This window comes from Pipra filicauda, unplaced genomic scaffold, assembly GCF_003945595.2.
Source record: "Pipra filicauda isolate LSUMZ 115617 unplaced genomic scaffold, ASM394559v2 scaffold237_size1200389_pilon, whole genome shotgun sequence".
In the NCBI taxonomy this organism is placed as follows: Eukaryota; Metazoa; Chordata; class Aves; order Passeriformes; family Pipridae; genus Pipra; species Pipra filicauda.
In genome coordinates, this window is record NW_024104351.1 from 1013331 (window position 1) to 1085419 (window position 72089).

Consider the following 72089-nt stretch of genomic DNA (forward strand, 5'->3'; position numbering starts at 1 on the left):
CACTCCCCTTCCCAGCTGGACAAGGGAGAGAGAATAAGATGGAAATCAACTCATGGGTTGAGATAAGGCAGTTTTCTAACGCAAAAGCAAAAGTTTGTGCATGCACAAGCAAAGAGGAAAAGAAAAGTTTATTCTCTACTTCCCATCATCAAGCAATGTTCAGCTACTTCCAGGGAAGCAGGGCTGCAGCTGTTGCTCCAGAAGGTAAACATCATAAATATTGAATGCCCCTTTCCTCCTCCTTTCCTTGGCTTTTATATCTCAGCTGACATCATAGGGTATGGAATATCCCTTTGGTTAATTTGGGTCTACTTGGTTGTGTCCCCTCTGAGAATCTTGCCCACCCCCAACCCCTTGCCAGGGGGAAGAGACAGTGCTGATGCTGTGCCAGCACTGCTCAGCATTCGCCAAATGACACCTTTCTAGCTACCACTGCAAAGCACAGCACTGCAAGGGCTGCTATGGGGAAGTGAACTCCATCTCAGCCAGGCTCAGTATAGGTGCTCTGGTTTTCATGATGATAGGCTGCACAAATCTCTCTGTGACTTTGCATGTTGAAGTACAGTACCGATACAAGTTCTTGCTGATGATCAAAAGCTCCTCTTCAGTGTCAGCAATTTTTTCACATAAGCTGCCAGTCTAAGACACATTAAATACACTAAAATCTTCCTTCTCTCTATAACATAAATTTGAAAAATCTCTGTTAGGTAGACTTTGAACATGGTATTTTTCATTGTATGATTCTGTCTTGGTTCTCTCAATTCCAGGCAGCCCAGCAGTGTTTATCCTCTTTTAACTTGCAAATATGGCAAAATATTCATGGCTGCTAAAAAAAATTAGAACTCTTATTTTTTCCCAGTTTTGGATAGTCCCTGTATATAACTTTCTTTCTGTATTTGCTGAGAAGAATTGAACAGAAGTGCTTGAATTTATGCATAAAACTTCTCAAAATGCATTTTGTGCTAAAATGCTTTATGTTAATAGGAATTGCAAAGTTATTACTGCACATCAGTTTCATTATGTAGCTTGTTTTAAATGGGGCAGAATATTTTAATAGCCCAAGCAAAGACATGTTTTATAACTTACAATTGGAGATATATCTGTAATTTTTTTCCCTAAAATATGCATGAATGATTTTCAGCTCCATTTAACTAATGTGTTTTGGAAAGACTTTGCAACAGTAAATGCAACAAATCTCAGACAAGATTAAAAGTAATGTGTAAGTGTGGTTAAGAGTAACTTTTCATTTTGCCGTTCAAATTTTGGACCAAGTGTTTCGTTATGGAGCTAGCCTCAGTGTTATCCTGGAATGTGACAGTGATCACCAGTTATAAAATTGCAAGCTGTGTCAGAAAATAAAAATGTCCAAACATTATAAACTACTCACAACGTATTTGCTAAACAAAGAAGTGTGGGCAACCTTATACTGACTGTGAGAACCCCCAGGAACTATCAACTGCTCCACAGACTGATGCAAAAGACAGTCTTGTCCTGAGAAAAAAGCTACTAAACACCAAGGGAAAGATAACAGAAGTCACATAGAAGAGTCAAGGGTTAGTTGGTGCTGCCCAGTGAAGGTGAGAGTAGCCTAAAATCTGTTAAAATCTCAGAATCCACAAGACATCTGGGCCTGCAAGAGCACATGCCCTCTGCCCATCTCTCATGCGTCTGCTACATAAAGTACATCACACCTTTTTCTATTGATGTTACCTAGACATGGATCAGCAGTGCTGGGGCCTGGAAGGCTTGTCCCCAAGCTTTCTGAAGTCAGTGGCAATAGGCCTGGTTCCTAAAACTGAGCAAGGACCAACAAAGGTAACTTTGCAAATAACTGATGAGACACATCGAAAGGACTTTAAATTATCTGCTCAAAACAGGGAGAGTTGTCACATCAGAAGAGGATTGATGAAGTTTTGAAACTGCAAACAAAATTCCTGTACCCTGAGTCATTCCACTTATCTCAGGCATATAACTTAATGGAACCAGCTCAGGAAATGAGCGTCCCAAATGCTCCTTATGATCAATATCTAAAGCTAATAACCTCCATGGAGCAATTCAGCACCTCAAATCTTAATGTGCCTATGCCAGGCATCCTGGATGAGAAGCAATTTTTACAATAGATCACAGAAAAAAATTAAGCCCAGTTCCAGACTGGGAACAGAGGGAACAGATCTCCAGTTCTGCTTCAGCCCTAGTGAATTTGTAAATGACCTACTGAGAAATATGCCCATTTTCATCTATTTCAAGGCCTGTGATTTTTTTCACTTGTTTCTACTCAGAAGTTTAGGTTCAAGAGGATATTTTTGCTTTGGACACAGTAAGTTTTGTTATTAGAGCATAATTCTAGGACTTGATGAAGCAGTTAATCCTGGAAGCCATGTCTGGGTACATCAAGGTCCTCGTAGAGAAACTATAGGTGTACATTCTGCCCAAGCAGACATTGAGGTGGACTGAAAACTGGCTGAGTGGCTGGGTCCAGAAGGTGGTTATCAGCAGCATAAAGTCTAGTTAGAGGCTGGTCATTAGTTGTATAATTAATACTTGGTCCAATTCTGTTTAACATGATGGGGCAGAGTGTACTACCAGCAAATTTGCAGACGACATCAGACTGAGAGGAGGGGCTGATATGCCAGATCATCCTGACATTCAGAGGGACCTCAGCAGGTTGGAGAAGTGGACTGACTTGAAGCTGAACGTGGTGAAGTGCAGTCTCCTGCACTTGAGGAAGAACAACTCGACGCACCAGTATATGATGGTGTGTATAAAAAGCTGCCTTGCAAAATTTGTATATCTGTAAATATTGTCAATGCCTTGATATATTCTGTTTTCACATGTTGTGACAAAAAATGAGAAAACGGTATGAGAAGTATAATACTATACTTTACATGATTGGTATTGAAATGAAAACACAGGTATACGGTCATCTTCATTTTAAAAACCTGAACATTGTTCTTCTTATAAAAGTAGGATTGAAAATACAGCAAACAAGAATCCAGATAGTAGAAGAAATATAACACATGCAGTGGCAAAGCACTATTTATTACATGCTAAATTGCCCCATTACCATGACTTTTTTCAATCTTGAAATATCATACTGAAGACAAAAGAGTAGTTCTGCCTCAATGCTTTTTGAGTTTTGCATTTTATGTGGAAAATGACAAGATGTCTAGGATATCTGGCCATTATAAGTATATCAGTTGCTACTCCTTGTCAAGAACATACAGTCAGTATAATATTCAGATAAGTAATGTGTGAAATAAAGGTCAACTAAACAATATTTGAGCAAATATAGACTAGAGATTGATCTAACATTCAATTTCCTAGGAAGAGAAAAATATTTGAGGATTAAAGGATTATAAATTAGATGTGCAAGTAATATTTCACTTCTGCATGCAACAGAGGTTTTAAGATACAAAAGCAAAAGTCACCATTACCTGGAATGTAGACTTTGCATTTGCTTTCTTGTGTCAGTGGCAGATCCGGCTAATATGTATCACAAAATCTGTTTGTTCCCCAGGGGGAAAAAAACCCCAAAAACAAACAACAAAAATACTACAACAAAACACTACAACTATTTAGTTATTTATTCCAGTGTGAATAAATTAGGTGACTAAGAATTACGTCAACAATGTTAAGTGCTCTGGTAATAAAGGGATGAATGGAATAAATTTATGTAAATATTTTGCAACTAATAACTCACTTTATTACAATGGATGATAGGTGTTGATGGTTGATGATTTCTTTTTTTCTCTCCACACAGTAGGATGACAAATGCAAAAAGAGTAGCAGAGTTTTGAGGAGCGCTTGGCTGATTTCCCTGTATTACTCCCCTCTAGAAGCAAAATTAAAATCAAGAACTTAGATATAGTGTATGACGACAACTGGGACAAAGCCAAGGCAAATGTTCTAGGCGTACTGCCTGGATATATTCAAATTTCAAGGAGGTGGTTTCAATTTCACTGTGTGTTTAGTCAGATGCTTACAATATATTAACACTTTGCTCAGCCAAGAGTCATATGTAGCAGACAAAGAAACAGTATCCTTTTTCCCCCATTGAAACTATCATCAAAAACTTGTTTCACTACAAAATTTAAAAATTCAAAAGCACTTGCTCAAAATTTTGCAGCATTAATATTAGAAGTTAAAGCTTCAGTCCAACTCCCAATTCAATATTTTAAAGATCTTATGTGGATGTGTATACATATCTGTGTGTGGGAGGATAATAGAAGGTGTATATGTATGCACATATGCCCACATATAAAATAACATAGTGAAGGACAATTTAAAAACTGGTGACATACTATTTATTTGAAATTCTGAAATAAAGTCTGGCATATAAATATCTCTTTGATACCAGAGGAGTGCTAATATTTTATTCTGGATAAAAAATATACACAAGGCAATACCATTAGCAAGATGTTTAATTTAAGTATGAATTATATTCTCTCTCTCCCCGAAGAGAATTATCTATTTTTTGATTTCTTTTTTTTTACAGAGGAAAATATTTAAATGTAGTAGTAGGAACACAATTTGAAAATCACGTTTTAGAAGAGTTTTTCACAGTGAAAGATATTAAAGACATTAATTATCCTTAGATTAGTATATGGATTTATAGATGATATAAAAATCAGTAAGTATGGCTGTTGGATATGTATCCTAAATTAGTTTTTTTGCTATCTTATGTATTAGTGTAACATATGACAACTATGATAATTTTCTAATATGAAATTGTTAAACTGTTATTCTTATTTAATTATTGGACTTTGCTTAAGTCCTTGAGAATTTTTATTTCTAACTTGAATAAAGTAATTTCTTCGCCTTTGACTTTTCTAATCAAGATACATCTGATCTACAGAGCTATTACAAGCAGTACTCTTTCCTCATAGCCAGTTTATATAAACTGGAATTTACAGATTCTTTAAGTGAACATTAAGAATATTATGCCATATTACACCAATTAGATAAACATCAATCATAAAAAATTTGTCTTACTTGTTTAAGAAATAAAAATTGGTGTGAGTATACAACTACTGGGAACAAGAAATTTAGCCATCCGATTATTAAATAAACAAAGCATGATCAGAAGATACTACTGACAAGGACTGAAGTCCTTGTCAGTTTATTAAGCTTTTATTTAATTTAGACACTATATGCAGAAACAACAAAGCTTAAAGTTCTGTAAAGAAAGAAAATAATTAATGCAAAGCACACAGTCATGAAGACTTGTTTCCAAAGAATTTGTCTTGTCATTTACTATAAACAACAATAACAGATCTCTCCACATTTTCTGTGAAGCTTTTACCCTCTTCTCCATCACAACACTCAGCTGCTTCATCTTTTACCATCAGCATCACTACAGCACCCTCAGACCCTCAGTGCAATACCTGTCACACATCCAAACTTATTCTCAGCCACTTCTGGTGTTCTCAGTTCTCTCCCCCTGCACTTTTGGGGAGCATGGGAAATGGATAGGATGGATCCATGGACAGTCACATTAGAATCATGGACCCATAAGCCACATTTCCTTAGTGAACTAGGTTGAATGGGGCTGTCCACTCAACATTTTAGAGGCATCCACTGCCACAGAACAGAGTTTGACAGCTGTACCACAGTCCACTCACATATCCAGTTCCTCCACCAGCATCCCTAACATGCCCAGGCCCTCAGTTCAGGTAATCCTGAAAACTCAGTGTTCAAAGTTTGGCATGTGCATCCCACAGACCTGACAGCGCAACCCTTCTATTGTCCATATAGACTCATAAATATCTTTCAAAGAAGCATATCACAATAAATATGATGTTAACTGAAATACCCTGTCATTCAACACATTAGCCAGGGAAAAAAATGAAGTAGAAAAAGGGGTAAAATTGCACCATATCGTTACGGCATGAATTTATCCACTTCCTCGCCAGTTTGTTACACAAGTTAGGGCTTGAATATACTGGGACATCCTGAGATCTATGTGGGTGCTCTGTGCAGCTAATCAGCATACGTCTAACAAGTCTAGTTAAGGACAGTTTTAGCAGATCCACAGTGTATGAACAGACAGTCTCTGCAACACCGACACAGTGGTCAAGACGTTCACGAAGCAAGTGCTTACCCAAGGGCTGTCGATGGGACTAATCAAGCATGCAAAACATAGATGACCTGGATATAGACAGCTATCATTTGTCCTGTTTCTGTTTTGAGGGGACTCCTGGGCACTCAGAAAACCCAAGGAAAATGGCTAAAGCTGATAGGAGAGTAGGAGATAAGACATAAAAGCAATCAGCTACTGCCAAAAGCAGTAACATTAGCAGGTGTGTATTCCCTCATCTGCTTCTGAGGCAACCTGGATAAGATCATTTTAAAGTTACAGGCAGGACATTATGAAATTACAATGCAGTAATTACTGTACAATACAAAATCTTGTATTCAGTCATTGTCTCAAGCTAACATGGCTCTCACTGTAGAGAAAAAGTTAGTCAAAAGTTAAAGTAGATATTAGAAACATTGCCTTCAATTCTGTTCCATGGCAAAATTACCACATAGCATCTAGCTAAAGGTCTTCATGCCTGTCTAAGAGAAGAATCTGGCCTATTATGTTTCTCACAGGTATTTGTCTTATGATCTCCATGCTTATTGTCTCTGCTTTTCAGATTGATTTTATCATTTTATTTAGTGTTCCCTCTTAGGCAGGTCTTAGTAGCAACCACCTGGCACAGTACAGCCATAACATATTTTTCAACATTTGCTTTGTTAGGTTAACCATTAAGACCATTATGATGTTTCCTATTTTTTATCAGAAGCAGAACTGAGATAGCAAACCACAAAACACACTTGTATGTATACATGGCTGAGGTATTTATGTGCACATTAATATGTTCTCCAAACAAATGACACATATTGAAATGTATTAGAGCACACACAAAGTAAAATACTAAAATTATAAAATTTATTTTTTAAAGCATACAAATTGTATGTTTGTCTCAAGAGGTTACAAACAGATGGAGTGTTGTGTTCAGCACATTTCTTCAGCACATTTCTAAATCTGCCTGATGAGAATTCCATTACCTGCACCAGCTGTACAGGTGACTTCTTTGACTTCCGCTTGCCAGGCTCTGGATGTATAAGACAGTGCTGGCATGCTTTTAACATAAAGTATATGCAAATTTGGATATATTTGACATGTTGCCGTAGCATCTATTTAAAATGCATGCCATCTGGTTTAACCCTTGCACCCATAATCATAGAGTGTTTCAAACTGTCCATGCAAATAAGTGTCTTTATGTCTTTCTCTTGATTAATCTACTTTACTTTTTTCCTTAATCAGAAACAATTAAGATTTCTTTTCACACATAATTATGAGTCTCTTTTGTTTCCTTTCACTGTGAAATGTTATTGTACTCCTAAGGGTAAATTTTTCAGGCATTGAATATCTAAATCCCTCTCTAGAGGGAAATGCTCAGGAAGATTTTGAAAGCCTTCCATATTAAGAACCTTATTATACAAGAAATAGGGTACATTTCTTGTTTTCATATAAATATAGCACATAAAATATTCCTTCTTCTGTTTCTCTCATTTATTTTAAAATACTAAAGTGAATGCATCCATTATACAGAGTTTCAAAGATATACTAAGGTCCATATTGAAGAATTACCTGCAGTTGTGTTGGTCTGTAGTCATTTTCTGGCTGAGACCAACCACACACTCACACCCTATTACACAAAAGACAAAATGCTCCTATACTAGGAGTATGAATAACCTGAGTTAAGACAATCTGCCTTATTTTAAGAAAACATATACCTAGATTCAGGCAATTTCTTTGGGTTTCAGGTGCTTATATGTATGGTTTTGAATGAAGGTTTATGGCCCCAGTGAGGTTATAGTTGATTGACACAGTACAGGTCAAAGAAAATGTAATGTGCCACAGTGAATCATAGAAGCATAGAATGGTTTGGGTTGGAAGAGACCTTAAAGACCACCTAGTCCCAACCCCCTGCCATGGGCAGGGGCACCTTCCACTAGACCAGCTTGCTTAAAGCCCTGTCCAACCCGGCCTTCAACATTTCCAGGGATGGGACATGACATCTTCTCTGAGCAATCTGTTCCAGTGACCAGTCCACGGAAAAAAATTTTGTCCCTCTACTTGAAGCTGGTCTGTGTAAGGGCTTCCAAAAGTTTAGCAAGCTACAGGAATAAGGGGACAAAACCTCTTCAGTTCCTTAAATTCTGCCCATGATCTTTTTCCATTTCAGGCAATTAGTGTAGCTACGTTCCAAATTTTGTCAACAAATCTTATATGTTATATGTAGAGTCAAGAATTTGCTCAAAATTATAACAGTGTAATCCAAGAAACATTTCTGGGTTTAGACCTAATTTTTGCAGAAAGACTATTTTTCTATTGGGAAAAGCCTCTGTTTTAATAATAATAACAATAATTAATAATAATCACCATCATCTTTTCATATACATAGTTTCTACCCCTTTTCCTAGTGTTACCAACACCCTCTCCCTGCTCCTGCAGATCCTGAGGTCAGTGGTTTCAGCCTAGCGACAGTGATGAGTATTACGATGAGTGTCAGTATCTGGAGTACTTCACTGGTAGGAATATGAGGTTCATGTTGGTGGTGTCCTCTTCCTCACTCTGTGATATACCTGAGGACATTTTTATATGTTTCCTAATATGTTTTTATCCTTTCTTCTTTTTCCAGTGATCTGGAGCTCCATGTTGCAACCAAATTTACTATATACAGTACTTTTTACCTATGTAAGATACTATTTATTTGTTCTCTTTGTTATCCCTAAAAGTGCATTTATCCAGTTCCAGATGTTCCTTCCTTTAGTTGGCCACCAGTGAGTTATTTATAGCCCTGGGGCCATAAACAGCCCCCGTGTCAGCCTGTGCCTATTTCTTACCATTGCATGCCTACCCTTTTCTGTTTCACAGTCTGCATTTCCCTTTCTTGATGCCACTGCTATCCTACCAGGCTGGTAGTTCTCTGTACTATGTATTTATAGTAGCCCAAAATGCCTCATTCTACATAGAACAACTGCTTACTATTGTTATCTCAAAAAAACTATGGGAATACTCTAAAAAGGTAAAGTAGAATGAATTAGTGCCAACCTAGCTGATAGAAAAATTAAAAAGTTTAAGGTAACCCAAGTAAAACAAAAACAGTTAAGAGAGGGCAAGCCTGACACATCTCTCTTCTGGGCCTTACAAATTCAGTTCAAAGCCTGTGGCCAGATACAAACAATGCTAATACTGTATTGCAGGTCTACAAGGTCACAGAATTAAACATACATTTTGTTACAAAATGTATGGTTTTTTTTATGTCATGGTTTGAGATAGCTCCAACATCCAATTCCCTAGCTCCATTCCCCCTCCCACATCTCAACCTAATGTGAGAGAGGTTTTTCCAGACAAAACACACCAGACTCCAAAGTGGGGGAAAGGGAAATATATTACAATGACTGTACAAATAAATACCATATCACGTTATACACACGATCACAAACTATCTCTACCATGACACATGTATTTACAATGGATCAGATCTCTTCTCCCCTCCAAATAAAAGTCCAGGAGGGAAAGAAGGACAGATCCCTTCCAGTCCTTAAACAGCAGCATCTTCTGAGGCAGCAGGTTTCTTCTTCTCATGCATGCAGCAGCTGATAGCTGGCTTTCTGCCAGCGTCCACGAGGGAGGTATTCAAGCTCCCCTGGCCCCATCGCCTCACAACCGAGGGGTCTTCCGTGGTCTTCGTAACCCCAGACAAGGTCGTTTCACCACGTCATATCACGAAGACACAGGGACTTCGTGACGGTCTGGTATCTCTTGCAGGGCCTCTGTGCCCTGTCTCTCAGGCTGCCACCGTGGCAGCAGTGCGAGGGGGGGGAAGCCAAGGTCAACTCCCCCTGCATTCCTCTCGGAGCTCTCTAGCTCCTTTCTACAGTGCATGTCGCACTTCAAGGCTCTTTCAAGTAAGAGTCCATCATCTTCCTCCTTCCAGGAGGTCTCAAAGGAGTTTTTGGGGATCTGGTATCAGTCTTACCCCCAAGAACTCCGTGGCTCTCAGCTGCTGGCTCTCCTTTCCTCGACTCTCCTTCCAGGAGTCTCCTCTGCAGTGCTGCATGTTGCTTCTGCTGCTTCTTCAGTTCAGGTTCTTATCTCTGGCTCTCTGCCACTGTTTCTCTGGTCAGCGTCGGCTGCTGCTCTGTGCCCATGGAGAAAACATCTCCCGGCATAACTACAGGCACCTAGCCCAGCTTTATGCTGTTCCAGGTCCCTGCAGCCCCCAGCCAGGGGCTGGGAGGGGGCCAGAGGCCCCAAGGGGCTCAGAGCCCCTTCCTCGTGGCTCTACAACATGGCCACCTCTCCTACAACAACCAAACTACAACTCTTCTTTTCCGGTCTGGTTGTGATATGTTTACATTTCTGCAGGAGCGCCCATTGGGCAGAACTTCAAAACTTCCAGGGGTTTCCACCCCTTGGGGTCTACCACTTCTCTTAGCCTCTGGGGAAAACAAGGTTCAAACCACTACAGTAACTATACCCATATCTCATGAAAATCCACCAGAATTTATTTTTATTTTGTTTCATGGATCACTCTTCATTGTATCAAATTCCCTTGTTGAATTATTATCTGGTAAGCTTTCACAGTCTGGATCTTAACAGAGCTCTTCTGTTCAGTGTGCAGAACGCATCCTGACCTACCACACCCCGTTGCTGCATAGAGTCCTCTTCTGTCTCCAATGTGCAGTCTGTCAGAGACCTGCCTCCCTGCTGCTGCATCAACTGGGACTAAAAATTTGCACAGTAAAGTGAAGAGAGATACTCCAGGGAACCTTAGGAAAGAATTAAAAAGGAACTGATGTGAGACAGAAACAAGACAGAAAAAGGGGTTAAGCAGGTTTTAGGAATGGGATAGTAGGAAGAACAGGAGGTCTGAGCTCTCAGGAGAGGAAGAGATATGATCAGCAAGAAAGTGGCTCGGCGTCTGTTACATGTGAGGCAGAGAACTCGCAAATGTAGAATTAGCTGCGTGTTCAGCTTCACAAACCACATCACTGTGAGAAGTACAGAGTTAATTCAAACACCAAATGCCTAATAATCTTCATGAATTTGCTAGATGAAATGTAAGATTTATCATCTAAACTGCGACAAGCTCTACAGATCCACCCAATACCTGAAATATAATATTTTCTTCTGTCTAGCACCAAAGCTCTCATTATATTTCTCAGCACTGGTGAATTTAAAACCTGTATTTACTTTCAATCTTAAACCAGTCTGGGAGTACTAATTCTAATCTAAATTTACAAGTATCAAGTAACTACTCAGGGAAAATGTTCTACAGGTGTTGCAAAAGCCATTCATCGTTTACAACGGTCCAACAAATGCAACAAGAGGCTATGTTTGCAGACAATAAAAAAGAAATCAAAAACTGAAGGTTGTTACTTTGAATTTGAAATATTGATATAAAATCAATCTTTAGCCTCGCATCATCTAGAAAAGAGATTGTAACATTTTTGTCATAAAGTCTAGATATAGTAAGAGTTTTGCAGTTTCTCAAATCTGATATCTAAAAGTAAAACAATAATTCTTTAATTTACTTCAAAAATATTTTTATTTTCCATCAAAAACCAGCTGAAATGTGCAAGGATTTATATGCCTTTAAAAGTCACTTTGAGCAATAGCAGTAATTCCTTCTTAGATGGAGAACACTGAAGCAACTCAGTATAATGGAACCCAGGTGTTAGACTAACTTCTAATTTAACCATAAATTAAGAAAAGAGAAATATAATCCTCAAAGCAAGTTGTGGTGGTATTACAGAATCCATCATAATGAAGAAATGCTGCCACTTTGCACAAAGGTTAGCTGTACAAATGCTATTGCATCAACAGAAATGTTAATGAGTTTGTGTGGCAGCAGGTAAGCAAGAGCTTGCAGAAAGAAGCGATTGTGATAGGCAGATAATTACAATGGAAGTCATGTCTTTGGTAATGACTGGGATTCACATTACATATCTTTTCGGTCACAGTACAATTTCACTAGCTCTGTTTATGGTAATCTATGGGATTATTTGACAGCAAGGTGACATTTTGGAACAAATTTCTGTCATAGACAGCACAATTACTGATATTGTGACATTCAATTAGATACATCACTGATGTGTAATTTTGATTTTAGAAAATACACAAACATAAGATATATTTTTAATTAGTGCATGATTTTTTTTTCTTAATTTGTGTTTCATCATGCTAAATGTTTTGATCTTACTAATCTGTAGGAGCTGGGAGAAATCTAAAAGTTATGAGTTTTTAACCATTCTGATGGAGGATTAATAAAGAAAAAGGAAAAAATATTCTTTTCAAACATGTAATTGTCTTAAAGAGAAGGAAAATAGATTTCTAGGCAATGTTTACCTGTGACTCAAATGAACAAAACTGAAGGCTTTAATAAGATAAGGATGCTGGCAAGATTTGCTAGACCAGTCATGTTTTTCTCTGTCTAAGGAGACAAGTCGCAGTCACAGTGATCTTACATTTATAGAGTGGTTTTCACGCCAAGGAATGCCCAAATGCTTTAAAACTTGACAAATTACATACATGAATCTTGCCATTCACCACTGAATTTCAGTAGCCTCTGTTGTGAAAGGTTTTTAACAACACACATTAAAGTCTAGTTCACTCTAGGACAAGATATGACTACTATAAAGCAGGAAGAGCCTCAGCAGGCAGACAATAACACTTCAAATGGAAATGCAAAGAGATCACTGAAGTTAACATACTACATAGGAAGTGTGTCACATCGATTTAATGACCTTCCTTTTGTGTTTTGAGAGGACCATACGTCCAATAACTCACTGAGTAAGTTCAAGTGCACTTCATACACTTCAAGCACTGTTCTCCATGGTGCTGACTACTGTGGTTCACAAGGCAACAAACGGTAAGTCTGTAAAAATGACACAATTAAATGTAAGTAAGTTCTTAAGTGCTTTACTGATCAGAACTTCCAGAGCTGTATAAAAGAGTCTGTGTATCTGAGAGCCTGACATTCACATCTTGAAAGCAGGATTCATGAAGGAGAGAAACAGAAGCAGTGAAAAGGTTTGGTATTTTTCACTGGCACCACTTACAAGGCCAGAAATAATTTCTCTCAAAATCCTGTCTCTCACCCGTTCTTTTAGAATTTGCTTTATGAGGCTACAGTGGAAGAGGACAAGGGTTCTGATAAAAATCAAACAAACAAACAAACAAAAACCCCCAAAACAACAAACAAACAACAAAAAAACCCTAAAACATATCAGAAAAAATTTAGACAAAATCTAGATCTCTAAAAAACTTCTGCACAGTTGTTAACCTAACTGTAGAAATGCTGATTTCTATAGAAATTTCCAGTGTTGCAGCGAGGATTTTACAAGAAGGAGGTTTACTCTAAGCACTAGTTTAAGAATTTCTCAGATCGAGGCAAATGTGCCTGAAGACTGGTACCTGACACAGCCACTGCTGCTGAAGGTGCATGGCACTGGATAGAGCAGACAGCAGTCTGCTGAGACTTTCAGGAGACAAGGAGCATGTCCAAGAGTCTTGAAAAAGCAAGAAGTAGGATCACCACAGGAAGGATGATCTCGAATATGAAAATCCTGGTGTTTTCTTAAGTTCATCCACAGGTACTTCAGTCATCCTGGGACAACATTCTGTTCTCAGACACCCAACCTCTGGGACCAGATCTCTTTTCTTTTATGCCATCATTTGGAATGGAGTTAAATTGCTTACATTAAACATGTCATGACTGGTGACAGTTAAGTGTCTCAAAAAGCATCTACAAAGGCCAAAATGGCAAGAGAAAAGCAACCTAAACTCATAATACTCTCTGAAGTGAAATCTAAAAGAAATGTTAAAGAAAGTGTTAACATTTACTTTTTTTTTTTTTTTTTGTAGGTTAAGACACACTCTTTAAGACTCTACCACTGTACATGGAGTAGATGCTTTACTTCATGATGAATATGTAGTGTACAAGTTATGTACCTGGCCTTGCTGGATGGGATTAGTGGGTTTCTAGAAAATATCTTCAGAAAAGTGCATTTTCTACATGAGATAAGCTCTCAAAAAGGAATGTGAACAGTATGATTTCTAAAAACTTAACTGCATCAAGGACTCAGCTCTCCAGGATTCATTGACTGAACCCAGGAAGTCTTCCTGAGCCTGTATGTCTGAAATACAGAGCATCTCTTCCTTTCTGAGCAAAAGTCTGAGGAGGTTTGAACCTAGGCTTCCCACCTTTTGGGGAAGGTTAGGTCAGAGTATTGGTATTGTAAAGAGAAGGAAGGGGACCCCCTTGGTGTCTTTTCTTTGCAGGGAGTAAGTAGAAGTGTACAGGAACCACAAAGAGTTGACACTATATCCAGTCCTCTTCAGTCAGTGGCTGGCAGACAAATTCACTGTACCAGAAGCAGCCAAAGAGTAGGAAAGGATTGTTATATTAAAGCTGTCCTTTTAAGTCTGGTCTTACCCAGCAGTCAGAAAAATGCATCAAGATGGAAATGTGTACTTGTGACCTTCTTTTCTTGTATTCCCAGTCCTACAGGTCTCCCACTCTTCATACCAGGTCTAAGGCAGAAGGCGTGAAACCTGAGTGTAATATATATTCTGTGATACCCAGTTCCCATTAATGAATATTCAGCCCTGCCAGAAATTCAACTCAGTATCAACATGGGGTCACAGGTAGTGCCCATCCCCTGCCATGGTTCCTATGATAAGGAAACATATTCCCCTATGGTTTCCCAAGTGTATTCCAGTAAAGTGTCAAATCAAGACACTAAAGCCTGGTGAGCCACCTGCTGGAACCAACAACAATTCGGCATGGATGCAGGGACTGTGAGGGCAGCTGAGGAACAGAGGAAGACAGTAGCAGGAGCTGGGGCACAGGAGGAGTGGTGGAGACACAGTCAAGATGCATACACATATCTAGGTTTATTCACGGGCATATGACCAGAGGTGAGAAGGAAGGTCCGTAGAAATAGCACCGGGGGAAGGCGATTCAAATCTTTATTCACAGTCTGCTCTTGGGAACTCCCAGCTTGGTCCCACTAGACCAGACTGAAGCTATCAGAGCAAAATCCACTGCTGTGTGATTAGGATACGGAAACTGAAAGAGGGTACTAGGAAGAAATACCCTCAATCTCACATATGTAACATTGATTCCCCAGACAGAATTTCATTTACCATCTCCCTGATGTGTGGACAAGTGTCTCCCTGAAAGGGGACAAGTGTAATGTATTCATTGAGAAGTAACTCCCTCAAACAAGGAGAAAACAGCAGGAAAAAAAAATGGAGATGAAGGAAAATCACTCAACTGCGAAACACTTTGGACAGTGGGAAAGATGTCCCCGAGGGCTTCACTTTGCACTTGAAAGGAGAAAAGGGAACTAACCAAACTGACTGGATACTAGAGGCTTCCTGCTCCCCTTACAGCCATCATGCTGTCCAGCTGTTACACAGTCCTGCCTTGTTTACAACCTTTTCCCCAGCTGATGTCTGTACGTAGGGAACATGGGTGTAAAACCAGCAAGCACTTCAAAACTTTTTGCTTAGTGTTTAGTAGAACAGGGGCTGAGACTAAGAACTCTCTTATATATTTGTTCCTTACCCACCAACAAAGTGTCTTTTGTGTGTGCCCTTCTTCTCCTTTTCCTTCTCTTTATCTTCTTTCCGAAGAAACTGAGAGTAACGTTTTCACTTTCTCCCAAATTCTGAATTAATTTCTCATGACCCCTTAAAGAGCTACAACAACAACAAAAACAACAAAACCCAAGTCCTATTGAATAAAAATATGTAAATATTTGTTTTTGAGTTTTCTTTTTAATGAGGTTTACAGGCAGGCTGAAGGATGAATCCTAGTTAGTTAATTTGGGTGAATCTCCAGTGGATAAAAACCTCTTGGTGCTGAATTCTTCAAACCTAGCAAGACATAAGACTCCCTGACCAATTCCTTGAAAACTTATGAACTTTTCATTATTTCAGAGTTGCATTTTTGTTGTTTTCACTTATAATTGCTACTGTCTCTAAAACAGTTTTAAAAAACTACACATGAAGACTCCTGTGGTAAGTGACATACATCCATGCACCTGAGAGCTAGCTACTGCAAACTTTAAAAACAATTCTGACAAGGAGCTATTCAGCTATTCAGGTATGTCACAGCTAACACTTCCTCTCTAGCAGAAACAAAACTCTATTAAATTGCTCTCCTATGCAAAATTATATATCTTTACTATTTGGACAATGATGTTCTCTTTTTTCCCTGCTCTTTGGTTTTGTCAAAACTTGAAAATCTTTTGGATATGAGACAAAATTATAATCTTGTGAAAATTCAGGCATGAGGAATTGAGCTAATGTAATTTGCATGATTCTATTTACTGATGACAGGTCTTTACTGCTTGACATTTTTCTCTGTCACACGTACCCCAGCATTTATCTAACTCTCCCTGCCAATGCAATCACACTCCAAAACAGCACAAATGCCAAAAGTATTTCCATACATGTCTTGAGGTGGTCTTCTAAAGGAAGCAAATATTCTGCAGAAGCAGAAAAAAATGTGATGGAAATACATCTTAATTTTTAACTTCTTTTAATATGAAAGTTATGCAAATTTGATTAAAATAGAGATTTAAACCAAGACTGAACTGCACACTGAAGAATAGCTGTGTATAATCTGCAAGTGGCTTTCCATAGCAGTATGCTGTTGCACAGTCTTTCAGCACCCTCTGCTGCTTAATCGATTCCCATATTTTTTGTATTTGCATGGAGCTTTCAGTAATTTTTTTAACCTCTGTTTTGATGAGAAAAAATTATGTATATTAAAATTGCACCTAAAGCAATTAAATGATTGCTTGAATAGATAAACAGTGTGTGCAAATATCCATGTAATTATTGTCCTTCGTTTCCTCGAGGAATGACAGGAAGACATCAGACTGTCCTGCTGGCTTACTGGTGACTTGTAGTGCATATTTTCTGCCATTACAGTTGGACTTGGTGTAACAGAAATGTATCTGTTGCTTAGGCTGACGTCTTCTGGTTATGCAATTTTATTTCATAGCAATTATTTCATAGAATCAAAGAATCATTTAGGTTGGAAAGATCACTGAGTCCAACCATTAAACTAACAATGCAAGTCTACCACTAAATCATGTCCCTAAGTGCCACGCCTACATGCCTTCTAAATACTTTCAGAGATGGTGATTCAACCATTGTCCTGAGCAGCCTGTTCCAATGCTTGACCACTCTTTCCATGAAGAAATTTTTCCTAGTGTCCAATCTAAAACTCCCCTGGCACAACTTCAGGTTGTTTCCTCTTGTCCTGTCTCTTATTATCTGGGAAAAGAGGCCAACCCTCACTTAGCTGCAACCTCCTTTCAGATAGTTGTAGAAAGCGATAGGGTTTCCCCTGAGCCTCCTTTTCTTCAGGTTAACCAATGCCAATTTCCTCAGCTGCTCCTGATAATGACTTGTGCTCCAGACCCTTCACCAGCTCCTTCTCTGAACACGCTCCAGAACCTCAATGCCCTTCTTGAGGTAAGGAGCCCAAAACTGAACACAGGATTCAACGTGTGGCCTCACCAGTGCCAACTACAGGTGGATGATCACTTCCCTAGTCCTGCTGGCCACACAATTTCTGATACAGGCCAGGATGCCATTGACCTTCTTGGCCACCTGGGCACACTGCTGGCTCATGTTCAGACAACTGTCAACTAATACTCCCAAGTGGGCAGCTTTCCAGACACTCAGCCTGTAGCACTGCATGGGGTTTTTGTGACTTAAGGGCAGGACCCGGCACTTCACCTAATTGAACCTCATACTGTTGACTTCAACCCATCAATCCAGCCTGTCCAGTTTCCTCCACAGAGCCTTCCTACTTTCCAGAAGACGAACACTCCCATCCACCTTGGTGTCACCTGTAAATTTGCTGAGGGTGAACTTGATCCCCTTGTCTAGATCGTTGACCATTGACTCAATCTCCTTGCCCAGATCCAGGACTGGCCCCAGTCAGGGGGAACACCACTAAAGACCCGCCACCAGCTGGATGTAGCACCATTTACTACCACGCTCTGGGTCCAGCCACCCAGACAGTTCTTAGCCCAGCGAACAGTGCACCTCTCCAAGCCATGAGCAGACAGTTTCTCCAGGAGAATGCTGTGGGAGACAGTGTCAAAGGCTTTACTGAAGTCCAGGCAAACAACATCCACAGCCTTTCCCTCATTCACTAAGGAGGTCACCTTGTCACAGAAGGAGATTAGATTGGTCAGGAAGGACCTGCCTTTCATAAACCCTTCATAAACCATGCTGATCCCCTGGTTGTCTTGTATGTGCCAGATGATGGCACTCAAGATTATCTGCTCCATGACCTTCCCCAATACCATGGTCAGACTGACAGGCCTGTAGTTCCTTGGATCCTCTTTCTGACCCTACTTGTAATTGGGCATCACATTTGCTAACCTCCAGTTAGCAAACTGTGACCTTCCTCTTTGACCAGGACTGCTGGTAAATGATGGGAAGTGGTTCAGTGAGCACTTCTGCCAGCTCCCTCGGTAACCCTCAGTGAATCTCACCCAGCTGCATAGCCTTGTGTGTGCCTAAACGGTGTACCAAGTCACTGACCATTTTCCTTTGGATTATGGGGGCGTCATTCCGCTCCGCACCTGTCTCCCCACTCAGAGGGCTGGGTACTTGGGGAACAACTGGCCTTACTGCTTAAGACTGGGGCAAAGAAAGCATTAAGCACCTCTGCCTTTTCTTCATCCTTTGCTACCATTTCCCTCCATATCCAATAAATGATGGAGATTTTCCTTAGCCCTCCTTTTGTCACAAATGCATTTATTGAAACATTTTTATTGTCTTTTACAGCAGTAGCCAGATTAAGTTCTAGTTGGGCTTTGGCCCTTCTAATTTTCTCACTGCATAACCTCACAGCACCCTTGTACTCCTCCTGAGCTGCCTGTCCCTTCTTCAAAAGGTCATCAACTCTCCTTTTTTTCCTGAGTTCTAGAAGTCCAAGGTAGCAGTTCTGTTGAGTCCCCTCCTTCCTTCTCTGAGAATTGCAAACTCAAACATTTTGTGATCACTGTGCCCAAGATCACATCACATTTCATACTGATTTTATATTTTTTATATATATATATATATATATATATATAATTATGTTTTCATATAGCTCAATGTTACCAACATTTCTTACAGATACCTCTGGAATACTTTCTTTCCAAGATTTTGATCATGTTCATCTATCAAAAATGCTGAAGGAAAAAAGTAGCTTGCATGCTTACATTTTCTAGTTTTTATTGCTGTATTTTCCATTTCTAAGTAAACTTTATAAAGCTTATCCTAGATAGCGGACAAATGTATATATTTAAACTATGTATTGGTCAAAATATAAATGCAAACACATACACATTAATTAAGGCAGAATTTCTGTTAGTAAGGTATAATGAAGGGAAGGAATTATCTGTCAGAGTATGTGTCAGAAGCATAAAAAACTCAGCGTCATACATTGTACTGACTAAAACAGTGATTTGAAGAGAAGTAAAGGTTAAGGGAATATTAACATATAAGATTATGCTGTTTTCAAGGCATCTCTGATCCCCAGGGGATTTTGGAAACCCTAGGTCTATATAGACTGCATCAAACATGGGAAGCTTAGGACTCAATCTGTAATTTTCTCTATAGGTATCCAGGGTATTATATACCCATTTTTTTCTGTTCAGATATTCAGCCATGCGATTATGTCAGTCACGGATGGAATTACCCCAAGAAAATAAGATTATGAAATCTCCATTTGAAATTCTTTAACACTCTTGAAAGCACAGGTTTGGGGAATCTTTGTCAAGACAACTTCCTCCAATACAAGTGGGATGACTTTCTGAGGGATCTGCATTAACGCCTAGTGCCAGAAATAATGGTTCCTGTAGGTATGAATTATGCTACATCTACACACATAGTCCAACACAAACAGAACAATTCAAACAAGTCAGGCTGATTAGACCTCTCAGGCACTTTTAGTGTGTGTTGTTTTATCCTTTGTGAGGGCAGTGCTTAGGTGTGAATCTTCTCAAATTGCTTGCTACTGGTCAGGAAAACACACTGCTGGCTCTATTGTCTTCTTCATGAATCTTGTTCCCAAGCAACACCTTAGAAGCAGGACATGGGGCTAGAGGCTAATGACATGAGTGAATACTTCTCAGGAGGAAATTACAGAATGACTGTCAGATCCAAAACATTGCAGGTATGTGAAATAAATAGGTGGACTGCACAAGCCCAAAGCTACAGTCAAAGAGCCCTGTCAGAGGTTGCCAAATTCTGGAGGTACATGGGAGGATCTTCCCCTCTCAGCTGTAGCATCTGTCAGGCACTTGAAATCTGTGCATGTACTGACTTTTCCTTACTTGAGCAGTTCAGTACCTCACTCCTGCTCTAGTCTCACCAGGGAGCCTGTTGCCCCACTGCAGCCAAATCTCACAGTTATGTGTTGCCTGACAAAGCTTCATACACTGACAGTCCTGTTATCACAAAATATATTGGGACACAGAACAGGAGAAGGCAACACTCATCATCATACCCAGTCCTCCACCACCAGAGAAAATCAGCACAGGAGCAGCAATTCAGGACATAAAGGACTCAAGTCACAAAAGCTTTCCCACCACTAACAAATGTCAGACCTCCCAAGAATGTCAAGAGGTGCTCAAAAACAAACGCAGCAGTTTATTATATTTTAAGTTTAGCCATAGTTATTAAATCTAGACCCTCAAGCTGTAGTTCGGGTGCTCATCTTTTAAAATAGAGTGATTAAGATCACTGACTTCATGACTGTGCATCAAAGATGGTGGAAATAAAAAGATTTATTTGGTAACAACAAAACTTTTAGAAACCAACTCCTAGTCAGTCAGATTGAAAAGAATTAAATGTGCATTGAAATGCGCAGATCATTATTTTTGACAAGTCATTTGGCATATACTAAATTATCTTCCTGGAATAACAGGTAGAGGAAACACGATTTTTAGTCTTGTTCATTTACCCTGTTTACTTCCACGGAAGCTGGCTCCTGAAAAGTTTACAAAATTAATTGATACATTTGATAGAATTGCCCTTTCCACCAGCACTGTGTGCACAGACTGTAACTCCAGATGTTACAGAACAGAGAATTAACAATTTCTCACGTGTTTTCTTTTCCCCCCTTACAAATTAGCATTATAGCGATCTCTGTTCTGAAAGTCTCTATAAGCACGCCTTGCATCTGCTTTGCTGTGTGGGATTCTTCCAAAAGGTTCTAGATCATTGAAGCAGGCATCAAAAACTTCATCCACAGCTTTTTCAGCTGTTTCTTTGCTAACTTTTCTAACAGCCAGAATGGAACGAATTGCTCTGTCTCGTACACAAGTCTAAAGGGGAAAAAAGATAAAGAAAAATCTGACGTTATTAGTATAAATTTTTTCCAGATTTTGTCAAGTAGTAACTCCTACTACATAGGCAATAATTTTGTATTACAGAAGAATCAAACAGTGCCTGTAATAAGCATTATAGTATATTTTAGTTTTATCCTCTGTTTATTATGTGGTTTAGTTTTCCATGTACACATAAACCATGTGATAATTAAAAGATATTCCTTAGAACAGAAATTAAAACACAATTTGGCATTTTTGTAGGTAACAAGTATTTGTAAAACTTATCCTGCACACAAGAAAAATATGTCAGAGAGAGACAGACATAAATACCAGTTAGTTAGTTTCAAATTGAAATACTATAAAACATAAAGGAATGACTTCTCTATTGGCATTTGATACCTCTCTTTATGGCAACTTATTCTTACAGTTTATCTACAAAAACATAAAAAAGATGTAAATATCAGCTACAAGCTACTGCCACTCTAACATGAGCAACTAATTGTGACTCAATCTGTAGGCTTCATTACTATTTACAAAAATTAATTCTTGTAAGACTTAATACACATGGTTATTCAGAAATCTGGTCATTCTGCTTCCTCCAGTTTTCAAAGACTTTTAAAAAGAATGTTCCCACTACATTTCCTGTAAACCCTGTTTTTTGTCTGGTTCTTATTAGCCATCCATTGTCAATGGTATTGCTTTATGATATTACTAAGTATTCAGGAATTTCACTCCAATAAAAATAACACGCTGGGAAAAAAAATTAACATCAGTCATTAAAGGTTAGTTAAGAGAAAACAGCAAGCCCATGGCATCTACTTCTTTTCTGATGTTTTTGGGTATGAAAGTGCAGAAGGCTGAGACCAAGTAGGTAACGATGGCTCATAAAAAATGATTAGACTTTAACATTTGCAGTCTTTACCTGATGATGCCCTTTCAATCCAAATTTAAACCTGGCTATTTCATTCATCAATGTACAGTCTCCACTGAGATTAGCAGCTCGAATCTATTGAGAAAAATACAAAGCCACAAGATCAGAGAAACACATGAAAACACAATGTCAAAAAAGTTGTAACAAATTTTTTTCTTCAGTATTTTTCTGGTGACTGCTGGTAGAGATTATTCCCAAGGCCACTTTAGTTTCTTAAGTACCTATTACCCTTTCTATCCACCCTCTCACCCTCAGTGAACTGCAAAATATTACTACAGTAACCTTTAAGTTTTTCCAGGAACTACATCTCACATATTCCTACAGTAGAGATCATATGTATGTGTGTATATATGTATATAAACTGCTAGAAGAACATGGAAAGTAATATTCTCCCCAATCTATATCAGAAGCTGTTACAAGAGTCAGAAAGAAAGGCAGATACCTTTCAAAGATTACAGCTGCAATACCCAGAAGAGCAGTAACCCATCTGTTTTGCAAAAAGCCACATTTAAATGAGTATGTATGGTTTAACTTGTTAACTGTTTTGTTCTGTACACTGTAATTTCTTTTGTCTGCCAACTGTTCCAACTGTACCCTACCCGGTCTGTCAGGAAATGTAAATAAACTGTGATTTCCTACAATTAAGTACCAGAGTGAGAATAAATGAATGGAAAATATGAAAGGTAAGAATTAAAAAGCTATCAACAAAAAATGTAAACACCATGTAATAAAGTAAGTATCAGAAGACTTTAGGTAAACACATAATCTCAACGAGAGCAAGAACATGCACAATCTTGTTTTATATACATATTCTCTAAACTTGCGTTTGAGGTTTACATGCTTTATCCTGCACTGTGTAAATGCTTAGACAAAAAAATAGACAATAGTTAATAATTCTGAATTACTGTATTGGGTTTACATGGCAGGATGTTGGCAGTGAGATGCCTGCCAGGGTGGCTTCTGTGAGACAGGACAAGTGGTTGCCCCCATGTCAGAAAGAACCAGCTTTAACTGGTTCTAAAACAGACCCACCACTAGTCAAAGTTGAGACCATCAGTGGCTGGTTGTATCTCTGTGATGACACATTTAAGAAAGGATAACAAGCGTTACAGGGCAGCTGTAGACAGAGACAGAGGAGTAAGAAAAATGTGAGGGAAACAACCCCACAGACACCAAGACCAGTGAAGAAGGAGGGGGAAGAGGTGCTCCAGGCATCAGAGGAGCACCTGCAGTCTGTGAAAGAACACAGTAGAGTAGAAATCCACACTGCAGTCCAAGGAAGACACCATGACAGAGCAGACAGACATGCCCTGAAAAAAGCTGCAGCCCATGTGGGAGTAGATTTTCTGTCAGGCACTGTGGGCCATGGGGGAGCAACGCTAGAGCAGTCCATCCCCAAAAGACTGTATGCTGTGGAAAGGACTCAAGTTAGAGCAGGTCTTGAAGAATAGCAGCCCAGGGGCAAGACTCAGAGCAGTTCACGAAGGACTGTAATCTGTGGGAGGGACCTCACATTGAATCAGGGGAACAGAGTGAGGGTGAAGAAGCAGCAGAGACAAAGTGTTATGAACTGACCACAGCTTGCATTCCCTGTCTCCCCATGCTGCTTGGCAGGTTAGGAGATAGAAGAGCCAGGAATGAAGGAGTGAAGTTGAGCCTGGGAAGAAGTTGAGAGGAGGGGGAAGGTATTTTTAGTTCTATTTTTCACTATCCTATTCTGTCATTAATTGGCAATAAATTAAATTAACCTTCTCCAAGTCAAGTGTATTTTTGCCATGACAGCAACTGGTGAATGACCTCCATGTCCTTATTTTGATCCATGAGCTTTTGAATCTTACTTTTGTCCCCTGTACCATTGAGGAGGGGAAGTCAGAGAATGGCTCAGTGGGTTCCTGGCAGAATGGCTTTATTGATACCACATAAGGTTACTTCATTAAGTCTTACCTATAAAAAGATAATAAGTGACAGTAGCTCTTTTCTACAGCAAATATGAATTCAATTAATGAATTAAAATGAATTTTTATGAAATCTGACTTGTTCAGTACCAAACTCATAATTTTGTTTACCTCACATACTGTTTATAGGTGAAACTTGTACACATCTAAAGTCTAGATCAAATAAGTTCTCATTAAAAACAAACAAATCAACCAACCCACAACCTAAAAAAACCCAAACAAACCAGAAACAAAGCCACCATAATATTTTTATGTATTTTTAAAAAAAAAAAGTTAAAAAATACCTAATTCACAAAGTCATGAGTATATACTTTCATAAGATTAATCATAAGAGTTTTTCTGTGGCCAAACAATATGGATTATATCAGAAATGAAATAAAAGCATGCAAATACACATGGATCATATACACAAGAGGAATCCTTCCCAACCTGTGATCCATTTAATTTCACCTCCTAAAGCATCAATTATTAAAGCCTTTTAAGCAGAAAATGTGCTCTGAAATCACAGAATCATAGAATTATTTGGCTTGGAAGGGACCTTAAAGATCATCTAGTTCCAATTCCCCTGCCATGGGCAGGGACACACTAGACCAGGTTGCTCAGAGCCCCATCCAGTTGACATGGAGTCATAACTACAGTGTGCTATTAGCAATATCACAATTATTCAAAAAATGAATGTGACAGGAAAAGACAAGTTTGTTGTTAATCAAAAAAATCTAAACAAAAATAAAGTTACTGTACTACTGTGAAAACTACCCAACACACCAAGATTTGCACAGGAGAAAAAGAATGCTATAAACATTTGAATAATGTGTGAATGTCTTTTCCCTTCTAACTACTCTCATCTGTCAATAACCACTTCGTGCTATGTCTGTACTCACAGTGATCATTCTACTTATACGACATTAACTTACTAATATTTGTGAAAACTAAGTATTTGTTTTCTGAATGAAGCTATTTAGGTTGACCTGACAGAAAGGACAAAAAGGATCAAAATAAGCGAAGTGTGTGTAACAGACCATATAACATGAAGCATCTCTAATAACCAGCAATAATTAATAAAATGACATTAGAAGCATTTTAACTTACCTCTGAACATGCCAAGTGCTTGACGTTTTTAAACCAATCTACGTGTGCACGGCAGTGATCAAATGCATGAATCAATTCATGTGTGACCACCCGGTTCATATGGGATTGTTGGCGAATGTTGTTCTGACACAGAACAATCTGAGGAAGAAGAGATAAAAGAACCCTTTTCAACAAGTTTCAATACCTCCCTTACTTCTCAGAGCACACATCATCTACAGCATTTAGTGTCTTTAGATCATTGTTTTTCAACATTAACAGCCTTATTGTTCTGCAGTATATTAGTTCCAATATAGAATCACACAGAATATGCTGAGTTGGAAGGGACCTACAAGGATAATCGAGTCCAACTCCTGGCCCTCCATCTCCAAGAGTCACACCATGTGCCTGAGAGCATTGTCCAAACGCTTCTTGAACTCTGACAGGCTTAGTGCTGTGACCCTGTCTCTGGGGAGCCTATTCCAGCACCCAACCACCTCTGGGTGAAGAACCTTTTTCTAGTATCCAGTCTAAACCTCCCCGACACAACTTCAGGACATTCCCTCAGGTTCTGTCACTGGTCACCACAGAAAAGATATCAGTGCCTGCCCCTCCTCTTCCCCTCACGAGGAAGTTATAGACTGTAATGAGGTCTCCCTTCAGTGCCATGGAACATCTTTCATTTATCTTGTTTTCATTACTAATGCAAATATCAGTGTTGATAAATTTAACTTGTTTTCATTACTAACGCAAATATCAGTGTTGGTAAATTTAATCCTAGTAACAAAACACTAAAAAAATTGTAGTACTTTGTAAGGGGGCTATGTCCAACACCTACCTGAGATGTGGCAGCATCAAAACCTCCACTGACACAGCCATCGCAGTTTTCACAAGAAAAGTGCCGGTCATTGAAGACAGTGCTGAAAGGCCCAAACAAACAAAGTTACAGAAAAGAATTTGAAAAACATCAGTCACTACTTACAATAGTGATGTTACTACACAGAACAAGATGCATTAGTTTACGTACCAACCAGATTGCTTCATAGCCTCAAGGAGCAGTTGAGCATATGGATCTAGAAAAACATTGCTGCAATCAATTTCTCTAAATCCCTACATTCAAAACAAAAGTTCTGAAAGTCATCTATAAAATCAAAATACAAACACAGTCAAGAAAAAAAAAGTCAAGAAAAGCACTATACATGCAAATTCATACTTTGCAGTATTTAACCTCAATACAATGCAACAGGCATCTGTTACAGTTCTGACTATGTGAAGTGATACAGAATCATAGAGCGGTTTGGGTTGGAAGGGACCTTCAAGATAATCTAGTCCCAATCCCCTGCCACGGGCAAAGATACCTTCCACTACACCAGGTTCCTCAGAGCCCCATCCAACCTGGCCTTGAACATTCCCAGGCATGAGGCACCTGCAACTTCTCTGGGCAACTGTTCCAGTGCCTCACCACCCCCAGAGTAAGGAATTTCTTCCGTATATATAACCTAAATTTCCCCTCTTTCAGTTTGAACCCATTACTTCTTGTCCTATCACTACAGTTTGTTATGAAGAGTCCCTATCCAGCTTCCTTGTAGGCCCCCTTCAGATACTAGAAGGTTGCTATGAGGTCTCCACACAACATTCTCTTCTCCAGGCTGAACAGCCCCAAGTCTCTCAGCCTTTCTTTGTAGGAGAGGTGCTCCAGTCATGCTATCAACTTGGTGGCCCTTCTCTGGACTCCCTCCACCAGTTCCATGTACTTATAGGACTCTGGGGGTCCCAGAGCTGGACACTGTAATCCAGGTAGGGTCTCATGAGAGCAGAAGAGGGGGAGAATCACACCTCCCTCGACCTGCTGGCCCCGCTGCTTTTGATGCAGCCCAGCATGCAGAGTCAAAGCTGTTCAGGAATCAAGTCACTCCTGACTGATAGTTATTCTACTACTAGTATAAACAGAGCGACTTACAGTGACCATCGTTTGCTGCTAACTCTCACAGTCAACATCACACAGTGAAAAGGGCACAAATGCACAGAAATTGACAAATCATCTCAATTTCTCAGGGGAAAAAAAAGATAGAGAAGGACCTTCTGCTAGGGAAGTGACCTCTTGGTCACTTTCGAAATAACTTGTGTTAGGCAAAACCAGCGTGTTCATAAAGCAGCAGGCCCATTCCGCCACCTGCTGGGGTCCGTCCGGCCGCCCCGGGGCAGCGGCAGCGGAGGGGGCGCAGCTCCGGCACCGAGACCCCGCGGCACAAGGTCACAGCGGCGGGACACGGGGGGGCGAGTCCCACGCCAGGGCCCCCGCTGCGCCAAGGCCGGGCCCGCCGGGGCACGGGGAAGCGCTTACTCGTTTCCAGGGTCATCCTCAGCATCAATTGACACTTGTTATGGAAGGTGAAAAGGCTGCGGACCAGGAAGCTCTGCGGCTTCTTGTTCCGATCTGGGAAGAGCCGATAGCCGAAATCATCCTCCTCCACCGCCCCTTTCTTCTCGGCCGCCGGCGGCGAGTCACCCTCCCCATGCTCCATGGCCGATCGTGCCCTCCCGCTCCCACCGGTCCCCGTCCCTGCGGGACAGGGTTCAGGGCTCAGGGCTCAGGGCTCAGGGCAGCGGGCACCGCGCCGGGGCCGGGCAGCGCCAATCACCGCCCGCGCTCCCGACACGTGGGCGGGGGCGGGCCTGGGGCGCAGGCGCTGTCGGCTCCGGCCGCTCCCTCCCCCGTCCCGCTCCGGGGTCGCGCTGCATCCGGGGCGGGGCCTCGGCCGCGCGGGGAGGGCGAGGGGCGGCGGCGGGGCGAGCAGGCGGCACCCGGAGCAGGTGAAGCCGGGAGGGATGGGACGAGCGGGACGTGCTGCGGTGCTTCAGCCCCGCGGTGCCGCCGCTCCGTGGTCGAGTGGCGGCCCGGCCGCGCGGCGTGACGCGGAAGACGAGGGGGGGGGAGCCCACCCTGATGGAGTCAGGGCCTCGCTTGTAACTTGGGGCGGTGCAGCGGCGGGTGTTGAGGCTACAGGGGTGCTCCGCCTCGGGGCCTCCTGCGGCGCGGCCTGGCGGGCCCGCCCTGCCCCGGGTGCTGCCGGCCGGGCCGTGCGGCTGCTCCCCCGCAGAGCCGCGGGAACCGGGCGGCTCTCGGGTGTTGGGGAGGGCCCAGCTCTGAGAATCCAGTAAAAGCCCCTTGGAAGGGTGTAAGAGCTGTGCTCTTAAGAGCCCCTTGGAAGGGTGTAAGAGCTGTGTGTGAAGCGGCCGCTGTCACCGCGTGGATTAAGATTGTTGCTAAGATGTGTACGGCTGGTGGGTGAGGGAGCAAACTTACATTATACACTGGAACGAAACAGCCAGAGAAGAAACAGACAGATTTCATGTTAGATTTCCACATGTTTAGTGGAAACTGTTTCAGTCAGTCCTGGCAAAAAGAAAAGTTCAGCAGGTCACAGCTCATTTTCTCTCATCTTTTGAAGTGTCTTGTTCTAACTACCATTGGCCAGGATACACAAGTCTATGTGGGATATTTGGTGTGTCCATGCACAGGTTTCACGAAATTATTAGGCTGAATATTAAAGAGAGAGTTCTGTATGGGACAGCAGTTGTAGGTGGGAAAAAAAACATAGTAAGCACTTTTATTGGAAATGTGATGAAAGATACGCATTTTTTGCTCCATCCAAAGTTTTTTTCTGCTTTGTTTCAAATAGACCAACTATTTAGAAGACTTCAAGAAAAATAAGTTGTTCAGTGTAAGTATGTTACCACCTATGTATGAACTAGGAAGAAGCACAACTGCTGCAGCAGGGCATCTACTCAGCTGCTTACTTCTGTGGATGTAAAAACATTTCTACTTTGGTGGCATTAGTTTGCTAGTAATAATACAATGTGTTTTTCCATCTCTTTGAGACCCTTGTCTATGCATATGGATAGTCCCTTGAACTGCAGAAATCATTAACTTTGTTTGGCTCAAAAATTTTTATATTTCTATGATATTAGGTTGTTATCTTACTAGATGTTAAAAATAATGTTAAATAAATAATGTTAAATAATTTAGTCTTTTTTCTCCCTTAAATATTTTATGTGTACTGTCTCTGTAAATAGTTTATTTATACTTACATGAGGCTTGTAACAGATCCTGAAGCTTTCAGTCAAGAGGTTATAGTTAGCAATCATTTATAACTCTCCCTCTCTAAGTTTGTATTTAGCTCATCATGAATTACTTAATCATGGTTGTTTTCAAAACATGGTTGCTTCATCCTTTCAGATTTTTGTGCTATGAACTGTACAAACATGGGGTTTTTTTCTGAATTGTAACCAAGATTTTTATTTGTAAGATTACTTTTTAACTGGTACTTGATATTTTTGATAATACAACTTCCTCACTTAAGATAGTAAAATTAAGAGCAAAATTTATGATGACTATTAATAATTATTAAGTTTTGGGGACTTTCTGGCACTTTCAGGATTACCATTGACTTGTTGGGCACTTTTAGTCAGGAAAGCATGACTTGTTTGTTATGATATACTTTGTTATATCCGAATAACGTCTTCCCTTCATATTTTCAATGACGTTTAAATTGTGTTTCTTTTTAGTCTCTTAGTATTTAAGGTTCCTACTATGCTACCGGGAAGCCTGACTTGCGTATAAGTCAGACTTCTTAGTTTTGAAATAAGTGGCTTCTTTCTCTCTATGCTTTCAAGTTCTTTTTAGAAAGCTTTTTTCCTTGAATTTTGGCAGATTACAATGAATGCACCGAACAAAACGGTAGAACTACAGCTGCAAATGAAACAAAATGCTGAAGAGCTGCAGGATTTTGTGAGAGAATTGGAGAGCTGGGAAAAAGATATTAAAGAAGTGGATTCTGAACTAAGGAAACAGAGTGGGGTCCCAGAAGAGGTAAAAATCACAAGACCAGTGTCAATTTAGCTATTCATAATGTGATAGTGTTTATAATAATTACATGTTACTTTAGCAAAATTACATTTGTTGACTTAAAGTATCTGAATAGAAGGTGTGAACTAACGCAGCTGACTTGTTCTTCATCTGAAGAAGACCAAAGATTCCTCTGTAAACTGTTCCACCAACAGAACTGTGGGGTAGTAGCCTCTGGAGGTGATGAGGCCAGTAAATTTTTAGTCAGTTTGGGGTAGATTTAGGAGAATATTTCTGTTGGCAGCATCAGTCTCACTTATTTACTGCTGAATTTTAATATATTGAAATTATTCTTCAGTTATACTCTGCATGTATGCTATGTATTGAAAGATTTCTACTTGTTCTTAGTGGTTTTGTGGAGTTCATGAGAACAGCTTGCTGGATGGATTTCTAAAATAAAACTAGTCAGTGGGTACGTACTGGATGTATCTAGATATAGGTACTATAGATTCTTCAATGCGAGTGACTTTCACACGTCTGTTTTATATTAAATTACTTAATTTAGAATTTACCACCAATTCGAAACAAGGCTTTTAAGAAAAAGAAGAAAAGCAAAAGTAACGTCCCTTCAAAGATAACATCTGAAGAAAACAAGAAAAACAAGATCAAGTCCTATGATTATGAAGCATGGGGAAAACTTGATGTGGTGAGTCAGAATATTTGCTTTGTTACCTGAATCTTGTCCTCAGCTGATTCTGTGTTAAATAAAATTTTGTTAGAGTACTGAGAGTTCAGTCTACAAGATGGTCTCTTACTGTGCTGGGTACTGTATAAACGTAAAATAGCTTTCTCCCAAAAAGGTTATGTGTTTAGTATTTGGAATATTGATAAATACTTGGTTTTCTACTGACTGTGCTTTTATCCAGCAGATTGAATTTGAGTTTAAGGAAAAAAAATCTGTGTTAACAATAGGTCTATGAAAAAGTCATAATTCTACTGTAATTTAAGACTAAACACAGCTGCTAGTATTAAAGGATAGTTCTCTCACTTTTGAAATGTGAAATACTGCTTAGTAGAGAGGAGTAAAGATTTTTGAAAACACATATATAATTTTCTGAAAACCTTACTTTTATTATTTTACACTGTTGAATTATAATGAAGGTAATAGGTGTTTGGGTTTTTTTCTGATTTCAGGATAAAATACTTGAAGAACTCGATAAAGAAGATAGTACTCATGATTCTGTATCTCCAGAATCAGACTCTGAAGAAGATGGAATTCGTATAGATGCAGAAAAGGCTCTTGCAGAGAAGGAAAAGGTTATAGCATTATAGATATGTGTTATTGGCAAAGTAGCAATTTAGATGTAGGAGCATTTGTAGTTTGTTTTAAAGATCGTCCACTGAGACCACACATCTGGTAGAAGAATTTCCTATCTGGAAGTTTTTATGTCTCTTTTCCTGCCTATTCCAAAATAGAAAATTCTCACTGCAATTCTCTTTCTTCTCATCACAAATAGCAGCAAGTCTGTCAGATTCTGCTTAATAGATGCTTATGATGATAAATGTGTTGGTGATTTTTTGCTTTTAGAAGTTGAATTGCTGTATAAAATTGCCATATAGATCAAACAGTTTTTTACCTGAACAAAACATCTGAATGCCCCAAACTAAATCCCCAAGGATTTAGAGACAGTCCATTTGTGAGGCCAGTACATCTGGGAATGATGGATGAACTTGTATGTCTCCTCTACCTTAGTAATGTCAAGTTTGTACCAGTTCCATTTTGCCTAATAAGGTGGGATACAGAGAGAGATCTATCTCATGATTCATTGGCATGAGAAATAGGCTAAGTTGTGCAGCAACTTGTGTGGTTTTGAGAAAGTTCTTTGTTTGTAAGCAATTACCTAACCCATCTGTCAGTGCATGCTTTACTTCACAAGAGTTTTAGTTTTGGTTTGGTTTTTTGTAAGTTTTTTGGGGGGTTTTGGGGGGTTTTTTTGGGGTTCTGCTGTGGAAATTCCTAAACGTGTAACCTGCAGTCTATGCTGAGCAATTGAGGTGTCATTGCCATTATCATTCTGACTGCAGTGAAGTACTTGAGGGTACAGGAGATAAAAGTTGTGTCCCAAAGGAGGGAGAAATTACAGTAATTACCTTGGAAAGCAGAGGTGCCTAATCTAGTTACTAAAAACTTTTAAAAAATTAATTCAGTCTTTAGCAGCTGTGTATGTGCTTGTCACAGGTTTCTGGAAATGACCTACAGATACTGAAAATCAATATTTTATAAAACCATGTCATAGGATATATCATGAGAACTATTTAATATGTGGGATACTTAGAATATATTAGTTTAAAAACAGATTTCACAGTAAAATAGTACTTCTTGAGAAATGTTGAACAAAAACGTTTAAGCATTCTAAAATACAAAATTTGATTTTTCTATTTTTTTTTCACCAAAAATTAGCAACGTTTCTGCTAATGTAAAGTAACTTACTGAAAAGGCTTTTTTCTCTTTGCAGGGTAATAGCTACTTTAAACAAGGAAACTTCGATGAAGCTATAAAATGCTATACTAGAGGGATGCATTCTGATCCATACAATCCAGTATTGCCCACAAACAGAGCATCGGCTTTTTATAGAATGAAAAAGTAAGACTTGCATTGTTAAATCTGTAATGTTTTCTTACTTGAAATGCTACCTTCAGATTTTTGGTCTGGTTTTAAGTCTTGATTATATATCATGCTGTGATACAGTCTCTGTAAAACTACTGTTGCAGACTACTTTCCAATTTCGAAGTAAGATAGGAATCACTAGGATAAGGAATCTGTTAGTCTCCTTCATCTATTTTTCCTCTGCTTTCATGCTAGAAGTTCACTGTCTTCTATGTTAGAATGTAATGCTTGAAGAAAAAAGAGGAAGTTCACCATCTAAATTGCCTTTCAGATTCAGTGAGCTCTGTTTCTAAGGCTTTGACCTCTTTTGGGGTAGAAAGGTTACAGAGGAGTTGGTTATTTTTTCTGTGGCAGTAGAGGTTGTTGACCTCTGTTTTCCTTGTTTTGATGTATTCTAAATCAAGAGATGTTTAAATACTTGTTCTGTGTCCCTTCTGAAGTATGTAAGGTTTCCATGTTATCAAGAACCTGGGAAGGTTCAAATAAGATAAACTGCTGAAGTTTTGGGGTTTGTTACCTAGATGTGTCCAAACTGCTCATTCATTTTTTTTTTCTAGGTTTTCTGTTGCAGAATCTGACTGCAATTTAGCACTTGCTTTAGATAAAAATTACATTAAGGCTTATGTGAGAAGAGGGGCTGCTCGTTTTGCTTTGAAAAATCTTCAAGGTGCTAAAGAAGGTAGGTCTTTTTAAAATTCTTTCCTCAGAATACATATAAACTGTTCATCTGTCTGCTTGATTAGGACTTGTGTGATCTGCTTATTTGAGGTAGGAATTTAATTTTCGTTTCCTATAAACAAAGAAATGAAATACTATGTTGCATAAGCTCAAGTGGCAAGTCCAAATGATTGCTGCAGATGTTAGTAGTTCTAGAATAATTCAGCTTTAAATGTCTTAGAATGATATATTCCTCGCAATATCTCAAGCTTCTTGAGTAACTACAAAAAAGGATTATCTCAAAAGAATGCTCTTACTGGTCTGTCCTTCCTACCTGAAACATATTTTTCTGGTCTTCTGATAGATTATGAAAAAGTTTTAGAGCTGGATGCAAACAACTTTGAAGCTAAAAATGAACTGAAGAAAATTGATCAGGTAATAAGATTTATAGACTTTAGCATAAATTAATACACCCTGTTCAGTTTATATCTTTACCAGTCTGTATTTATAACAAGAACTGATTCAACAAATTCTTGTGCTTTTTATGGCATTTGAAGTTCACTGAGATCAACATCTGTAATTGAGTTACTTCTGGATAAACTCATCACCATCATGGCTAGGCTTCACGAACGAAGATTAAGGAAGACTCTGTCCACATTTGTTACAGGCACGCTGGTGGCTAATGAGGCCAATACGAGATAGACATAACCGATTGCAAAAGGCACAGCAGAAAGACTTCTTAGATGGTATATTCTGCAGGACATGGTTCTTTCTGCGTTGTCTTTTCCCCTTGAGAGTGATCCTGCGGGCGTTCTCAAAGGAGACTTCTGGACAAATTATCCAGGAGACTTCTGGACAAATTATCCAGGAGACTTCTGGATAAACTAGCACATGTACAAACATCAGTGTAATAGTGAATCAGACTACGACTATGTGTACACCACCTGGGTTTTTTTGTTTGGTTTTGGTTTTTTTGGTCGGTTGGGGTTTTTTTAATTTTCCCTCATTTTCTACTTCCTGTGTTAATGCTTCTTTCAGTCAAGCTCGGTACAAGGTAGCACAACACATGAGAGAACCCCTGTGTTCTCTTGGCAATTAAAACTGAACAGCTAGCCTGCTTGTAGTCCCACTGGTTGCTGTGGTCAGCCAAACCAGGAAGTTGTTTTAAGCCTAGCAGAGCATAATACTCTACTGCAATTCTGATCCCTTTCATGACAGGGAGAGAATGTTGATTATGATGACTTACGATACATAAGCTCACCTCTCAATGCTGTATGAATATCCTTATACCTCTTTAACTGTTTTTTGGAAAGTGCTTGAAAAATTTGTTTTCGGAATGAAGACACAAAGTCTCCAGGAATTGAAGAAATAAATGATTTGTGGATTGCAGTATATACAAACAGGTTTCTTGAGTCATTTTGCATTGTGCTTCAGAAATTACATACTTTTTATTTACCAAGTATTATTCTGACTCGCAGTCGCTCATAGAAATACATTTTCAAGAAACAATTTTAAATGGTCTCTTCGATTTGTATTCAATTTACAACACAGGGATTTCTTATAAAGTTTGGCAGATTTTTGCATCTTAAAAATTTAGAATTTATAATTTATGTTCTGAAAATGTGTAAGCGGGGAAATACTGAGGGAAAAAATACATCTTTGCAGGCTCTGTCATCAAAAGAAAGTTCAGAACAGAAAGAGTTTGAAGATGTCAGAACAGGATTAACAGATGGAGAGAAGCAGCGCATTGAAGAGCAGCAGCTCAAGCAGAAGGCTATTGCAGAAAAAGATCTGGTAAATCACAGGTTCAGGTGGAACAGGAGAGACCTAGCAAAGAAAAGTGTTGTGTTGTGATAATAGCTATGCAAATGTATAAATTAAACCTGATGCTATCTTGAACTTCATAAATGCAATGTCCTTGATGTAACCTTAATTGTTTCTCATTTTGGGCTCTGTAGGAAGGTGAGTGGATTCTGTTTGGATTCTTCTCATGGAATAATTATGCAAGGTAGCTTTTACGGCCCAAATTGCATATGCTAAATTTCAAATATGTGGTAAGACAAGTAGAACCTGAACTGCACTTTACAAAGATCCCATTTCTCATTATTATATGCATCTTTGACTCTGACCCCTGTTTGTCCAAGCAGAGTTGTGGACTATTTCTTGTGGTTTTAAACCTTTGATTACATGGTGAAAAGTACTTATAAGACAGACTTTGGGGGTGCAGGCAGCAATGACAATAAAAACATATTTCTGGATACATATTCTAACTCAAAGTTGGCTTATTGATTTCTCCCTCTCACCACTCTTTCAATTAAGAAATAACATTACCAACTAAACCAAAATTTTATATCTGTTCACTTACCTAGCTATGTAACTTCTGACTTGTTATCAATGTTCAGATTTGTTTTACTGGTTGTGAGAAGTAATTAGTAGGAAAAGAATGAAACCCTACATTAAGTAGGTAAAAGGAACAAGAGTTTGAATAGATCACAGAACAGAAATTTCAGTCTCATGCGATACTTCATTGGTAGCAAAGTTGACTCACTGCAGGCCTGTTCCTGGCAACATGGATCTTGTCAAATCTGAACTGTGGCCTTTCATTTTTTGCCAGTGAGTAGAGCAGTGGCAGAGAAGATATGTGGCCTCATATTAGTTCTGAGAAGCAAAAGATTTAGTCCCCCAAAAACGAACAAAAAAGTAATATAATTTTCTTGTATGGAGCATTAATTACAAAACAACAGCATTTGGACCCAAGTAATATTTGGGGATAAGATTCATGGGTGTAGCAGGACAAAGATGGATTTCTGCAGTGCAAAAGTCATCTTGAAAGGGGAATTGTAAAGATTCAGGTCGTGTTTCAATTTGGGAGGTACAGGATGGCTTATCCTGCACATCAAGCATCAAGATAAATAAGAAGTTGTAGGCTTACAAGTCTGCACTTAAAAATTTGCAACATGCAGAGTTTTAATCCTTGAAGAATTAAAAAGAAGTAAGATACCTTTTGTGTTCTGCCTAGATATGAGGAAATATGCCATAAATGTCTGCCTTGATATGGGTGTTCTTTGTGATTTGTGATGTTGTGACCCTGTCTGTTGAGAGGACTCATTGCACTGGATCTTTCTTAATGCTCTTTTTTTTCTGACCTAAACGTTCCAGGGTAATGGTTATTTCAAAGAAGGAAAGTACGAGGCTGCAATAGAATGTTACACCCGTGGTATCGCAGCAGATGGCGCCAATGCGCTGCTGCCAGCTAACAGAGCCATGGCCTACCTAAAGATTGAGAAGTAAGTGGCGCTGCAAATGCTGTGTTGTTTGTTTCATGTGAACTAGACGGAATAATGATCCAGTAGATTTTCATTCAGGTTGAGTTATTGTCACTCCTTCTAAGTCTTGTTAGAATTCAGTATAGAATAAATCATGTTGAAAGCAGTAAAGGAGAGGGAATGAATCTGTGATCTTGCAATGCATTATGTAGGAAAAAGTTCTGAGAGAATAAAATAACACCAGTATGAAATTATAGTTTCTAAAGTTGGATTTTTGTTCTTTTATGTGCATAAAATTCAGATAGTCACCTTTCTGAAAGGAACTGCCCGAACCTTTGTCTTTTTTGACTATAAAGCATGCTCAGCTACTAATGTTGCACTGTAAAAAGAAGTGGATTATAGCTTTTGACTTCAAAGGGAATTAATAGAAGATTTTTCTGGAAAATGTGATCTTTTAAACTATTTTGTTAAGTTCACCTAATGGAGACATGTATGTGTAGTTTGTTTATTTATAATTAAGCTTTAGCCAGATAACCTAGAAACAGTAGGAAATGCATGCTTTTTAGCGAACTAGATAAGTTCCATATGACCATTTTTGAAGTCTGAACTTTTTTTTGACTTCCTGATAGTGTGGTAGTTTAAAACTTTCAAGATGGTAGCATGAGAAGCAGAGAGCTCAGTGTTATGTTCTGTGACGAGGCTGGGTATCTGTAGAGACAGTACATTGATCTAAAATTAGGATATTGTAAAATAGGTTGCATGGGTAGTATTTCTGACACAACACTTATCATTTAAAGTACATCATAATGCAAATAGTATTCTCTGAGATTCAGAGGAAGTGATACTTTAATTGAATTGCCAAGCAAGCAAATCGATTCTGTATGATAAATCTGTGTATCGTGAGTCTTTACATTTGAAAGAGAATCAAACATAAAACGTAACAGAAGCTCATTGGTATTCATACAAACTGCTAGTATCGATAAGAACTGCAAATAAAAATTAATTTCAGTAAATTTAGTGATAGTTTGAAGAAGGAGAAGAGGAATGAATGAAAATACTTTAATGAGTACATAGTGGAATCATGATCTAATATAACTAAATACAAATGGGCTGGAAAAATTTGATCTTAAAATGAAACAAATGACATTAATGCAAGGATATACTGAACTTTCCATTTTGAAATAGTTAAGGACAAGTCACAGAAATTCAGATGTAGAAAAATTTATTCTCATGTTTGCTTGCTTCTTCTTTCTTGTGCTTTTTCTTTGTTTGTAATGGTATTTCTGGTTTTCAGAAGTACAAAGACATGGTACTGACTTTGATTTTAAGGCTATTGAGTGTTTAAGGTGGCTTCTGCTCTGACAAGCTTTAAATATTTATTTTCATGAAGGAAGTGAATTTTTCTGAGATACAAAAAGATTTGACTCAAATTTCAAGGTGTTGAAAAATCGTATTTTACGAGTTTTGGGGGTTTTTTTACATTTTAGCTTAGTGGCATGTATATCTATGTAGACAATTAGGATCTACCTTTATATTTTAATTGGTTTGGGTAGCTCTGTCTTTTCAGCTGAAACTTCCTGTTGAAACTGATTATTAATTTTGTGCTACTCTTTTGCTGAGATATGAAGAGGCAGAAGATGACTGTACACAAGCTCTGCTCTTAGATGCCTCCTATTCTAAAGCTTTTGCCAGAAGAGGAGCTGCCAGAGTTGCACTTGGAAAGCTAAAAGAAGCTATGCAAGGTATGACTTTGAATTAGCCTAAATGTGACAGGTAAGAGATCAGTATAAGGACATGCTGATTTTTTTACTCTGACTAATCAGGATTATCAGTACAAAAAGAAAAAATTGAGGGATTTAGTTGGGTTTCACTGAACATATGTAAAAACTCTTGTGTTGGTATCCATGTGTTGGGAAGACAGTTTTGTGTGAAATTACAACTGTTGTTGTTTATGATAAGTAGTAAGAAATAGTTTGAAAAATTTGTTTAAAAAGTGGGTCATGGTATAAGCATTAGGATGACCTGTGAGTGGACACTGAGGTAAGTTGAGAACTGAATGAACTGAATCCCAGAGGGTTGTAATCAGTGTCATATGCTCTAATTGGAAGCCTGTCACTAGTGGTATCCCCCACAGTTCAATACTGGGCCCAGGATTGTTTAACTTATTCATCAGTGACTTGGATGAAGGGGCAGATGCCTCCTCAGCAAGTTCCCTGGTGACATAAAGCTGGAAGGAGTGGCTGATATCCCAGAGTGCTGTGCAGCCCTTCAGAAGGACCTCAGCAGGTTGGAGAGATGGGCAGAGAAATTCAACGAAGTCAAATGCAGGGCCCTGCACCTGGGGAAGAATAACTCCATGCACCAGGACAGGCTGGGGGCTACCTGCTGGAAAGCAGCTCTGCAGAGAAAGACCTGGGGGTTCTGGTGGACAACAAGCTGTCCATGAGCCAGCAGTGTGCCCTTGTGGCCAAAAAGGCCAGTGGTATCCCAGGGTGCATTAGGAAAAGCATTGCCAGCAGGTCGAGGGAGGTGATCCTGCCCTTCTTCTCAGCCCTAGTGATGCCACATCTGGAGTGCTGTGTCCAGTTCTGGGCTCCTCAGTGCAAGAGAGACATGGAGCTCCTGAGCAGGCCCAGTGGAGGGTGAGAAAGATGATTAAGGGACTGGAGCATCCCTCTTAAAAGGAGAGGTTGAGGGAGCTGGGCCTGTTCAGCTTTGAGAAGAGAGATCTGAGAGGGGACCTCATCAATGAGTGTATCTGAAGGGTGGGTGCCAAGAGGATGTATCCAGGCTCTTCTCAGTGGTGCTGAGCATTAGGACAAGAGGTGATGGGAACTGAGGCACAGGAAGTTCTACCTTAATATGAGGAAGAACTTCTTTACTGTGTGGGTGACTGGAACAGATTCCCCAGAGAGGTTGTGGAGTCTCCCTCACTGGAGATACTAAAGAACCATCTGGACACAATCCTGTGCCATGTTCTCTAGGATGACCTTGCTTGAGCAGGGAGGTTGAACCAGAGGACCCACTGTGGTACCTTCCAACCTTCCCCATTCTGTGATTCCATGACTTACCTGCCTTTAATTTAAGAGCTATGAAAGGAAAATAGAAGGTTTAAAAATATTCCATGAGTACACTGTAATTTGTAAAATCCACAATTTATATGTTGTTTTTCACTCAGATTTTGAAGCTGTTCTGAAGCTGGAACCTGGAAATAAACAAGCAATAAATGAACTCACTAAAATAAGGAATGTATGTATACTTACACAAGTTTGGTGGTTTTTTGTTTCTTTGGGAGTTTTATGTAAGGCTATAGTATAGTATTAGAATTTTTTTATTCTTTATTACCTTATTTTTAACATCTTATAATTATTCATGAAACTTCTGATCTTTTGGATAACTTGCCAATTTTTTTCAGGAATTAACTGAGAAAGAACAGCAAACTCGCCAAGAATATCCTGCGGTATTGATAAAAGAAACGGAAATAAAAAATATAGTGAAACTGATTGACGACCCGTTACAGATTAAATCAACAGTAAGTTGTTTTGTGAGTTGCTTTCTATAATGATGGGTAAAGTAGAGCTTAAAGTTAAAAATCTACTTCTTGTAGATTAACTCTTGGCCTGTGGAAAGCCAAAAATTACTCTTGATATTTTTCAAGAACATACACGTACATGGAAATGCTGAAGTTCACAGCAGCAGTGGTGTAAGCATTCAGCCTACAGTACCACCCTCAGACAATATGGTGTACATGTGCTTTTATAACGTGAAATAGGGAGGCAACCCCACAGCCCTGTCCCGTGTCTATAGCTAACATTGCAATTGAGAGGAAGGGGGAGACAGTTGAGTCTCTGTGTTTGATCGCATACTTGACAAAGCTCTGGGTAAACTTTCCTTCTTTTTTTCTGCTGTTTACAGTTTCTACAGCAGCACCATAGTGGTAACAAGACATTTTGCCTATGCTACTGTCACATAGAGCTACTGCTAGAGCTTTGAGCCTGCATTTTCATTTCATAAACTGTAGAACAGCTGGGTATTGGTTTTCAATAAACAATATTTCTTGACTATGAATTATCAGTGGTTATACTCAGATTAGTGAGATATATATGAAAAAATATGATAATACAGAGAGTTATACCAGCATTCTTTATGTATTAGGCTTCCTCTTTTAGTACATTTAATCTTTATACATTGAGAAATGAGTTACATAAGTGCAAAGCTTGCTCAGACTTTTATTTGTATGTACTTACACTATGTAGTGTTCTGCTTTTGATAATTTGAAAACATTTGTTTACCTTCATGGAATATATGACTCAGATGGATACTTTTAGTAGAAAGTGGTTATTTTGATCCTTTGGGAGGAGGGATTATTATGTGCTCTCTGTAATTAGATACAATATTTCTATAAATCAAAATTAATTAATTTCAGGTCTGAAGTACCTGAAGTGCTACAGACAATTATATATATAAAGTGTTCAGGAGATACAAGGTTGCTTGTATTTCTCTTGTTATTCTGTTAAGGTAGAAGGAGTATAGATGAAAATCTGTGCTTTTAATACTGCCCAACGATTGCAGAGAGAACTGTAATTTTATTTCATATCCATTAGTCAGCCACAGTGATGGCTGTCAATACACCAAGATGACAAGGGGCTTTTTTGATGTGATTTAAAGCAGTCTGCAAACTGCAGTGAAGACTTACCAATGGGATCGTGTTAGAGTTGGACAGAGAAATCTACCATTTCTTGGAAGTCTCAGTTGTTGAGTATGTTTAATCATGTGCATTTGCATCAATATTTCTAGAGCAATATATGCTGTATTCATGTTCAGAAAATGAAATTCCAAAGCAAAAAGTGATGTTGTTTTTTTTTTTTGGTAAGACCTGCAAAGGTGATGCTAGGTGATGGCCAAAAATAATCGTAATCATGTAGAGATTAAAGAAGCTGAAACTTTTTAGTTACTGTGTTCTCTAGTGGTGCAGTTAATTACCTTTTGATATATGAAACTTGATCAGTCAGCAGGGTTGAGTTACAGAGATCTATTATATCAGAATTTTAAGTTGTGGGCCAAGGCTTATATTGCTGGATATTTACTTGTCTTCCTAGATTACATACAAAGCTTGGCTACATCATTGGCCGAAGTATATGATAGATCTTGTTTATTCACCCTTAGCCGAAAAAAGTATAGATTTTTAATTATTATTATTTTAATTATTACGGTGAAAACACAGTGCAGATTCTGAGATCCTCTAGAGTAAGGATATACTGGTTTATGAGGGTAAAGCAATAAAATTGTTATATCAGACTTATGTAGAATTTAATGAAGTTTCCTTTTTTGCCATTTAACTTTATTGAAAGTGTCTTCTGTGTGCACCACTACAGATGTAACTTGGTTATGATAAGATTATTTTAAATTATACACAGCTGTGTTGGGGGCCTGTATAAACACTTGTGTTTGAGTCTGCATATGACATGAGGTATGTGTTCTGTTCAGAAGCCATTGCGAAGAATAGAAATTGAAGAAGTTGATGATGATACACCAGATGGTGATTTGCCCGGCACTACTTCTTTAGTCAATAACTGGAGGAATTCACTGAGTGTTGAAACAACAGAGACTCTAGATCAGGATGATCTGTTAGCTACAATAGATATTCCAAAAGCAAAGCAGTTGAAAATAGAAGAAATCAGTGATGCGTCACCATTAAAGTAAGTATAGTAATTCTGATTCTCTTTTTAAAAAGGTAAGTGTAGTTGAAATGTAATCTTCATTTCCAGATGTCTACATGTGATGAGGTATCAAAGATATTTTGGAGAATCTGAATTAAAAAGAAAATGTTGAAAGAAACTGCAGTTATGGCACATCTGCCTCTTTGATTGCGCAGTGGTGGAGCCAAGTATGATCTATTTAGTGTCAGATGGAAAACTCATTCTTACATTGAAAATAAAAATAAATTCATAGTGTTTTCCTGCATGCCATACTCTCTCTTGCTTGTGCACTCCATTTTCCCTAGCTGTGGTTTTTATTTGTAGTGGTTTAGAATAGATTTTGGGCAAAGTTCAAGTATTCTTTGCACACCAGTTGTGTGAGAGAAGAGGAGCAGATGAGTGTCACCACCCTTTCCTCTGCTAAGCATGCAGCTAATAACTTAAGGTTTACTCAGAGTTTCTAAGTTACACTGTATTAGTTAGGCAAACTGAAGTCTGGCTTGCTGAAACTACACTAAAGTATAGAACACTCCTTGCTGAGTGTGGAACTCTACTTGTTGTCCACTGCATTGACACGGTCTCATTCTCTTAATAGTAAGTACTTTTTATGGAACCCTGATTGAAGAATTCATGTGAGAAACACTTCCCCTGCACCCACCTTTTCCAGCTCAGTTAGATGGATTTTAGAAGAAAAAAGTATATTCTTAGCCATTTTATAATGTCTAAAAAATAAATGGACTTAAATGACAACTTATAAGACAAAAAAGAGATCCACTGCTATCAGTGTTGAAACCAGTTTGTTCATTTGACATGTTTATTATTTTTTGCATTATGAAATTGCAATTGGTTTTTTTTTTTTTTAGATGTGTATGGGAGAAACCTACCATAAAATGCAGTTATTTCCGGAAACAAAATAGAGAAAGGCTGAGTAAATTTAAGTACTTGCAGATGTGATGGTGTTTTTTTTAGAAAAGGTGAATCGAATATAAAGCTTCTATTAACTGAAGGGATTTTTAAATATCTGCTTAAGCTAAAACACATTATTTTTAAAAAATGGTTAGATCTCTGTAGGATTTCCTTAAATGTTTTCTTGATTATGTGTTTCAAAATACCTTTGCAGGCTTCCTGTTAGTGTGAAAGGAATTTCATCAACATTGCATCCATCTTCCCCTGCAAGCAAACAGAGAGAAAAAGATATCAGAAGATCATTTATGTCTGCTTCTCCAGTTCCTGCTGTTCCTGCAAACTCTTTCCAGCTTGAGTCTGACTTCAGGAAGTTAAAAGACTGCCCAGAAAACATGTATTTGTACCTGAAGGTATGAAATGTAGAGTATCAACAGTGCTTGGACAGTTCTCCAACTGATGTTGAAGAAACAGTACGCTTAGGTGTAAGAGATAGCTGTGTTTAGAATGTCTTAACAGTGTACCATAGCCCCTTTTTTTTAATGGCCTTCACAAAGTTTGGTCCACATTTGAGTATTTCTTCTCTTGTGCCTGACTTTTCACTCACTTTGAGTACAGTCTCTGCATAAGCTTTTTTTTTTTTTTTTCAAACATAGGCCCTTGTTCTTTAAAGACTTAAATACAGTGGTAACCATGTGAAATTCTAGTTTTTCAAGTGAATGCTTCTAGGGTAATTAGACATAGCAACAATTTTAAACTGAACAAATGCTTGAAACACAGTCAAAACCAACCCAAAAATTGATACTTAATGTCAAATAGTGTGATTTGGGTTTTATTTGCTTCAGCATTGTCCAAGACATTCTTAAAATGGAAATCTAATTGTCATGACTCAGGTGTATTCGTTTTGTCCAAAAATAACACTTTTTTAATTTTTCCAAAGCAAATAGAGCCCTCGCTTTATGCAAAGCTGTTTCAGAAATCCTTAGATCCAGATTTGTTTAACCAGATACTGAAAATTCTACATGATTTCTACATTGAGTAAGTTTAACTCCTTTGTTTTACATTGCCTATTGCTGTTCTGAGGGGTTTGGGGTTTTTTTTTTGACAGCAAGGAGGTTGGTTTTTTATTGTGTGTTTGTTTGGGGTTTTTTTCTCTCTAGTCCCAACCTTGGGCATACAAAATTACTTCCAGCACACAACATTACATGAGCATGATACAGTAATTGGAATGACTCAATTGTTCCTTCATAAGAAACGAAACTTATCTTGAAAATTCAGATAGAAAAGAAGTGAAGAAATAAATACTTTTTACTGTGGGTTGTTGAATCTAGTTCTTCTAAAGAGCACCAGAAACTGGCATTAGACTATATGAAATAACTTTTATTCATATTGCTGTGTATATTCTGTTATCACATATAATTGCACATTGTCTTCTATTTTAACTTTCTAAAGTTGAGAAATTCTGAGAGGTTTGGTTTTATGCTATGCTTATTGTGATGCACTGAGACTTCTAATTATGTGCTAGCATTTTACAGTAGCCTGTGGTAAATGTGTGTTGGAGACTGAAGTTCTGATAGGACAGGACCTGACAAAATATTTTTGAAATTTCTATCCACACTGCCATTTGAGTGCTAAAGTTCATTTTACCTGTCAGAGGCAGTGTACCACTTCTCTGAATTACTCTGCCTGCAAGCACACACTAGAAATGTTTTTAGGGCATTGTTTTATGTAGAAGAGCAAACGTAAATCAATGTTTGCCTTTCCCTTGGTTTCCCTAGAAGTAAAATATCTGTCATATGGATGAAAAATGCCGTCTTCAGACATACTATCCTGCATTTGGTGGTATGACATATAAAGGCTAGGAAGTTGAAATTGTTTGCTGTGAGGTGAAAGTTCTGTCTCCCTCCTGAAGAAGTGTGAAGTTATGGAAGAAAAATAGTTCGTTAGTATTTGTGACAATGTCTGTTTACTGTTGACCAGAAGAATGTAAAATGAACACAATCTAGGGATTTCCTGAATGGATAAAAATTTAGGCAACTGTAATTGGCTCAGCTTTTCACTGAGTTTCTTGTGGCCACAGGTGCTGCTTCCTTTCACACTACCCAATATGTATAAAAATGATGATGTTATGGCCAGGTGTAAGCATTAAATCATGTGATAGGTAATCTGTACAGGACCAGCAGTCAGTTTACATCAGTCTAGGTTTTTATATTTCTTCACTCTTGCTCTGTGGAAGAATGATACTTACATAAAGGTTTCTGGATATTGACTTTTTGCATTGTGAATGGAAGAATGAACAGGAAAGACAAGAAAGATAGGGAATAGGAGAGGCAGAGAAGGGTATTCTGTTTTCTGGTCCTCTAATTTCTTCCTGAATTCTTTAATATTGCTTGCAGTTACTGGATCTTTCTAATCAACAGTAGTTATTTTTATATTTCTAATAATCTTCTTCAGGAAAGAGGAGCCATCACTCATCCTTGAAATCCTCCAGAGGCTCTCTGAATTAAAAAGATTTGATATGGCAGTAATGTTTATGTCAGGCTCAGAGAAAAAAAGTAAGTAATTTGGCAGTGCTTTTTTAAACTTATTTTCTGATACTCTAGAGTCTAACAAAAAATATGTAAAGTTTAGTGCTATTCTTGTTTATTCCATATAATAATCAGTTTAGTTGTCTAGCTTTTTGATTGGTTTAGAAGTTAATATGAGTGTTGTGTAGTTTTTCTTAATCCTTTGATTCCTTATTTATTGTTTAGATTTGAAAACTACAGCTAAATCCTCTTATTTTAATCAGTAATACTGCTGCATTTTATTCTGATAAAATAAGCTTCACTAGCATGTCAGTTTCTAGCTGGTACTGTAAAATATTTATGAATTTGTATGAAATCTTGTATCTGAGATAACAGGTATCCAGATTACACAGTTTCCACAATTTACAACTACTTCTTGACAAATCCTGACTTTTCTGTTGGCAAAAGAATGCAAATGTCTCTAAACCACTTAGTGTGGTTTTCGGTCCTGTTCTTGAGGCATCCGTTATTTTAGTTTGCAATTCAAGTTGACATTGGCTTGAGTTTATGGTTTATAAAAGTGGGGTTTATGTCAAACTTTTTATTTATTTAGCACAGCAGACAGACTATGTAATAATGAGATACTTATAAGCAAAACATTTCTCTGGGATCAAATAATGTTAAATTTACGATCTACAGCTGAGTTTCACTAATAACCCTTATACTTTCAAAATTTTGATATGTGAATTTTGTTAAAATAAAATAACTTATTTAAGTGCAAGTAAATTCCTCTTAAAAATTGCATTCACGCCTTTAACCTAATCTAAGCTTTATCTGCCATCTGGCATTAACTTTGATCTTCTGCATTTAATGGCATAGTGTCAAGATAGTAAACAAAATAAAAACTCTCTGTTGTCAGGATTATACGCTGTTTAAGGATATGTTGTTAGGCAGCTCCTGGGCATCAAAACAAAGTGAGAGTTTCCCTTTGCTGCTTTTGTTCGTCCTCAGCAGTTCTGAAAATGTATTCATACTTCAGCTATATAATCCATAAACCCCTTTCTCTCACCGGGGAAAGAATTGGACTAATTTACCTTAAGAGCATGAATCACAAAAATAACCGTTCATGTTGGGATTTTCTTTTACAGTTACACGGGTGTTATTCAATCATGTGAACCAAATGGGATTAAAAGATGCTTCTGTTGAAGAATTGGAGAAGAAATATGGCATTTTCTCTTAGTAAGATGGCTGATGTGTAAATTTCCATTTCTGCATGTTTTTCATGTGGAAATCAGCTAAGAAATGTATAAAGACTGGAATTTTGTTGCTTTTTATAGATAATGAAACTCTTAAACTTGGTTTAGCCAAATGGCAGGTGCCTGAAGAGATAATTATTTAGTTCTGCAGGTACAGTTGCTTTCCAGGACCTGAAACAATACAAATCTACGTTTTCTTCAGCAGAATATGTTTGCCTGAGAAACGGTTGAGCAGGTTGGCATTCAGGATTTGGACTGTAGATAGAGATCTTTGTTAAAAAGAAAAAAAAATTATAAACATGTCTTTGGTAAGAATAAAATGTTGTATATTAGAAATGTGCATGGTTTTTTATTTTAGAAAATAAACTAAATAAATGTTGAATTGAAGATACTGCATTTTGAAGGAATTTTTTAATTAAGGTGCCAAATCACTCTTCTCTAAAGATCACATCAGAACCTGTACTGTGCAAAGCGAACCTGAGTTATGATGGCAAAAAAATTCCAAAATTTTTACTTGAGTTTACCTAAAAGTGAAGTTTTGGCATTGGCAGCTGAGAACCTTGGAATCTATTCCTGTGAACCTGAACTGTAATTGCAGAATAGAAGGAAGACAAATACTGTAGAATGAAACTAAAAGTTTAATGAAAAACACTTCTCTTCTTTCAAGAATGTTTTTAACATAATCTGGTAAAACTTACCTTTTGGGTCAGTTATTCCTAACCAGGTAAACCCCTTAAGACGACTCAGGAGGCTAAGCAAAATACCTTTCTAGTATGAAGAAGGCAAAAGCATGAAATTAACTGAAATTCTTAGATAAGATCGAGCATTAGACTTAATAAACTGTTTGTACTGTTCACATGACCAGAAGGAGGAAATAATAGCACTTGCCAAATATTCTGTAAGATTTAATTGTAGTATCCAAGTGGTGGTGTCTAAAAATTTGCCTGTGTCTCTAGGTTTGACTGCAGGCTCTTCTATCCTGCAGATACTAATATTCTGCCTGTTTACTTTCATCCTCATTCAGCCCTTGTGCTGTACTGATGCTTCTCTGACTATGGAAGCTTTTAGATATTAATGCTTTTTCAGTAGTTGTGCTGTTTTTAAGAGGAATGATTTAGCAGCTACAGCGTTCAAAAAGACTTCAAACTCCCAACATCGATTAATAGGAAAAGGTATAAATGTTGTCTTCTGTGTAGTCAGTGTTAGAAAAATAATTTTAAAACATAAGAGCTGTGTTATGTCCTAGTTCAGATATAATCCACTTAAAAAAAAAAACTAACTGAGCTAAATCCTTGGGCTTGGTAGCAACTGACAGGAACAGTACTGATACTCAATCCCTAAAATAGTTTCCAGTTAGTCCTGGAACTGAGCACGAGAATAGCCAGTGTTATTGGGGAAATGGAAGAGCCCTTATATAACACTGCTTGCAGATTACCTGCAATATGAATTGTTATTTCTAGGTGTGTCCCAAGTTACTGATAACGGGCTATTTGTTCCCCTTATTGTAAAGCACTTTGGAGAAGGTATCGGGGATACTACTGTAACTAATAGACACCATGCCAGGGGACAGAGGGGTGGTGGAGTACTTAGCAGAGTAATTTCATAGTATAGATTTTGTAGATAATACAGTGTGCCTTCCTATGCACTGTTACAGGTCGTTCAGTGTAGACTAGAGGAGTATGCCTGACTGGGTTATACTAATAGAGCATGTGGTACACTCTCAAAAGCTGCCTTTTGAATGCTGATGGATGAAAACAAATGATTGGAATAGGGACTTTGAAAAATAAAGCAAGCTGATAGAAAGATTTGAAAACTGTAGGCCACGAGTCACCTACAATTCCACCTCATGCAGTGCGCTATGCTTTTAATGAGAATAAGCTGTCATGGTTGGTTTCTGGTCCCACTGCTGCTTTTACAGAGATTTCTGTTCACGATTTGTGCATGTTGAGGAGGGCTGATGAAAAGGAAGTTGTTCAAGCATGTAGAATTTGGTGGAGTGGATGAGTAGACCTGATTCATGTTGCTACTGAACCTAGGCCAGAAGATTTATCTTGCAAATCATATGCTACTGTAGCCTTTTCCTTTTTATTTATAAATGCAACATCTGATGGTGACTTGTTAAGTCCCCGAAGTTACTTTTCAATACATAAAAAACAATGCAAGACAGAAAGCAGAATGCAGGCATTTGAAGAACTGCCAGCTTCACCTGCTCCAGGAGATGGCAGTGTTTTTCCCTTCTAAATTGTTAGAGATTGCCAGATCTCTGAATTAGAGTTTAATGAAACATGGAGAAGATTTCTAGATTTGAAATAAGTCAAGAATCCTTTTTGGCGAGAGAAGTGGATTTTTTTTTCCCCTCTTTTTTTTTTTTTTTAATCCAATATGCTTTACACTGGTTATATTGCTATTGTGTCACAAAAAAAATAATGTAAATACTGTGAGGCAGATAAACAGAGTAGAATACTTATAGCCCTTTGCTATCTTGCACCATTCAAGGTGTCAGAAATCTGAGGTCATGTTTGCTGCAGTGATGGATTCAAACTTGAGTTTTGAATGATTCCTTATCACTATTAAATGTTATGTTTTTCTAGACAACCTTTTAACTTGTCAAGATCATTTTTTAAATTTGAATATTGTCTTTCAGTAGATCTAGGAGACACTCAAATATATTGTCTATTGATTTCATAATCCAGGTTGTTAGAATATTGATGGAATTTATCCTAAGGCATGCTTCTACAGAACATCCTTACAGCTTTCCCTTTTGACAGTAGACTGTGACTTTATTTTTTGCCTTTCCAATAACTAGCTAGCTCTGCATTTGTAAAGTAATAGTTTAATCAGAGCTGTGTTTGTCTTGCTTATAAGAATGTCCTGTGACAGTCACATGACAAGATAAAAATGCTTGATTTACTGGTTTTCGTTACACTACTGTGGAAGAAAGGATTTTAATGTAACTTGTTCTTGGTGGACTTGTGTCAGTTAGTGTGGAAAGCATAGGTGAATATAGTTTGAGTACTTGTTAAAAAAAAAACTTTCAGGATTAAAAATTAATGGTCGTGACTCTGCTCAAGAAGTTTTTGCTGCTTCTCTTCTTACCTGTTGTTCTGTTTAAAAATAGACATTTCAGTTTGCTAATCCTCACATCAACTACTACTATTGCTTTTGAAGCTACTTTTAGAATAATTTTATTAATATAAATTTATATTTATATATTTTATAATTTTAATATTAATATGAGGTTAGCATACCCATTTTTAACATATAGAGTATAAGTCTTTGGGGTCCTGTGAACACTGAAATTCAGGAAACTTATGTTCTAACTCATTCTCCTCTTACTAGGCAGAGAGCTTGCTTTGTCAGTTATGTGGATACAGTTGCTTGTAGTTGCCATCACTAGGGAATACTGAAGTGGAAACAGATATTGAACAGTTCATTACTAATGTCATCAGCTGTCAGTTGTTTTTCTTTCATCTTGCATAACTAACACTTCCCTTGTTTTTTTTCTTTTATTGCTGGTGCACTGACAGAGCAGTCTCTTCTTACTCCTGTCAACTGATGCTCATTTTGTCATCTTCTTTTGGTTCTGTGTTTTCTTATTACTCTTAATAATTCTTAAAACAATCTGTCCTCATTTTAATTACTTACATGCTTTTCTCTTTTGAGATCATTGAAGAGCTCCTTGGTTGGTCCATTTTTACATTTGCTGTCCTCTCTTTCCATTGCCACAATTTGAACTTGTTATCATTTATTTAGTAGCTGTCAACTCTATTGTACCTTTTCCAGCCCTTATATTTTCTTACCATGAAACCTTAATGAGCAGTGCTACAACAGAGGAAGCAGAGAGAAGACAAAGTACATGAAGCTTTCAAGGTTGTATTTAGGTGCTGTATTTAGGCTAGGCAGCTTGAGATTGCTCAACTGTCAGTATTAGAATCTAAAATGTGGAGCACTACATATATATCCTCTTCACCTTCACCTGTGTCCCATCTGGTGGCAATTGTAAGGCACGAGGCTCTACCAGTCTCTTCTGCCGGTAGGTTTTTTCATTTGTTTGTTTTCAGTAAATTGGTGCTTTTCTAGGAATAGCAATAAGGGCTTTAATAAAGCATAGGGCTGCACACTTATTGACTCTCACTTCTCCCCAGATAAGATTAGCCCTGCAGCTTTCTTTTCTAGCAACTGTCAATCAAACTCTTTTCTTTCTGAGATCATAGAGAGCAAATAGTGTTTTGAACTGCATTGTATCACTGCTGCTTTTGCATGATGCTTTTGTAACTTCAGGTGTATTTCTAAGGGTTGTTTTATTCAGAAGACAGCATGACCCTGCAAAATCCCATGTTACTGGTTATCCTTGAGAGAGCAGGAAATTAGCCTGACCTCTCAGGAACACATTCTAAGCTTGAATTTAGTCTTCATTTAATATTGGCACATGCAAGTCTGCCAAATGACCTGGAATTGCAGTAGTGATTTATCTGACCTTATTTTCTTTGCTGGTTAGGCTAAGGGAAGGTACAACTTTCAGAATAAAAGGTGAAATTATATTTTTCACTGTCGTCACATCTCTTAAGCTTGCAGTTCAGATTGATTGCCAGAGTAAAGCTGTGTGGGTTTTACGCAGTGGTCTCTCTTTTTTTTTTTTTTTTTAGTATTTCACATAAACCATTTGCATCAGATCTTCCTTGTTAAATCTCGCTATGTGCTGATTCCCTCTTTCTGAATTTAAGTCTTCATTTTCACTGTGGCCTTTCTGTTTTCCGTCTGGTTCAAAACATCGTATTCTCTACTGCCTTCCCTCTCCTGTCATTAGTTGCAAGCAATTCAATCTCTGAAAATGGCATCTGAAGGCCTCTTAATTTTTAAAAATTTCTGCCCAAAGCCCTTTTTTTCTGAAAGCTCCTTCTAATGACCTTGCTTCTTCAGGCTCCATTTTGTAGAAATATTCCACTGTAATGTCTGACTTTATAAACTGAAGTAAATATAGCATAAAACTCAAACAAATTCCTTTTTTTTCTCATTTTATTTTTCTAGTGTTCTATTCAAATGATTGCTGACTTCAGTTGGGATTGGATGCTCTGAAATCTTTTGCTTTCTTAATAGTAGCTGAAAGTAGTGTTTGTTTTCCAGACTTCATCTTCAAACTTCAGACTTTCCATCTCTCTTCTGACAGTTGCTGCATGAGGTGATAACATAAACCATAAACTTAATTCCTTGTCCCTTCATACCAAGTGTGTCTACCTGGGTTTTGAAGCAAGAAATGTATCATTAGGCATAAATACCATTACATTAGCCAACTACTGAATATACAAAAGTCTTCCTTGTCCTGATGCATGATAAGACATATCAATGTTCTGTATGAACTATTGAAGTCCTGTTTTGTGGCCACTTACTTGAACAGGTCTTCCCTAATGTGCTGAGCAGCAGGTCAGAGTCTGAGGAGATGCACAAAAACCCCTGTGAGAGACTGAAATGTTAATGGTTAAGGACATTTGCAAAAGTAGCAGGTGCTTTGCTGAGTCCGGGTTTGCTTTAGCCACCCCAACCAAAGGGGAGGAGGAGAGTTTTTTGTGTGTGGTGACAAAACATCTGATCCACATAAAACAGAGGGTGACCATGACAAACCAACCTTTGTTCAGCAACAAGCTGGGTTTTGAGCCAGATAAGGCAAAAGTCCAATAAGAAACAAATCCTATGGAGGTGGGATACTGCTTTTTATCATGCCAATGACCTGCCTTACGTAAGTGGCTCAGGTGTAAAAACTCCCCACCCTGGGGAAGTATTGGCTCATTCACATGTAGGCCTAAAGGTATTTATCCCTTCTGATGGGGCATAACTGGCTCAACTACGCTGACAGGAGAGGTGGCTGTCATGTCTTAGAAGGTGTCATAAACTATCAAAGACCCCAAAGTGCCTCCAGGTTCATTTCCGGGGCCTTCCACCAGAGAAGTGGGCATGATCCACAGTGTTGCAACAGACAGTGTAAAACTCCCCCTCCAGGGGAGGTACCTGGTAGTTCCCACCTAAATCTGTATGTATATTAACCCACTGAACTTTGCTTCCTGGGAGAACCCCCAACAGCTCAAGACTGTGACTAAGAAGCAATCAAGTGTCATCGCTGGATCCATGGGTGGTGGTATCTTTCCTCTCTGCTATCTACTGTTATCCTTTCTTTTTCTTTATTTTCTTATGTGATATCTTTAGGCTTTTGTATTGTTGCATTTCTACAGCTAATAACCAAAACAGCTACATCCATACTTTCCATTGCATTTTGTTGTAATTTGCAATTCCATTGCAAATTGTTCTAAAATAAACCAATCATAAACCATATATAAAAACACCACTCATTCAATGTCATTTCACTCTAATCTACCTCAGCGGCAGTCTATTAACAAGAACCTCAGTTACCCTTGCCTTCAGGGGTGGGTTGTAACAACCCCCAGTAAACAGAAACAAACAAAAAAACACCACAGATTTTTTTTTGCTTTTATGTGTATTACAGGAGTGCTTTTACTTCAGATTGCAGGGGCATGTACTCAGCGGCAACTTCCTCCCAAAACAAGCAGCAGTCTGTACAAATATCACCAAAAACAGAGAAGGATTAAATGGTTGACTTGCCCAGCTGTGGTGGCAGAATAGTATTTGACTTGTTAAGTTGAAATCTGATATCTTCCTGGCTATACCAGGCTGAGTACTGAGTTTGACAAGTGGTGCTTGAACTTGGTTTATAATGAATTGCTATTCATTTTTTGGAAAATCAGGAACACTTTGCTGACTTCAGAAAAGTGCACTCCAGAGTCTTCATTTAAAAGTGGAAAAGCTGCCACCTCTTTCTAAAGTAGCCTTACGTCCAGATGTTTGAACTAAGAAATAATGAGATACTGCTGTAGCGGGAGCCTGTGTGTAACACTGCATAGCACATGAGCCTTGAAGACTCCAGTTCTGTCCTTGATGTTAAGATTTCTTTGCATTTTGTGTTTGGATTTTGGTGGTCGTGAAAAGTAGCCAGGCTATTATGGGGTTACCTTTTATTAAATGCAGTATTTAAGTGAAAATGCATGGGTTTTTTTCAACAGATGGGTAAAAACATTTTAGAGACTATTTTCTGTACAATCTGTAATGAAGGACATGAAATAAATACTTAAAAATTTGCCAGATCTCTGAGATTTTCTTCTGCTTCACGTTTTGTTCTTCTGTGGATGAGCTTGTCTGATTCATTAGTAAAGCTGGCATCTCTCACCAAAAATCTGCAAGCATTAATTGAGTTTAAGGAGAACATCATCTTTATTTAAATTTTTATCATTCTTAGACTTTAAAAAGAGAAGAGACCAGCTTCACTGTTTTGCAGCTGTCAAGCTTTGGCTTGATCTTCTGATCTTGCCTGTGTCCCACTTCAAGTTGCACTTGAAACACTGCTGTGAGTGGCTTGATGCTGCCTGAAATTAGGTACAGACCACAGCAAGCAGGGTCTTACTTGGCTGGAACCTTTCTGAGGAGCAACGTCTACTTCATTTCTGTCCTAAATTTCAAATGTGACATCTGGATGAAACAAAGGCTTTTCAGCTTAAATAACTACCTTGTTCAAACTGTAACTGTGTTGTGGCATTTGAAATGCAGTCCTGGGTGAGGCACATGCCTTATGGGTCTGGTACAGAGAGTAAGACCGGTGGCTTGTGGTCAATGGTTTATGGTAGCACAAAGCAAGTAATTTCCCCAGAGGTTTGTAATCTAAATAGACAACATGTAGCACAGTTTCTTCACTGTTAAGAGATGTGGGACTGAATGCCTGGAGAGACTAAGGAGAGAATACCCTCTTTGCAGTAAAACCCTTTCAGTGGATGATCTGAACTAACTTGATTTTCACTGAAGTGGAGCAGAAAAGATAGCTCCTGAGCTGAAGGGGCAAGATGATGAATTTGTTGAGCTGTCGTGGAGGCAGGTCCATCATCTGACACATCACATCATCTGGAATGCAGAAGAGAATGTGTTTTACCAGTGTAGATTGCCATCATGTTCCCAGTGTAATGCATGAACTCAGTGACAGGTGGATGAACAAGAGGAGAAGTGAATTTCCCTTTTGCATGACTAAAAATCAGTGTATTTTCAGTGTTTTCAATATTTCTCTCTACTTCAGTAAAATCTAAAAATTGATTAATACTTTTAATGTGAGATTTGGAGAAGCTATGAACATTAACCCTTTCTTAGTATCTTCCGCTAGCTTACATTTTGCCCTTGTCTTTGTCCTTTCATGCTTTTGCCTGTCACATTCTGGTTTTATGTGAAGCCAGCTGTACTGAGGACAGATTCCTGCAGTCAGTGTTCCCATTATCAGACTTTATTGGAACACCTCTGCCGGTTCAGAAGCAAGGAAATTTGGCTTGGTAAGGTTACATGCTGCATATAGAACACCCAGGCTTTGGCCACATTCGTATCTGGTTTGTGCTGGTAGAGACAGGAAGCCACTCCTACCACACAACCAGAACTCCAGTCTCAAGTCATTTCATAAGGCTTCTTCCTCTAATTACAGTAATGCCAATGGAAAATAACATTATGGGGACCAGCTGCTATGTTCAGAGGCTGACTAGGGGTCTTGTTTCTTCCTCTTCAGCTGCCTGGGGTAACAATATAGGGACCTTCATTTTAAGACTCTCAAACTTTAGGGTCTGATAAAGGAAGTTTGTTTATCATTCCCAGTTACCTAATGCATAAAACAGAGCTTGTTCTAATCCTCATTCCCTTCCCCTGCTGATTCCCTCTATGCTGATACATGCCATCCTTCAGCCTGCCTGTCTTCCCTGTCACTGCCAGTTCCTGGCTGAATGCAGCCTGTGTGTTTGTCAGAGCAAGAGGGACATTTTGAATGGGTGGAATTAAATCAGAATAATAGACCTCAGCAGCATTTTCAGGCACCTCAATGTATTCAACCTCCCTGAGTACAGGATTCCCCCAGGTACAGAAATAAACACTGACAAATTTTAAAACTTAGCAAGTTAGATATTTCCAAACTGATAAGCATCTGTTGGGAGGTTGCCAAAGACATGTGCCAATTAGATTTCTATGTGCCTCTAAATCTCAGGAAAAAGCAGCCACATGATAGAGCCTATGGGAGCAGTGCTACATCCAGTTCTACATTTTTATTACAGCCCATAGGGACACTTGGACTAATCAGTGCTTGCGAAAAGAAGGGAAACAAGGTGATGAAGTGAGGGACAAGACCAACCCCCTCCATCATTATCTTGCGTGATTGTAGTGACTTGCCCTGTGTTGAGAATTTTCCCACTTGTGCATAGCCCTGTACCTCAGGCAAGTTCTACCTAGAAATTAGTTAGCCTGTAAGTTCAAGATTTGGACATTTTTTTGTTTGTTTTCAACTTCATTGGTAATATGGGGCTGTGCTGGTTTTGCATCTCTGTTAGGTTCATGAAGGAGCAAACCAGGTTTGATTAATTTGAAAGTCATGGAAAATTGAAAAGACACCATCACAGAAGGTTTCTTTTTCAAACAGAAGTTGGCTGTCACCCTGCTGACTATAAAATCTTTCTCAAAAAGCTAATTTGCAAATGTTGATTGTTTGTTGGGTTTTTTTTAATTACCATTGAAAGCATTCTGGATTTGCCACCAGTGTCTCAGGCCAAAAATTATTAGAGAGGCTTTCATATGTCATCTATGTCTTGAGAGATATAGGGAGAAATTGATTTCCCTCAGGAAATATTTTTTCAATAGTTCTGCCTGAAGATAGACTGGTATGTGACTTCTTTGTGTTTTTCTTACCCTAGATTCTTATCAATACCCTATTCCCTTGAGAAAATAGCGTATTTCTAATAAATACTCTCTTTCCTATTATTGCAGTCTTTATTTTAGCCTGTCTCTCCCTCCACCTCCCCTATGCTTCCCTTCTGTGCTGGGGCTCTGCCATGATTCTCTTGTTTAGCCAAGCCAGGTCCTGTTACTCCCACCTGCCCCATGGGATCCCATTTAACAATTCCCTGAAGATGCAGCAGTCTGCTTGCCTGGAGTCCAAGGTGTGTTCTGTGCTGCACTCCTTTCTCATCCCTCACAGAATCTTGGACCCCTTTATTGTGTGGTCACTACAACCATGGATATCACCGACAATCACATCCCTAGCTGGCTCTTCCTTTTTTGGTGAATAGCAGATGCTGGAGAGCATTACCTGCCTTGGCCCACCCACTACCTGCTTTTTATATTCTTCTGTGCTTCTTTGGACGTCATGATACAGTCTTGCTCATGACACAAAGCAAAACAAGGTTAGAGCTACAGTGATTTTTCCTCATAATGCTCTTTTATCTGTGAACATAAATAAAAGAAATAAAAGAAAAGCAAAGCAACGAATAGCTTTATAGAATAGTTTCCTCCAAAGGGGTCTTTATGTCAAAGAAAAAATGGAAGATGAGATTAAGCCTGTGTGATTACACCAAAAAGATACTGTGACTTTTTATTTGATTGGTAGACTGTGCTGCAAAAGCCAACATTAAACCTGGTTTAGAAAAATAAACACACAGGGAGGAATGTTTAGTCTGAATAACCTGACTGGCAGCCTCATGATTACATTTTTGGCATGTAGTTTTTCTCTAAATCTTCTTCAAGAGTTATATAAAAACTATTAAAAAAAAAAAAAAAGGCACCAGCAGAAAAACTGACATCATGAAAACAGCAACAAACCCAATAAAGGTAAAACAGGCTGACCACAGTATAGTGTGTCCAAAAGCCCAGACTTTGAAAGTAAATTAGGATAAAAACAAAGTCTGGCTTTTTCCTTTTCAAACTGTTCTACACTCAGCCCTCTTGACTTGTACAACTTGTACTTCTGAGCACAAGTCTTGCTATTTCACATATTTTGTAAGAGGTTTTTTTATCCTAAGACATTAAAATTACTCATGCTGAAGTCATTAATCAAGTCATTTAATAATTCTGTAGTTTAATTATTGAAATTATTGCAATCTACATTTAGCAAATGCAGCAGCATGTTGGGGATTTCCAAGGTATGTTACATGTGTATTCTCAACAGTAGAAGAAACAGTCTTCAGTCTTGTTGGCTCCTCCACGTCAAACAGTGATAGGGAGAGAGGCTTTTTGGAGATTTAACAACCCAAAGAGGATTTGGGACCCAAATTACTGCATCAGATCCTCCTCTTCCTCCCTACCAGGTAAAATGTCTTCAGCTCGTCAATTTCTGCTACTGAATTTTCAGTCAGCTTAAGTTCCTCGCAGTGTGTACATGCAGACCACAAAAACCTGGAAGGATAGAATACTGAAACCAATAGGGCTTGATCTTTTAGCTTAACCATACCTCAAGGGAAAACTTTATGTCCCTACGCCTCCCTGAGATCACAGTGGATGAGCATCAAAATGGAAAATCCTGGTTCAAATCCCTTTCTTCATCCTTATAGGTCAAGCCAGTGCCCTAGAACATCCTGGGCAGTGGGTCCTAAATGCCTCTGAAAATTCAACTTTGCATGGCCTAATTAGATCATTGGATTATTCTGTTTTGAAAAAATGTGGAAGAATATAGTAGAAAACAAAGATACAAAACTTGATCTCTCTCTAGCTGCTGAGAACAAGTTTAATAACTAGTTTATAACCACAGAATTGCTGGATTAATTGCTAGAGTGGCAATCTCCAGCATATGGGTCATATATCATATGTCAAGTCCTATGCTAAAACTCAGGAAAACAAAACATGATGTGATCTGCAGAACATCCCCTTGTCCAATACTAACTGTACCTGTAGCAGCTGATTTTGGTGTGCATGTTGGTTTGTTGGCGTGGGTGAGTATCACACACTCTTTCCCTCCCATCACACTCCCTCTTCCTCCTGTGGAAATAAAACCCAGATTTGGGGAGAAATAAACATACAGTGGCTTCCAGGCAGACAACCAATCTGCGTGGTCAAATCCCAAACTACCAGTTGTGGTAGTCCTGTACTGGAAAACTTAAGTAACTTTCTTAGGAAAATCAGAGACCTCCACTTGCATTGTAGCACAAAGTCCACATTTTCAGGATACATTCCCACATCTCTGTCTTATAAAAGGGAAGGAAGAGGGTTGATGGAAAACTGACAACATGCTGGAGACAACAGTATATGCTGCCCGGTACGTTTTTAGGCACAGTAGGAATACATGCACAGACATAAATTATCAGAGAGAGAAAATGTCTGAGCATCAAAGCCGTGTTCAATGAGTGGGAAAGCCTCAATGCAGCTCAAATATAGCACAGCGAGCAGATGTCTTTACTACCGTAAGCATACTTAGACCTCCCTGGATTCACAGCAACAGCACAGAATTACAGTCTCTTTCATTCAAAAATTGGAGCAAAAATCTATGTCACCAGTCACCCTTTATATAAACCCAGGAGGCTACATCACCCACAGTAAGAGATCTGCACTAAAGACAGAAAGAAACAGGAGAAATTAAAGGAGGAAAGATGCAATTTTCATTCTTTCTTTTGAAGCCAGACTTCCTTATGTGGAAGAATGCAAAATTCCTTGTAACCAAGCTCAGGAGGTATAGACTGATGGGGAGGCTACAATAAGTGAATGTGCCTCAAAAGTAGCAATAACTCACTTGAAGTCTACCAAGTGGCTGGTGTTCCTCAGTGGTTGATACTGAGGCCGCTACTATTCAGTGTTTTCACCAGGACAATGAGGTGGAATGCACAATCAACAAGATCGTGAATGGCATGAAATGGGGATAGCAGTTGATACACCAATGGGCAAAGCTGTTATGTGAAGAGACATCAACAGGCTGGAAGAATGGACTGGCAGGAACCTCATGAAGTTCAGCAAATGACAAATGTAAAACCCCTGAATGGAATAAGCCTACACGACAGCACAGACTCTGCATTGACTGGCTAGAAATCACTTTGCAAAAAAGGACCTGTGAATTGTTGTCCTGATGGGCAACAAATGGAGTCTTAAGTCAACAGTGTGCCCTTGTGGGGAAGAAGGTCAGCCTCATAAGGCATTAACAAGAACGCAGCCAGGGCATCGAGGGATTGACTCTTCATCTCTATTTAGCTGTTATGGGTTTGCATCTGTCCTACTGTGTTTATTTGTGGGCCATAAAGTGCAAGAAACAACAAAAATATGGAGCAAGTTTGACAGAACGACCCCACACTTGTTGGGGCTGGAGCACCTGACCTGTGAGGAGAGGATGAGGGACCTGGGCTGGTTCAGCCTGGAGGAGAGGTGGCTTCAGGGACACTTAACTGCCGCCTTCGGCTGCCAAAAAGGTAGCTGTAGAAAATGTAGACCCATAATCTTTTCCTCGCTTTTCTCTAATAAAGAGCCAATGGACACAAGTTATAACAAGAGAAATTTCAATTACATGTATTGAAAAATATATTCACAATGAAGATGCTCAAACATCAAAGTCAGTTGCCCAGAGTGGTTGTGGAAGCCCCATCCTAAGAGATGCTCAAAAGCTGGCCAGACACAACCTTAAGCAACCTGACACAGCTGAAAAGGTAGCCTGGCTTCGAGGCCTTCAGTGCTCCCTTACAACCTGATTTTTTTCCTATGATTTTATGATTCAGAGAACCCAAGAGAAAATGTAGGCAACAGAAAACCTGAAATCTTTATGTAATGTTCAAAACTTTCCTTGAGAGGCAATTCCTGGGAGGTGGTGAGCCCTGGTGTCTGCTTCCACACCCCATGGCAGAAGGGTCCATGCCTTAATCTCATGAGTTGAATACCAGCCCTACATAATCAGAGATAAGTCCTGTTCCCAGCCTTTGAGCGATCATCTCTTGCCCATAAAAATATCACAACTGTGGATGTTGTTTCTGCAAATAGCTAGTAGGAAAAGCTTTGGGTATGTATGAGGGTGACTGACAGTAATCTCCACCTTACCAAATATATATTGTAAATGCTTGTTCACCTTTTTCTGGAGAGATTTTCACAGCAAATTTCACAATATTTGGTTCCTTAAGCTATGAACCACAAATCAACATCATGTAGTGGTGAATGGTACTACATCCAGCTGGTGGCCAGTCACTTGTGGGATTCCCCAAGGCTCAGTATTGGGACCAGTCCTGTTTAATATTTTTATCAATGATCTGAATGAGGGGATTGAGTGTATCCTTAGTAATTTCATGGATGACACCACATTGGGTGGGAGTGTTGGTCTGCTGGAGGATAGGAAGGCTCTGCAGAGGGATTTGGACAGGCTGGATTCATGAGCCTAGGCCAATTGTATGAGGTTCAATAAGATGAAGTGCTGGGTCCTGCACTTAAACCACAACAACCACATGCAGCACTATAGGCTTGGGGAAGGGTATCAGGAAAGCTGTTGAGTGGAAAAGGACCTGGTGGTGCTGGTCAACAGCGAGCTGAACATGAGCCAGCAGTGTGCCCAGGTGGCCAAGAAGGCCAATGGCATCCTGTCTTGTATCAGAAATAGTGCAACCAGCAGGACCAGGACAGTGGAGTTCTTTTCCAAGCTTAATAATTCCATGATTCTATGACTTCATATCGAGTTTCTGGAAGTTATCACTGCACATCTACCCCCCAGCTGTGAAACAGCTCCCCAGACAGAGTCACAGAAAATTGGGAGGTAAAGGTGTTAATAAATACATAACAGCAACAATCAATATGAATACAAAACAAGGTAGCAGGAGAAGCAGCTACCATGTTTAATCCCTCTTAGGACCCTTCCTCTTGTAGACGTTGTAGGAGAAGCTGTTTAAAAATAATGGTTGGCTTAAAGTTTTGTTGAAAATATTATCTAAAACCTCACTGAGTAGGTCTACTGTGGGCACATTTTGCTTTTTCAACTTTGCCTCAATTCATTGGACTCTTGGATGGACAGATAGTGGAAAAAATTTCAAATAAAACCCAGTGTTGATTTAATATGAGAAACTACTATTAACTCTTATGAACAGGACACTAACATAAATTCTTCATGGTAATGTAATTTAAAACAATTTTCATTCCTATTTTAAAGCTGAATTTCTGGAAAACAATATTGAGGTATGAAATATTCCCATTTTATGATGATTCTGAAAGTATACAATTAGATTTTTCTGGTAGATTTACTGTTTTTAATTAGACTCAAAAGTGCAGACTAAAGTCATAGTTATAAAAAAATGTTATATTTTCATTAATATTTTAACAGAGGCATCTGAAGCAGTAATTTTGCCCAGAAGAATAGGTCAAGTCTCTGAATATTTGATTTCAAATGCTAAATAGAACCAAAAATATTGACTTAAATATAAAGTCTCAAGTGTATCAACTAGGTAATGCCTTGAAGAAATATACTGGTGTGGGACAACAGCAAAACAAAAGAACCAATTTTGATACTTTTATTAGACTGTTAGCAACAAATATATGGAATTCCTACTAAATGCCTGAAGTCAGGCCTGTCTGACAATTTCTTTTTGTAATTTAAATAAAAATATGTGATTAATGTAGCATTTCCTAAATGGATATTAAAACTACTTCATCTTTTTGATTAATCTCTTAGGCATACACTGCAGTTTGCATTGAAAAAAAAACAGGTATTAATTTACTGGACCAAGAGTACATCCCACTCCTAGTTAAAATGCATACTCTGTGCACATCCATTGGTTGTAACACATTGTGAAGAGAGGAAATGGTTCTGAGTTGCACTAGTAGCAAAAATATCCAGTCTCTTTCTCCCCTTACCCATCATTACTTGTCACACCTCTAAAAATGCATATGGAGTTGTGGGTAAAATTTAGCCTGCCAACTCAATATGAAAAATAATCAGAGGACTTTCACTTATTGCTGCATGAATTGGTTTTCCAGTCTCTATTTACATCATAAACAATATAAATTCCAGCTGAGTTTTGCTCATTTTTTTTTTTAAGTATATTGAGCATTTGAAGACCTTTATAAAGAAGCCAGTCACCAAGTACGAGTGCGTGCAGCACAACCCAAAAGTACTACCTTGTCCCCTGAAACAGCGTTACTGTGACACTCTGATCCAGGCAGTCAGAGGTAGCTGCCAGCTTTCTCTCGGCAAGGCTGAGAGTTGGCTTAAGTATCTATCTCTGTCTTGTTCATCATGACATAAACATGCCCATCATCACACCTGGCTGGAGTTGGGTTCTCACAGTTTTCTCACAAGGTTGCACCTCACTCCAGCCACTCTCAGCCACTGAGTCTGCAGCTGTGTGGCTCAGGACTGCTGGTGTTTTTCCTATCACCCCATGACATATCCCATATACAGGAAACTTGATTTATATTTCCAGTCCCTGTATCAAGACTGATAATTGTATTCAGATAGAGCAGATCACAGTAAGGCATCTGGATGTGATCCAGAGATGGCAGGAGAGGGAGAACTGCCTGCTCTAAATATGGTTTCTAAATTCCAGTTCATCACTTAAAGGGGCAGTACCCAAGTTTTAGCTGGGTTACGGTTTAACTTACAGACATTATTAGTTTTTTTTCTGGTAGGTTAGTGAGCTCTTCAGGACCTCTGATTTTCTTCTCCCTAACGTGCTCATTGCTGATGTTTAAACTGCCTTGGCAAGTTTGGTGAGCTTGACAGACTTCTATAGTACAACATCTTTTCCACAGCATTTTGATATTTAACATATAGATTTAATTATCAGGGAACATAGAATCATTTAGGTTGGAAAATACCATTGACATAATTGAGTCTACTGTGTGAGAACATAAGATGAGAAATAAAGTAAGATGTAAAGCTTAAAGCATATTTGATTTCATAAAGTCTTAAAAGCCTCAGGATTAGTGTGAAGCCTATCTTTTAAATACTTCTCTCTGTCCACTCGGTGCACATCAGTGTAATGCTTGGGCTAACATATATCATTGGACATTGTACCTTTAATCTATGCTGTATGTTGAGCTTATCTCCCACACCAAAAACCAACATTGTGTTTCTTCAGGTGGCGTTAGCTCCCAGCACCCCCCTCTGGCAGGTGCCCACACCAAGCTGCAGGGCAGGACAAGAAGTCCTGTGTTAGCAGAGACCAGGCAAATACCACAAAGTTGTAGCACTGACTCTGCATCTCAGACTATCATCTTCACTGGCAAGAACAGCCAGTTGGCACGGACACAGTTTTCTGACTAAAATCTTTCTGGCTGCACAGTGCCATATGGATGTGTATGTGTTGATCTGCCCTAGGGATGACTGGGGTGTTCCTGAATAGGTGCTTCTGGGTTCAGGAGGTGGTCCAAAAAGGAGCAGCCGTGCTCAGTCCAGAGCTCGATTTGGAGTGCTCTTGACAAGTGGAAGTTGCTACGAGAAATCCATTATCATCCATGATTTGTTTGGCTTCTTTCTGTGTCTTCCTTGGGAGCACCGCAAAAGCTAAAATTCTGTTTACATATCTCTGTTCCTCCTTGGCAGTCTCCTTATTCTTTTGTAAACTAACTCAGTGTGGCACAAAAATGGTATGATGCAGGAGCATGTCTAATAACCCTAACTTTGCCTATCCACAAAACAAGCAATATAACAAATGGCAATATTTTCTTCTGTCTCTTTTTTTTGAAAATAGTACTGGAAAATCACATACATTCTCTGCTTCAGTTAAACAACATATGGATGCCATCAAGACAGCAGTTTGCTGGTATCTCTGCTAGCATCAGTCTTTTTCTAGTCAGGGCTTATCATGTAGTGCCTGGAAAAGGACAGATGGGATAGACAGGGTTGATAGGGAACCTCAAGAACCACAGAAAAGATTAAGAAGAGTTTTCCCTTCTGACCTCTTCTCCTCCATTTGAAGGTTTGGGTTCATCACCCTGAGCTTTTCTCAGACCCAGATGCCTATAGCACTTCTCCCACAATACATGCCAAAGACAAACACATAGTCTTTTAATGGCTGGAGCAGCTTAAAAAGGAGAGGAAGTTAAAATCTTTCCTTTGGCCTGTGAGGCAGGCATTGAAAATAATCTCTCTCATACTTTCCAGGTCAATGTCCTAGTTGTTGTCTGTTTCCTCTCCTTTCATTTAACAAGGTTAAGTTAGTCTGTTCAAAATGGGATCCAGTTAAAAAAAAGAGACTAGGAACCTCTTTCTCTACCCTGATTATCAGGGTAGCTAATAGTTCAATGACCAGATGAGATAGAGAAACTGAGTTTCCACAGAGAAAACAGGGAGTAGTCTAGAGATTTCATGTGTTGTGTGACTGCTCTCACTAGAGAGCAATTGGACTCAAAAAAAAAAAAAAAAAAAAAAAGATGCATCTTTGCATAATTCCCATCCTGGTTGGACCTTTTCTCCAGTCAGATGATTCACTCCACCCTGACCAGCCTTGAACACTGAATATATTTGTTCAAGTCTTCTTCACAAGAGCAAATTTCTCCATATGCTTAGTGCTATAATACAGTAAGGATCAAAAAAATCTCACTGAAGGAAAACCATTCATGAGAGTATTTTCAAGAAACATTCTGCTGTCATCATGCTATCCTCATTTTTAGGTCTGAAGTGTGTGAGAAAGGCGGAGCAGTTCTGTTTAATTAAAATAACATAATTTTGGAACAGCAGACATAGATCAAGCAATAAATAGTATAAAAATAAACCAGATGACAAAACAAGAGAACAGGCTCATATTTGTCACCAAATCTGATTTGTACCTTTACTTGTAGTTTAACCTTTTTAAGTGTTTTTGCACTGCTGTTATATGGGATGGATGATATCAGATCACTTCATGAGCAATTTTCGCACTACACAGCGTCATAAACAGCTCCCAAAACATATCAGAGAGATGCATCTTCTTTATATTATTTTCATGTCAAAATTAATTCTTGCAAAAATAAATTGTTAAGGGAGCCTTACAGAAATAATTCTGAAATAGTGTGCTGTGAAAACTGTAATCTTATTTCCTTAAATTAACTGTTAGCTTTTTAAAAAATCAGCATTTTCTTCTAGATGGGGAATCTGCAATGATGGCCAAAAACACCTAAGCAATTCCACAGTCATTTCTTTGACTTCTTGAAAGTTGTTTTTATCCCTCATATTGCAATTTCTTTAGCATACAATGGAAGGAGTAAATGTCATTCCTGAGTTATTCCCCACACCGTAGAATTTTTAATTGTCTCAGTGGGAGCAGGTTTGCTTTCAAGTAATGTATTTCTGTGCCAACACAAACTATATTTGGATATTGCTCTTGTAAATTGTGAGAGATGAAACCAGAAAACTTTACATGTGATACCCAACTTCTTCCAGTCAGATCACCGGATCTACCAAACTGCTAAAAAAATGCAGCCGACATTCATGTTACCCTTGTGAGTATCAAAATTGATAGGATGGAGAACTTATTTCTAAAGGACTTCAGATAATGGGAGATTTCAATCAGTCCAGAAGCTATTAGACTAAGTTGTCTTTCAGCAGAAACATTTCACTGTACACAAAGCAGCCTCTGAAACTCTTCAGCCTACAGAATGGCATGTTCATACAGCCCATAAGAAGCTTTGATTTAATTATGTGGGCTGACAGTCAGGAGCTACACACACGGTTCACTTGTTGCCATAGAGGTTGCATGACTGCAAGAGGAGCTGGTGAGTAAACAGGCACAGTATGCAGCCATCTCGCTTTAACCTGCCTGTGTGTGTCCAAATCAACACCCACACTCACAGAAAGAAGGCGAAAAGAAGAAGAAAAATAGCTTTTTTAGAATGAGATCCTTAGTTATTTCCCATCTGGTAGGAAATGCCTAGCACCATGCAAGACCTGATGGCACTTCTGTGCAACTTTGTGGTTGTTTTCACAGTGAGTGAAGTCAGCATGCGGGCTGGATTGCATCTATTCTGATATGTTATGACATAAACTCACTGAAAAAAGAAATAGAGAGCCACTATTTAACAGAGGGATTGGTCTAATGGAAGACTTTTTGCTTAAAATTTTGGTTTTAACTCTTGTGTTCCCACTATGTGTATCAGCTGGGCAAGATATGTCTTCATGCAAAATCCTAGCCCTGTCCAGCCAAACATATCGTCATCTCTTCTGCTGTGATTTATTTTAACTGCTTTGTGTCAATATTAAACAAGCTCCTTAACACTGTTGCAGTAAGTGAAGATGTGATTAAGAAAACGGCAGTTTTTTCCCTAATATGCTGTCATTACCTAAAAAATCTGTAAAAGTTGTGTTATTGCTTTCATGCAATTTAAGATACCGTAATATACACATTATTTGATATTTAAATCTTCCTCTAGCTTTTATAAGTGCATTTGTCAGATTACAACTTAAAAATTCTATTTACTGTGAAGAAAGTTAATTGCACTTCACTGAAATCTTGAAATTAATGGAGTCATTTTTCTGAAACTTTACTACTTTATCAGTTATTTGTCTTTATTCATGAAACCTGAGTATAGTCAGGTAATTTTATTTTTAAACCTTCAACCTCTGAAAATTAGTCATTTCATACACCCCCTTCTGTCTCACGTAACATATATTAGCTTCTTAAGAGAATAATCCTGTTAAGAATACCTCCTAATATCACCCAAATTCATTTCCTACATTTGTTTATAACAATGTTGGGAGAATTAAGTTTTAAATATGTGACTATGTGTCTAGTCTAAATATGACTAAGAAATGGCACACATTTACATAGCCACAAGATACATGATACATTTCTTCTTTGATGTAAGAAACGTGCCTGAGAAGAGAAAGCCATGAAATACTAACTGCAAACTTTACAGACCCAAAAATTAGATGGCTACATTACTGTTTTGATTTTGAAAGAGTAAGTTAAATTAGCTAACAAGGAAAAATTACCCTTTGCTGACAGATGCAAGTCAGTACAAAACTAACATTATTTTCCTTCTTTTTCTTTTTAAGAAAAGAGACAAGGCTAAGCCCTCTCTTTAACCTTCTGGACCCTTAGAAATATCAGTTGTTATATGAGCTGTTTCACAATGATACTTCTGTTGGTAGAGCTTCCAGTAGGAACTTCTCAAGGGAAAGCAACACACCTTGCATCTATGCTCCTGATTGTCCAGGAATGGTAATCAAGTACAGCATTTCCAAAGTGGATCGCTTTTTTGTTTTTCCTTTGTGGGTTTTGTTTTGTCCTTTGAGAACTGTATACCACTTCAGGTGAAAATAAAACAAAATTCACTTTGCTGTGTCTGAGGGATGGTGAAGTGTAAGAAAAGTTCGTTTATTTTGAGTAAGATTCAGAAACCTGAATGGGAGCTGGGCAGAGTCTATCAGTTTAAAACTCCACACTCATTTCAGGGGTGAAAGTTATGGTTATGTTGCTAAATAGTATAGACTGGAGACTGTTGTTTACTATGCAGCCAGATGATACTGGAATGTGACAGCTAAATTCCCTTCCTCCACAGTAGCCCAGCTACAGAAAGGCTGCCATTGCCAGCTCCATTTGATGCTGTCTTGGGACAAGGTAAGTCACCATGTGTGCACCAAAACCATGCCAGCAGCACTGTCTGACAACACCTCCTCCTTGCTGCTATTTTACTAAAGCAGATTTATAGATGCAGTCCTACAGATCCAAGCTACAGGACTGGCCCTAAGCTCTTCTCATGGTAATATAAATCCTACTTCCAGAAACCAACATAGCATCTTACTGGGAATTTTATTAGGTGATAGGATGGGAAAATGTCAAGTAACCAGGGTAGTTGTCAGATCTGTTTTCTATTCTTCTAATTTCTCTTTCGAATGAAAGTCTTATCTCTTAATAAAACATCACTTATCCTGCCTATACGCATAAGGATCACTCAGCAAAAGAAGGGTAGAGTGTACCTGGAAAAGTTATTTCTGCCTTTGAAACATTAGGATTTGGAGATGGATGACTTATCAAGAAACTATTTTTTTCAACTTCTTTTATTTCTTGTCTAAGTCCACAATTCCAGTTGCTAGCAAAAGATGCATTAATGATATTGCACCAAAAAAAAGAAGACTGACTTTCAAATTCTATTTCTTTTGTACCCTGAAAACAATGTGTTTCTTTTAAAAGAAGCTCATTTTCACTTCAGTTTCTTGAATTGCATAAATTGCTTTATTATAAAGGAAACGACAACACTTTGATCATGAAAGGTGATTATCTGTGAGAAGCTCTATATAAACTCAAAGGTTACATTTTGAGATGTCCAGGTTGCAACCACTGTTGTATGCCTTCTGTAAGCAGGCATGTAAGTACAGAAAGTGTTTCTACACCCTTACTGAAGAGGTGATGCATTCTGAAGGAGGGCTACTAGGAGAATGACAGACATGAAAATTATGTATTCTAAAAAGTGCTGCAAATTATGAACTGGCAATATGCACTGGACAAAGTTTGCTTGGTACAATACAATCAACATAAAAAATTGGGTTCTATTAATCCACAGGAAAAATTTGATTTTTTTAGAGTCAAAATATTTTATTCAATATTTTTGATGCTGAATTTAAAAAACATGTTTAATTAAATTTAACTAGATACAATGATGAAAAATTCAAAAGATATTTCAATTATTCCAGAATAGAAAACTAATTTTTAACCTGAACATTATTTTTTGGGGAACAGGGAGAAAAGAGAAGACAATTTATAAGCAAAAGATAAGAAATCTCTTCATGTTAACGGATTGTTCCTCTGTTTCACCATTGATTAAATAATAAAATAAAATTTTACATTACTGGGTCTGGTAATGAGCCTAAGTCATGCTATTTCCAAGAATAATGAAGGAGAGCAACTCCTGGTCCTTAATCAAGACAAACCTTGCTTTGTTCATGTAAATCTGTATTGATTTTTACTCTAATCTGTGGCAAAAATAGTTAAAGATCAATCACATCCTGAGATATATTCCTATTATCACTTACTTTAAAATGAGTGTAAGATAATGTTTAATTTTTATTTCCATATGTATTTAGTATATTTGTGTACTTATTTAAGCCATACAGTCATTATTATAGTGCTTTAAAAATGAAAGAATTAAGATCTTGTGGTCATGAACGTAAGTTGCAAAATAAACCAAGAGGGTAAATAAATTTATGTTGATAGACTTTTGGATTAAATTAATCTTGCTAAAAGCGCTAGATGCAAAAAAGACAAAAAACTAACTGTCAGCATCAGTGGTGCTAGTGATTCAAAGAAATCTGTAATATGTAAAGCACACTTTTATTACGGTCAGGAGATGCAGAGGGGTTTCACCCCCCCATGCATTCTGCTGAGAAAAGAAACACAACAGCTTTTTATACATTTGGAAAGGATGAGTTTCAAAAATTATCTATCATATACACTCTTTGAGAATTGGTACAAAGTCTGCCTTATCTAAATAGACATTCGGTTACCTATCCCCTGTTTTTATTATTATGGAGTAGTTACATAAAGCTTTATCATTTCAAGCAGTTGTTTTCCCCACCCCTCTCCTATCTCTCTTGCAATGCTATGTGCTAAAAGCCTTTCTTTTCCCGCTTTCCCTGTCAGTCCCCTATCTTATTTGTTTATGTGAGTTAGTTCCCCTTTATCTTAACTGCCCAAAACTGTGCAGGTTTCTATTTGCAAGTGGTTACAATTTGCAAAGTCATATTTCATCCTAATTTTCAACTAATATGGCTAAATTTTTATTTTATTTTGTTTTGTCTTTATTTCACTAGGTGAATGCTTGACTTACTGATTACAATGAACCACTGGTGATAGTGGTTTTCTTGAAAATTTTTTGTTCTTGAATTATTCTTCCATGTTGAAAATGCTGTTTGGGTGGCATATTTCATATGCAATTATTTTGTCTACTGGTATAGAGCTCATTTGCCCCAGGAAAACATCTCTAATTGTAAGTTGGGTTTTTTGTAGTATGTAAGTAATTTTTCTATAAATCATAATGACTGGACTGATATTGGTGGGTTTTATTTTTAAAGCTTTACACAATGTCTAATTTCTCTCCATTATTCATAATTTTTGATCCACGAACCTTCTTCTAATTGCCAGTGAATGTCATTTGCAATCTCATAGGGCTTTATAAATAATAAGTCTGGAAAATCAGCAGCTCTTTAGCTAGTGGAAGTCATGAAATGTTCAAGACATACCAGAGATTCACAAAATGACACATGAATAAACACTCATAACATGAAAAAACCTTTAATAAGACCTAGCTGAGCTGCATGAATATAATCAACAACCTCCCACTGCTAACAATACTTAGTTTGAAAGACCTTCCAAGTATATGACTTTGTCATATCATACGTTCAATTCAAGTAATTGGAAAAGAAACAAAAATATGAATACTTATCAAGAGACTTACTGGATGTGGCTGTTATGTTCTTAATAGTACTTTAAAAAAAAGAAATTAAAAGCTATTAATATTTTCAATATTTGGAAAACAGCATGTCTTTCTTCGCAGATTTTGCCTTCTCTTCTATGCCAGCTAGGTCTTATTACTGTTGTGCAAATCCCCAGGAATAGTTTGGAAAAGAAAGAGTGGGGAAGATTGATGTTTCACTGGCTCTGTGTTTCTGAAAGCCATTTTGTCACATCTTAGTATAGAAGGATTGTTATGCTCCATAAAGCACATATTGCTTTATCTTACTGTCTCCCATGTAAGAACTGGCTGCACGATCAGGGGAGACTGAGGTATCTAAGACCCAGTCAAAATGGTAGCAGACTCAGACCTGATATTTTGGCCTGGAGTATTTTTGTATCTGAACCACATTCACAAGAGTTTCTAGTTCTCCAGTCTAATTTATCCCATTGCTAACTCTCATAGCTTAACTTCTCCTTAACACTTCTGGGGTGAGAAAAAGGTTTGAACCAAGTGTTTTTGAGGAGCAGTCAATCATTATAAAGAAGAGGCAAGGAGTAATGGCAGAAACCTGAAGAAATCTATTCCAAAAATGTTTGTCTCCTCTTCCCATGCATCCTTCCTAGTGATGAGCTAGCTTTGACGGACTTAGTTCCGGGTTTCACTTTGCACTTCTGCAACCCTCTCTTGTGTCGCTTTGCTCAGTCTCAAAGGACCCTGAGGGAGCCTGTGAAAGAGCTGTGTGCTA

General features: G+C 38.4%; 2 protein-coding genes and 1 long non-coding RNA gene across 3 annotated transcripts; 1 reads left to right on the forward strand and 2 right to left on the reverse strand.

Annotated features, from left to right (window-relative positions):
- Nucleotides 1-19301: 19301 nt before the first annotated feature.
- ATP23 (ATP23 metallopeptidase and ATP synthase assembly factor homolog) lies at nt 19302-27893 on the reverse strand. Its single transcript, XM_027730730.2, has 6 exons — nt 27713-27893; nt 26396-26441; nt 26207-26288; nt 25393-25530; nt 22340-22423; nt 19302-21414 (listed from the first exon to the last, which is right to left on the reverse strand). The coding sequence occupies exons 1-6, from the start codon at nt 27891-27893 to the stop codon at nt 21211-21213; spliced, it is 735 nt and encodes a 244-aa protein (XP_027586531.1). The 3' UTR covers nt 19302-21210.
- A 243-nt stretch (nt 27894-28136) lies between these two features.
- RPAP3 (RNA polymerase II associated protein 3) lies at nt 28137-47564 on the forward strand. The gene is made up of 18 exons (XM_027730712.2): nt 28137-28182; nt 29052-29093; nt 30083-30241; nt 30783-30923; nt 31412-31534; nt 32734-32861; nt 33443-33564; nt 33907-33977; nt 35208-35336; nt 36702-36829; nt 38429-38550; nt 39987-40057; nt 40224-40340; nt 42296-42507; nt 43628-43823; nt 44351-44448; nt 45865-45965; nt 47066-47564. Exons 3-18 carry the CDS (start codon nt 30089-30091, stop codon nt 47155-47157), a joined length of 2004 nt encoding a protein of 667 aa, XP_027586513.1. The 5' UTR covers nt 28137-28182; nt 29052-29093; nt 30083-30088; the 3' UTR covers nt 47158-47564.
- A 10540-nt stretch (nt 47565-58104) lies between these two features.
- Nucleotides 58105-60416, reverse strand: LOC120323333. Its single transcript, XR_005563671.1, has 3 exons — nt 60323-60416; nt 58910-58999; nt 58105-58420 (listed from the first exon to the last, which is right to left on the reverse strand). It is a non-coding gene; the product is annotated as an uncharacterized LOC120323333 (long non-coding RNA).
- Between the last annotated feature and the right edge of the window lie 11673 nt (nt 60417-72089).

Excerpts from the sequence above, each read along its gene's own strand:
- ATP23 (XM_027730730.2), bottom strand. The coding sequence starts at position 27,893 with ATGGAGCATGGGGAGGGTGACTCGCCGCCGGCGGCCGAGAAGAAAGGG. Across the intron at positions 22,424-25,392 it reads AGCACTTGGCATGTTCAGAG|ATTCGAGCTGCTAATCTCAG; the intron begins GTAAGTTAAAAT and ends TTTTCTCAATAG. Across the intron at positions 21,415-22,339 it reads GATTGAAAGGGCATCATCAG|ACTTGTGTACGAGACAGAGC; the intron begins GTAAAGACTGCA and ends TTTCCCCTTTAG.
- RPAP3 (XM_027730712.2), top strand. The coding sequence starts at position 30,089 with ATGAATGCACCGAACAAAACGGTAGAACTACAGCTGCAAATGAAACAA. Across the intron at positions 30,924-31,411 it reads CATGGGGAAAACTTGATGTG|GATAAAATACTTGAAGAACT; the intron begins GTGAGTCAGAAT and ends TTCTGATTTCAG. Across the intron at positions 36,830-38,428 it reads GCCTACCTAAAGATTGAGAA|ATATGAAGAGGCAGAAGATG; the intron begins GTAAGTGGCGCT and ends TCTTTTGCTGAG.